Source organism: Myxine glutinosa, chromosome 1 (genome assembly GCF_964187855.1).
Source record: "Myxine glutinosa chromosome 1, kmMyxGlut1.1, whole genome shotgun sequence".
Taxonomy (NCBI): Eukaryota; Metazoa; Chordata; class Myxini; order Myxiniformes; family Myxinidae; genus Myxine; species Myxine glutinosa.
The window spans coordinates 365,693,106-365,765,194 of NC_136261.1; the positions used below are offsets into that span (position 1 = coordinate 365,693,106).

The 72,089-nt window shown below is 47.8% G+C and overlaps 1 protein-coding gene across 2 annotated transcripts; it reads right to left on the reverse strand.

The window, feature by feature from the left end:
• Nucleotides 1–6,932: 6,932 nt before the first annotated feature.
• On the reverse strand, nt 6,933–38,665 carry LOC144889514 (E3 ubiquitin/ISG15 ligase TRIM25-like). 2 transcript variants are annotated; one of them, XM_078769993.1, is made up of 7 exons: nt 38,202–38,665; nt 22,724–22,842; nt 20,348–20,443; nt 17,263–17,496; nt 12,167–12,192; nt 8,855–8,982; nt 6,933–7,846 (listed from the first exon to the last, which is right to left on the reverse strand). In XM_078769993.1, the coding sequence occupies exons 1-7, from the start codon at nt 38,233–38,235 to the stop codon at nt 7,314–7,316; spliced, it is 1,170 nt and encodes a 389-aa protein (XP_078626119.1). In that variant the 5' UTR covers nt 38,236–38,665; the 3' UTR covers nt 6,933–7,313. The 2 variants fall into 2 exon arrangements, with proteins under 2 accessions (XP_078626119.1, XP_078626120.1); XM_078769994.1 differs by lacking the exon at nt 38,202–38,665 and adding an exon at nt 21,254–21,451 and having other exon boundaries at nt 22,724–22,845.
• Nucleotides 38,666–72,089: the final 33,424 nt, after the last annotated feature.

Consider the following 72,089-nt stretch of genomic DNA (forward strand, 5'->3'; position numbering starts at 1 on the left):
GATCTTTCCTGGGAAAACCACATTTCAAATCTGGCCTCCAAAACCAGTTGCTCCATCCTCCATTGTGCGAAGTCCTTCCTTGGCACATCTGAGCTCCTCACCACATACAAGGCTTTCATCCACAGCTCAATGGAATACTGTTCTCCCCTCTGGGCCGGTGCTCCTGCTTCACACCGAGCTCGGCTTCACACTGTTGAAACCAAAGCTTTCAGAATCATTGCAATCTCCCGCGATGAAGCTAACTCCGAGGGCCTCTCACTTGCTCACCTCAGGCAGGTTGGTGGTCTTTGTCTTCTACCAACTCCTCTCCGGCCTTGCTCCCCCAGCTCTCTATGGGCTCTGTCCCCCAAATATTCCTACAAGTCGTACAAGATCCGCCTGCAACCCTCTTATGGTTAAATTGCCAAAATCAAGACTCTCTGCTCACCTTCACTCCTCTTTTCTCCCGCATCTGGAACAAACTCCCTCTCTCTTCAATCCCACTCCTCCCTCCAGGTCTTTAAAACAGCTTCTCTCCCATCTGAAACGGTATTAGTGGGGCAGATATGTGAAAAAGATGTTCATTTCCGGCAGAAAGTGTGAAATTTGGCATACAGGGGTATTTTGGGGCGCCGATTTCAAAAATTGGCGGATCCAAGAGATCTAACCAATGGACCGGCCGCCATCTTGAATTCCAATATGGCCACCAAGACGAAATGTTGAAATTCCCTATCTTGGGTTCTAAATGACCTGTGGCGCTGAAATTTGGTACACAAGGGTATGTTGACATGCTGAGTTCAATAATGCAATAATTTGAAATGTCTGACAAACGGTCTGGCCGCCATTTTAAATTCCAATATGGCCACCAAGACAAACATCGATGTTTTCATTGCTTTAATAGCACAGTGTACGGTAATGTCATAATGTTAAATCATTTGAGCATTATTATGATAACTGGAAAATTGTTGCATCTCAAATCTACTGATGGGTTTGTAATTTTGTCGAAGGCAGTAGAAATTTGGGAAATTCAGCGCCCCAAAATACCCCTGTATGTGAAATTTAACACTTTCTGCCGGAACTGAACATTCACATGACATTCCAATAATTTATTTTTTTAATGTTTTTTCTCTTTCAGATCCAATGTCGAAATCAAAGAAAACATCGTCAACAATTCCAATGCCAACAGACTGGAACATTTGCGCTCTTTGCCAGAAACGTTCTGAAAATGAACCACTAAGAGATGCACGTAAGGGCAGCAATCAGTCGTGTCTAGACGTCTACGAGAATCTTGCTCAAAATCTCAAGGCATTGAATGATTTAGGTGCCTTGCCTTGCGGGATAAACATTTCCCGACTAGATGATGGTTGCGGTATTGCAGAAACCCTAGCTGCGCATGCTGCCAAATGGCACAAAAACTGTTATGTGCAGTGCAGCAGCTCTCGTGTGGCCAGGGCTGAATCAAGGGAAAGAAAGCAAAGTTCAGACCTTAAACTTGGTGAAGAAACTTACTCGCCTGTTAAGAAAAGACTCAGAACAAGTTTCAAATCTCCATCCGTTGAACAGAGTACTGCTAGCACATGTTTCTTTTGTGATAGCATTATCAGTAATGAAGAAATAGTCCACAGAGCGGCAACAAAAAATGTAGATTCCAATGTTCGATTGATGGCAACAGAATTGAGGGATACAAAACTCCTGGCTAGATTGTCTGTAGGTGATATGACGGCATCAGATGCTGTTTATCACAAGAAGTGCATGACTGTTCTCCACACTCGATACAGATCATTTGTAAGAAAGAATGAGGAAGCCAGTTCAAGTGAAAATATGCCACCAGAATCAGTAGCTTTGGCCGAATTGATAGCCGATTTGGAAGAAATGAAGTGTACAGATGACAGTTACACTTTCAAGTTAGCCGATCTCACAAAGCTTTATACAGAACGTCTGGCACAACTGGGAGGTGATATCTCAAAGAGGATTAATTCAACTCACCTTAAGGACAAGCTTCTCAGACACCTTCCGCAACTTGAGGCACATAAGAGCAACCATGAAGTGGCACTGTCATTCAAAGAAGACATTGGTGAAGCTTTATTGCATGCTTGTAGACAAAGCTCTGACAACGACGCGGTCATTCTCATGAGAGCTGCCCAGATTGTGCGCAAAGATATTTTGCAAAAGCAATACCAATTCAATAGATCCCTAGTTAACGAATCATATAACAACTCACCACCATCATTGGCAGCGTTGATGGAAATGATTCTTTCTGGTACAAACATACAAAAACAAAACGCAAACAACAAGGGAGGCGTCTCTGTGCAATCCTTAACTCAACTTGTAACATTCAACACTATGAAACGAGGAAGGTTGGAAACTACAGCAGTACGTCACAATTTGAAACGTGAAACATCACTGCCACTTTACCTGGGTCTTCTCATTCATAGCAAAACAAGGAAACGGGATCTCGTTGACGTTCTTTTTCAACATGGTTTGTGTGTTTCCTATGATCGCATACTGGAGGTATCCACAGATGAGGCCAACAGTCATAGAAATATACAAACATGACGGCGTTGTGTGTCCAACAAAATTGCGAAGTGGAATATTCACAACAGGCAACCTAGACAACATAGATCACAACCCATCATCAGCATCAGCACAAAGTTCATTTCATGGAACCGCGTTATCACTGACACAACATGTTTCACATGACAAAAGTGGCAGCATTCGAAATCATGAGAATGTCACTGAGAATGAGAACAAACAGCGCTCCAAAACCATAGCCGCCCTTCCTGCATCTTACAGTGATGTGCCTCCTGAAACATTTCCAACTAATAATCCCATTCCAAGAAAACCAAAAGGTCCATCCACTCCAAGTGTGTCCTCCGGAATACAGGACAAAGAAAGTCAGTGGCTTTCGTTTGTACAAAGTCTGCAGGAGAAGGAAGGTCTTGAGAGTGAAGATAATATCTCCTGGTCAGCATACATGGCAAATCTGCAGGTTGAAGTTCCTCGGCCTCCTGCAATTACAGGACTGCTACCTCTGTTCCGCGAGAGTGCTCACACATTGGCAATGGTGAAGCATGGAATTAATTTAATCAAGCAGGCGACAGAACTAGTAAACCCCGGACAAGTTCCAGTTCTGACCGTTGATCAACCACTCTATGCAATTGCAAAGAAGATTCAATGGACTTGGCCAGGTATATATGGTGAAGACAAGTTTGTTGTGATGATGGGAGGACTTCATGTAGAGATGGCCTTGTTGAAAGCGATCGGCAGCTTCCTGGAGGGGAGTGGCTGGGCAAGTGTAATGACCAGTGCTGGTGTAACAACAGAGGGAAGAGCAGATAGTCTTCACAAAGGTTCGCAAATATCGAGGTCACAATGGGCACACCAAGTCACAGTAGCGGCGTTGTACGCTCTGCAGCGAAAGGCATACGATGACTACCGGAAAACATGTGAAACTGAAGATTTACAATCATTTGATCTTTGGAGCAAGAAGATGGCTACAAAGTACCCCCAGTTTTGCTACTGGAATAAAGTCCTGCAGTTGGAGTGTCTTCTCTTGGCATTCATAAGATCACAACGGGAAGCCAACTACACGCTCTATGTGGAGACTCTCACGGCGATCATTCCGTGGATGTTTGCCATGGACCATTACCATTACGCCAGATGGTTGACAGTGCATGTAACAGACCTTCAGGAACTTTCAAACGATTCCATGGATATCCATCGTGAATTTGTCAAGGGGAACTTTGTCACTCAGAAGTCATCACACAAGTTCTCTGCTATGGCACACGATCAGATACACGAACAGCAGAACGCTTATGTGAAAGGTGATGGTGGAGTCATTGGAATTACTGAGAATGAAGGGGCTCTTCGCCGGTGGATGGTAGCTGGTGCAGAAATAGCCAGAATCCTGAATGAGTTTGAGGACCAGTTTCAAAGACAGAGGCAAACTGATGTCCGCCACCACGAACAATTGCCTAGTGTCCAGAAATCCTTTGCATCAGATCTCAATAATGCAATCAGTTCCTTTGAAAAACTTGGAAACCCGTTTGCGGAAGACAGTAATGACTTGTATGTGCTTGACACAACTTGACACACACACACATCATTGCCTGATGAAGTGATAGCCGCAGTGCGATCCATGGAGGACACTGGCAAAACACAATTTGACGGATTTGTGGGGCAGCGAATCAAGGATCCTTCTGACAATTTCTATGATAGCATTTCAAAGAACAATCTGCCACTGTTGAAATCGAAGCCCAAGAAAACACCTGGAAAGTCTGAGGCGAAGATTACATGTATGAAAAGTAATGTGGAGCTCTTCTCACGAATGTACATTTCTTGCCAAACTAGAGATGGTGATCTTAACACATTTTATGAATATGAGTGTCATGGGTGGCCACCTGCATTGGCTGAAGGTATCAATACAATGCGGCCACCAACCGGCAAGGCTGATCTTTTGCCCTGTTTGGAAGCTTTAGCACAACGTCCTCGTGATGCGCCCAAAGGAGAAGTTCGTATTTTCGATGGGGCTGCCTTAGTCCATCATTTGGAGCCTAAGAAGTGCAACAGTGTGATCAGGACATTTGGTGACTATGCACAGAAACAGGTCCTTCCGTACATTGCCCGAAAGTTAAATGAGGGGACTGTGATGCGTGTTGATGTGGTGTGGGACACCTACAGAACGGACAGTCTCAAAGAAGGCACCAGGCTTGGTCGTGGCACTGGCATACCACTCCATGTGACTGAACAGACATCCGTGCCACGAAACTGGAGCAGCTTCCTTCGTGTAGATTCCAACAAAAAGACATTATTCAGTTTCCTTGCTGATTCCCTGCAAACGATGCCTATTCCAGAGGGAAAAACACTTCTTACAACCTTAGAAGAAGAGGTTAAATCAAAGCCCCCTTCTGATGTTTCTCAAATTCAACCATGTACGCATGAAGAGGCTGATTCACAAATGATGCTCACATGCTTGGCATGCATATCAGCAGGGGTACAAAAGTATCGTCATTCATGCAACAGACACGGATGTGGTTGTGTTGGCTATCGCAATGGCAAGCATTATGGACGGTTGTGCAATGTGGTTGGCATTTGGACATGGAAACTATTTCAGGCACATTGCTGCTCACACTATTGCGACTCACATTGGCCCTGAATGCTCATGGGGGCTTCTATTCCTGCATACTGTTTCCGGATGCGATACTGTTTCTGCCATATGTGGGATTGGCAAAAAGACTGTGTGGAGCATATGGAATTCCATGCCAAACTTGGGGGAGGTCTTCAATCATCTCTCACATGCACCAGCGGAAGTAACAGATGATGACATGGACAACATAGAGAGGTTCTTCGTTGTTCTGTACAGTAGAACTTCCCCTCTGAAGAAAGTGAACGAAGCACGCAAGCAGCTGTTTGCTCAGGGAAATCGGCAATCGGAAAATATTCCACCGACAAAAGAGGCACTGCGTCAACATGTGAAGAGGGCAGTCTTTCAGGCCGGTCACATCTGGGGACAGTCCCAAATTGCTAACCCAGAGCTGCCTTCACCTGCAGATTGGGGATGGGCTAAAAATTCAGATGATGTCTGGCATCCATTTTGGACAGTAATGCCAGAGGCGTCAAAAGGGTGCCGAGAGCTGATCAAGTGCAAGTGTAAAAAACGGTGTGCTGGAAATTGCAAATGTTCTGCTGCTAATCTACCATGCACAGAACTATGTTTCTGCTCTGGACAATGCTTCCGAGATGAGCAGTAGGAGAAGTAAAACGGATGGAAAAAAGCTTGCAGCATGTTATGGCTGCCAACTGGTACGAAATATACTTTGAAATGAGCTCTTTGACTTGTTATATGATTTGTCAACTAGGGATCCATTGAATTGGTATTGCTTTTGCAAAGAACCCGGGATTTTCAACATTTCGTCTTGGCGGCCATATTGGAATTCAAAATGGCGGCCATACCATTTGTCAGACATTTCAAATTATTGCCTTATTGAACTCAACTCAGCATGTCAACATACCCTTGTGTACAAAATTTGAGCACCACAGGTCATTTAGAACCCAAGATAGGGATTATCAACATTTCGTCTTGGCAGCCATATTGGAATTCAAGATGGCGGCCTGTCCATTGGTCAGACCTCTTGGATCCGCCAATTTTTGAACTCAGCATGTCAAAATACCCCTGTATGCAAAATTTCAAACTTTCTGCCGGATGTGAACATCTCGTGCAATTTTTGTTACATATCTGCCCCACTATATGGACCTCACCCACATTGGAACCACCATCTCTTATCTTCCCCCATCCAAACCTTGATCTTTTCTACCCCCACTAATTTCACCCCAGATCCACTTTTCTGAAATACCAACTTCTTTCCTGGAGGTCCTTGCAGTATCCTTGTGTTTTATACTTCTCCCAAACGCCTCCGCCCCCCAAGCCCTCTCCCTCCCACAGATCTGATGTCCCTGGTCTCAAATGTTGTTTGTGTGCTGCTTCCCCTTCTCTCCCCATCTTGTCTACCACACTACTTGTCTACCGCACATCCACCGAACCATTCGCATTTCCACCCTTTCCAGCTTTCGTTGCTGCTTTACGTCCATTACCCATGTCTCGCTCCCATAAATCATAACACTTCTCACACATGCAGCATACACCTTTCCCTTCAGGTTCAACGACACTCCCCTCCTCGTCAGCACGCCAATCAGTTCCCGAAACTTCTTCCATGCACATCTCACTCTAGCAACCGTTGCAGAGTCTGGTCCCCCTTCTCCATTCAGCATGTCTCCGAGTTAGCAAAATGTTTTCACACCTTCCAGCTTCATGCCGTCTCCAAGATCCAACTCAACATTTCCTTCACCTGCAGCTCCCTCTGTGCACACCTTCCACTTGAATGTAGCTGCCACACTGGTTAATGACCCTTTCAGACCACTACATTTCTGATGAACCCACTCGTTTTTCAAATAGATAAATTTCAAGGTAATAAAAGTTTATTGGATGTTATCTCAACCTTTCAAAAAGTTCTCAGAATACCAGAAACTCACATCTAGATATTAAACTTACAGAATTATCAATTAAAGTTCAACGATTTCTTTTCATGAAACTCAAGTCGTTATTTGAAGAGGAATAACAATCCATAGTTTGTGGAAGAGTGGTTGAAGTTCATTTCACATCAATTATGATAAACAAAACCCATTTAATTAATAAACTTTATTAAAATATAAACATTAATCAGTAATCACATCGTTATTCACAAGTACATGATTTTATTTATTTGAACCAAAAATGACTTTCTTTTTGTCCATCTCATGAAACAACCTTTCGTCATGAACAGAACGGACGAACAAAATCAAGAAAATGAGCAAAACCGCACTGAATTACCAACATAGTTATAAACCCCAATAGCGGGTTTAACGGAGTTCATGAAGTTCCCCCTGAAGACATGCACGACCTGTGAGTCCATGAAACACCTCAACTCTCCCAGCTCACAATCCAACAAGAACCCAAACCGTTCAGGATTCTCCGGCACGGTTAGGAGGGTCCGTTCATCGTTGTGACATGCTGAGTATTGGTCATCATATTTCTGTAAACACCAAGACTCACGGTTCTCTCCCAACCAACACTCTTTCCCTCCTCCTTTCCTCCCCATAGAGGTTGAAGAGACTCCTATTCTGCAATAACGACTCAAACTCACATCAACCTCCCAGTAGTGACAGCCCGTGGAGAAGCTCTCGGAGGAAAGAACCTGTGGATAAACGTCAAACCGATCAGGATGTTCCGGGTACTTTTGTTTGGTCCTTGTTCGAGTGGCCGTCTTGAGGTCCTGGGAGATCATGATCCATTTATTTGCGGAGTTTGAGTCCAAACTCGGGGTCCCTCCATCTGTGGACACGAGATATTGTCACAAACTTTGTTGGACATATGAACAGAAACACAAACACACTTGTTCTAGAATATTAAACTCAAATTAAAACCTATGTATAACCTATAAAAAACTAAATACAGGTGTATTTTCACCTCAATCTCTCCTCCGGTGAGAGAATAAACATTGAGAGGGAACATCTTGTGAAGGGTTAGCTCCCCACCACAAATATGTCCACTTCAACATTTTGCTTCTCACCTGCAAGACTCAAAAAACTGACTTGCACCTTTAAAGATTAGAGAGATCCTCATACCGAAAGTGTTTGCATTTTCCTTCAAACTCCATTCATCATTCTTCGTGGACCTGAAAATGTCACCTGGACCCCGCACTCACACACTATGGCGTTTGATCTTTGTCGATTACCGCCCCAAAACTCTGGAACAATCTTCCTCTTCCTGTCCACGATGTCCCTTCATTAGACATTCAAATCTACACTTAAAACGTATGTTTTTATTTTAGGCAGGAGAGGAAGGGGGTTCATATATATGCTGTTGGGTGAATGTGGCGTTCATCACGTTTCTGAGTTAAGTGTGATGCCCATCAGGAAGAAGAAGAAGCCGTACGACCACTTCGTACACTTCCGGAATTGTTTGATTTATTTGTATTCAAATGTCTGGTGCTTGTTTTGTATTTATTTATGCGAATGTCTACTTGCATATAACTGTCATTAATTTTAAAAGGCATAGGCACTATTGAGCGATTTTTTTTTTTTAACTCCAAAAAAACGAAGTTTTTATTTTTCCAATTTTTTTTTTTTTTTCTTTGCCTAAAACACTCCCAGGCACTCACTGATGAACCTCAAAGTTTGACGAAGATCCGTTCAGCCAACTCTGAGAAAAATGGCGACACAGACGGACACACACACACACACACACACACACACACACACACACACACACACACACACACACACACACACACACACCTCTTATATAGTAGATAGAAGATTCTCTTTTTGTGTTACTCACTCTGTATCTCCTTCAGAATGTGCTCGTTGACTTTGATAAGCAAGTCCAGATTTTTTTCTTCTTGATAGACGTCCAGCATTGAGAATGATGCCATACTCACGGATTTAAATTGTGATATCGATTCAAGTCTGGGCAAAAAAAGAAAAAAAAACGACTCAAAAACACGTATGACGTGATTGAAAGAGAAAACGTTTGTAAAATAAGTTTTTTTTTTCCCTTCTCAAATACAAGTTTCCCAAAAAAGTATGGGAGAAAAAAGTAATTGAAAGAATATTTTTGTATTGATGAAGAAATGTTAAATGGGAAATGGACAAAAAGGATGGATGCACTTAGTCCATGTTTATTTTTTCAAGGTCCAATGAGGACCTCACTATCAGGTGCTCTCACTATATGTGACATCACATCATTTGAGGATTTGGTGGGACATTGTTTTTAATTTTATTTTAGGGGGGAGGGGACATGGGGAAGGAGAAAACAATTATATACTGAACAGCAATAGAAACGTCACTTCATAAAATATAATTCCTGAACATTTCCCATAGAAATATCAGTGCATTTCGTTTAGATATCTCGTTATTTACATTAGTCTGTATCTAATTTTTAATCCTAACTACCTACAGTGGTGCACACGTGGATAAAAACAGGTCACCAAAACGCAGGCAAAAAATGACCATGGTACAAAGTCGTGCATGATTCCCATGGAAATCAAAATGCACGTGTGTCTCCTTGTGACTTTCCCTATGAAATGCACCCCAAAAGGTGTGTTCATCATTCGTGTTTCGATGCCAGCGCCATGCCCAGATTTACGAGGATTCAGAGAGACCAGGCTATTGGAAGATTGCATGCTGGACAGACTGCACGAATGGTTGCCAATGCTTTCCATGTCAACGTGAGAACCATCTACAGGTTACAGGAACGATACAAGGCCACCAACAGCACCGATGACCGCCCACGCAGTGGCAGACTGAGGGTAACAACACCACGCCAGGATCGACAAATTGTGCGTCATCACATCTAAGATCGCTTTACCAGGGCTACAGAAACTGCAAGACAAACAGTTGGAACCCACCAGAGACACATTAGTGGTGATACAGTCCGTCGACGTTTGAAGAACAGGGATGTCCGTTGTCACAGGCCGCATCGTGGCCCCATTCTTATGCCTAAGTCACACATAGGCAGATATTTTGGCGACTGCCGGCGATCAAGATTTTTCGGCGACTACTGGCGATTTCGGGCGGTCAAATATGGTCAGGCGGCAGTATGGCGACTGCAGGCGGCCACATTGCGACTGCATTATGACGACGCCCCGAGTGGGATGGCGACTGTTGAAGATCGACGACGACTGCATTGCGGATGCACGGCGGCAGCGTGGCGTCAGTCTGGCGGCTAGATTACGACCGATGGCGGATCGCGGCGACTGCATTGGGGCCGGGTGGCGGTTTACTCCGACGTCCGCAAGACTGCAATAAGACCGCCGGTGATTGGAGACGATTCACACAATTTTTTAATCTTTATTTCTCTATTTTACATTTCACTTTATTCATTTCAATGATGTATGACATGAAGCATAAAGATGTTTGATGTACAATAAGAAAGTTAATAAAGATGTATCATTGTAATGTAATAATCAAACTTTTCTGCAGGGAGAGAGAATGGAAATAAAGTCCAACAAATTATTTCCACTGGTCCCAAGTCCCATAAATAAAGTTTCCAAAGGACCAAAGTCCCAAAAATAAAGTTCCCAAAAGTCCCAAGTCCAAACAATAAAGCCATATCCTTGTCGGCACCACAGGACCTCACTCCACGGAGACCCTCACACCATCCTGTCTTGCCATGGAATCGTGGTATGTCGTAATGCAGTCGCCAGGCAGTCGTATCTCTGTCGCCAGTGGCCGTAACTCGGCCGCCACTAGTCCTATTGCTGTCGTCGTCAGTCTCCCATAGCCGCAGGGGAGACGTGGCAGTTCTTCTGTAGTCGATATGCAGCCGCAACAGTGTCGGCCAGTAGTCGGGAAGATGCCGCAGGAAGGCCGTATGGCATTCGCATCTCTGCCGTGCTAGCTGGTGGGGCGATTGCGGAAGACTATGAGCGACTGGGTTGCGGCCGCTTTACGCTCTTATTACGGATACCGACGACAGCATGGCGGTTCCATCACGACAGCATGGCGGATTTTTTTCGAGTGCGACTGAGCGCGCCGTTTTTAAACATTAAAAAATATATTTGGCCCCTTTGCGGCTCTTGCCGACTGCAGCCGACCTGGGGAGGATAACCACGACTACAGGCGACCGTCCATTACGGTTTCATTACGATTGTCGGCGGGTGGTGGCGATTTTTCCAGTCGCCAGTAGTCGCCGACAAATCCGCCTATGTGTGACTTAGGCTTTACAGCTCGACACTGCCGTGACCGACTACAGTGGGCCACGCAGCATCAAAATTGGCGTTACCAGCAGTGGAGAACCGTTCTTTTCTCAGACGAAAGCCGATACTGTGTTTCCATGGCAGATGGCAGAGTGAGAGCTTGGCATAGACGTGGGGAACGCTACTCAGATGACTGTGTGATGGAAAGAGACTCGTGGGGTGGTCCAAACATGGTATGGGGTGCTATTGCTCTCAATCACAAAGTCGGTCCTATGGTGTTCCAGAATATTGGTCCAGTAAGAGGCAATGGTGTCACAGCTGCTCGCTACATCGATCAAGTCCTCAGACCTCACGTCGTGCCACATTTTGGACGTCACGGAAATCATATCTTCCAGCAGGACAATGCCCGTGCCCACACTGCCAGAGCAACAAGGGACTTCCTGCAACAGAATGGCATCCAAACCATGCACTGGCCTGCGCTCAGCCCCGATTTAAACCCGATAGAGCACTTGTGGGACGAGGTTCAAACAAGACAGAATGACGTTCGACCAAGGCCGACAACTGCAGCTCAACTCAGTCAGGCGTTTCTCAGAGTGTGGGCCCAAGTGACAAATGCCTTCATCAACCGATTAATCCACTCCATGTACAGACGATGTATGGCTGCCATCAACGCTCACGGGGGTCACACAAGATACTGATTTTGACCTCCCTTGTTCTCACCTGGTCTTGTGTTTTTCTTATTCAGAACATTTCACATTATTGTTTGAACTGTGGTGACCATACCTGTAATGTTTCATGTTGACCCTAAATCTAAATTAGTGTTGATCATGACTTGAAAATAAAGACTCCAAAATATTGATTCTGACTGACGTTTCTTTTGCTGTTCAGTGTATGAGAGAAATAATTCAAATATCTAATAATTTTAAAAGAGTGAAAATATGATGGACACCTACCTTTTTTGCAAGAGATCCGTGTAGCCCTGACAAGTGAGAAAACAAAGGGTTAACTCAAAATTTCTGAATCATGTCATGTTTCATTCATTTCATAAAAATAACAATGCAACAAATAAGAAATTGCCGGCAAAGATTAGGGAGGGTGGTGGCGATGCTGGTGGAGGCGAGGGGTTGACGTTGACGCCGGTGGAGACGAGGGGTTCGTGTCGATGCTGGCGTAGACAAACGGGTTGGCGGCAACGCCGGTGTTTACAAACAGGGGTTGGCGGCGATGCCGGTGGAGACAACCAGGGGGTTTGTGGAGGTGAGGGGTTGATGAAGACAAACGTTGGCGGAGATCAGGGGTTGGCGGAGAGATGCTGAGAGAGAGAGGAAAGGGGCGACACCCTGGGGGAATGGAGAGGAGGTGGGATGCTGGACGAGAGAGGACGGAATGCTGGGGGAGAGGGAAGAGGGTGGGACACTGGGGGGAGAGGGAAGAGTGTGGGACGCTGGGGGAGAGGGAAGAGGGTGGGATGCTGGGGGAGAGGGGAGGAGTTGGACACCAGGGGAACCGAGAAGAGAGGGGGCAGGAAGCTGGGGAAGTGGAGAGGAGAGGGGTTGGATGCAGAAGGAGCAGAATCCTCATATGCAGTGACTTCAAGTGTTGCCATGCTAATTGACGGAGTTGGTACCTCTTCAACGAGCCGTGGCATTGCAGCAAAGGACGTCTATGACTCTTTGGGCCTCAATCAATCAGTGAACTATCTGACCCAGATTTCTCCCAATGTCACGTTATACCCTTCTGGACTTCATGCCAAATTTTCTGTCTAATGTCTCCAGTTCCTCTTCTGCCTCAATAGGTTCATCTGATCATGTGCTTGTGAGAGTTAACATCGACCTGGATATTGTCATTTAATTGCTTCACTGCCGTAGAATTCGGCTGAACTCTCAAACCCGTCTCCTCCTTCAAGTGCCTTGTCAAGTCTGTCTCTGGTGTATACAGTCGTGGCCAAAAATATTGGCACCCTTGCACGTTTTTCAAATAAATCACAATTTTCTCTAAAACGAAGTTGAAATTGACGAAGGTATTTGGTCTCCACAATTCTTTATTTCACTGTTAATATTACAGAACCTTTGCTTTTGATTCAGAACTGAATATATCCTTTTACATCAGAAAATAAAAAAAGAAATGGCATTGACAAAATTATGGACACCCGAGACTTAATATTTGGTAGCAAAGCCTTTGGGCAAAATAACTGCAATCAAGGGCTTCCTATAGCCATGAATGAGCTTCCTACACCTCTCTACTGGCAGTTTGACCCACTCTTCTTATGCAAACTGCTACAGTTCTCCCAGAGTTGACGTTCTGCTACAGTTCTCCCTTCTCCCAATTGCTGTTTTCAGATCTCCCCACAGGTGTTCAATGGGATTTAGATCTGGACTCATTGCTGGCCACTTCAGAACAGTCCAGAGTTTGTTCTTGAACCATTCCTGGGTGCTTTTTGAAGTGTGTTTGGGGTCATTGTCCTGCTGCAAGACCCATGACCTACGACAGAGACACAGCTTTCTGACACTGGGTCAAACATTGCGCTCCAAAATGCCTTGGTAATCTCCTGATTTCATGATGCCATGCACACATTCAAGATACCCAGTGCCAGAGGCAGCACAGCAACCCCAAAACATCACTGAACCTCCTCTATGTTTGACTGTAGGGAAGGTGTTCTTACCTTTGAAGGCTTCATTTTGTTTTCTGTAAACATAGAGATGATGTGCTTTACCAACAAGCTCAAATTTGGTCTCATCTGTTCACAGTACATTCTCCCAGAAGGATTTTGGCTTGTTCAGGTGTGTTTTGGCAAACTCCAGTCGGGCTTTCTCATGTCTCTCTCTCTCAGCAGTGGGATCCTCCTGGGTCTCCTACCATAGAAACCCCTTTTATTAAGTTGGCGACGGATGGTGCGAGTTGAAGCTGTCGTACCTTGTGTCTGAAGGTCAGCTTGAATCTGTTTGGCAGTTGATTGAGGTGCTTTCTCCACCATTCGAACAATCCCTCGCAATCTTCGATCAAGTTTTTTCTTGTGGCCACGTCCAAGGAGGTTGGCTACAGCGCCATGGGCCTTAAACTTCCTGATAACATTGCGTACGGTGGTCTCTGGAGATGGAATTGTAGCCTTGAGATTGTCCATGCTTGGCTACAATCTTGTGTCTGACCTCCTCAGACAATTCTCTGGTTTTCTTTCTTTTCTCCATGCTCATTGCGGTACACACAGTGACACAAAACAGCAGAACGACTCCTTTTTTTCTATTCAAACTGGTTGAATGATTGATTTTTATATTGCAGCCACCTGCAACTCTCCACAGGTGAGTCAATGAGTCCTCGTCACACACACAACCAGTCCACCAATACTATTGTCCGGGCCATTTTAGGATTTCTGGGTGGAATAAGCTAAGATTTAGTAATTTTTTCAGCTTTTTTTTGTTTTGTTCCACTGCAAACCAAAGAAATATACATATGTGGATACCAAAAGATTTTTTAATTTCAACAATTTTCTGGAAGAAATGGTGCATTATTTGAGAAAAGTGCAAGGGTGCCAATATTTTTGGCCACGACTGTACTCCCCCTCCATCATTCTCTACAGATACAATGAATGCACTCTCGTACCCAACTGCTCCTGGGCACTGCATCTTTCTCACTTGAGAAGTTGGACAGGTTTCTGGAAGCCTCGGCTCCGATTCGGCAACAGGCATCATTGCATGTGTCCGACAAACCTGCTCTGCTGCTCTTGCTCATCCTTTTTCTGCTCTGTTCACTCAATCATGAACCCGTGCATGCGAAGGAAAAATCAGGCTTAAGCAATTGAAGATCATAGAATTATAACCAGGCTAAGTCACATTTTAGTCATTTCGAGAAAAACGTGAAAAATATTTTGAAAAACGTGAAAATAAAATAAAATGTGACTTAGCCTGGTTAAAATTCTATGGTCTTCAATTGGTTTGCTTCTGTCCGTCTGTCCTTCCACAAGCGTCACTTTATGATCGACGAATAACCTGATTAAAATTGAATGTTATATTTTGAACAAGCATCGGAACATGGATCGGAAAACAAACCTGCTGTTTAGCAGAACTTTGACTCCGAATTTGTCCCTTTCACACATGAGCAGAGGAGTGGGCTTACCCTTTTTAGCGATGACATAAAGGGCACAAGCAATAGTCATGAATAACAATAGGCACGAAATAACGTTTTAAATATGGCGGTGTAATAGCCACGGAGTAAATGGCGGTAAACTTATGAAATTTAATTTTTTTTTTATACGACCTTCACAATCTTTATTTCATTTAAAATTAATTATATACTTGACCACTGTAGAACAAAAATTGCCTTCTTGTCACTTCAAAGAACCTCGCAGTTTTGCAGTACATGGACATGTTACACAAGGTGGTGTATAAGATTGCTTCAATGGCGCTAAACTTCCGGATTTTTTTATATAACTTTCAAAATCATTACTGCATTTAATTAAATTATATACTAAAACATTGTGTGGGGTAAGGTGTTCCAGGAACTCTCTAGTTCTCTCTGGATCAGTTTCCATATGAATGATAAATTAGCCAACACCACTGCAATACACACTCATTGCAAAAAATGGGTTTTCTTAACTAAAGCCAATTAGCTTGCTTACAATAATTTTCAGCAAGGTCATATTAGCTACCATTGCAGTTAATATGAATCTCCAACTGACTGGTCTCAGATCATCAGTTCGGTTTCAGACCAAGGCCTTCTACCTTGGACATGCTGCTTCGACTCTCCCAACAACGGATGGAAGCCCTCCATCTCCAAAATGAGATCAGGGCCGCCTCTCTGGACATATCTCGAGTAACTGCAACAGTCTGAACCCCCCTCCACCTCCCGCCTTGATCTCCAAACCCTCTGCTTATGGCATCCAATACCACCTCCTCTCAGGAATCACCGACTTTGTCCTCTCCCGTAATCAGCGTGTTGCTCTCAACAGGATCCTCTCATCTCGCCTCCGTGTCAAGGATGGAATGCCCCCAGGCAGTGTCTTGTTCCTCATCTTCAATTATGATCTTTCCAATTCCCTGGAAAATCTAGCTCATCTCTTTGCTGACGATTCTACACTCTGCAATTTATCTTCCTTCAGACAGGCAGGCAGCAGCCTCTTCGATCTCTACAGACCCTGGATCCAGAGCTGATCCAACAATTGAAATGTCTCCCAACCCCGACAAATCCCACATACTCACCCTGTCGCTAAGAAAAGGCCATCTGGCAAAAACCCTTCCATCTACTTCCCAAAAAAAAAATTTAAAAAAATAACCACCTTTAGAGACCATTTTACCCCGCAAAGCGGGGGTTGGCCTTTTTCGGGAACCGTGGTTGTTGTTGTTTTTCGGTCCCCTTTTTGAAGCAATGTTTAACGGCCGGATGCCCTTCCTGACGCCAACCCTTTTTGCCGCCTTTAACGACAAACAGGGAATTACCAGTGAACTGGTACTCAATTAGCCGACCTCGGAAGGATGGCAGGCTGAGTCAACCCCCCTGGCGTTAATTCAGCGATCGACCGGGATTCGAACCCAGGATCCTAGGATCCTAAGCCGGCACCCTAGCCGCTAGCCCAACACCAGGGTTTTCCCAAATAAAGCACTTAAAAGGTTAAGTCAATAAAACATTTGGGCCTCACCATCAGCCATGATCTTCCTTGGGCAAACCATATTTCCAAGATAGCTTACAAAGCCAGCCACCGGCTGGGCATCCATCATGCGAGGTCTTTCCTTGAAGAATCATAACTTGTGACAAACTACAAAGCCTTCATTCGCACCTTGATGGAGTACTGCTCTACCACCTGAGTTACCAGTACTATTCTACCATGTTATAGACATTACAGATACAGTGGTTGACTTACGAGGGTGACATCACGGCTCAATGTGAAGAAGAAGAAGATGATTTCGACTTTTAATCGCAAAATTACCCACATTGGAAATCGTAAAAATACTCGTATCTATTTTGTAGGGTGTCAAGGGATTTTGTAGGGTAGCGTTTGGGTTCCCCTTTAACAAAAAAAGCATTCCACATTTTGTAACATGTTTATAATAACACACACCTGGAGAAAAGAAATGTCCTGCAGCTCCTGCAGTGCTTTTTTCAGAGTGAATTTTGCTTGACAGAGATACACAATCCGATTATTCAGCTTCGCCATGTGCATTGCAAGCAGGGAAAGCTTCTCCTTTTGCCTTTTGTTGACACAACTCTTCACCAGATCCACAGCTTCATCCACAAATTGGTACAACTGTCTTCTCTTCCCCTCCAGCCTGTGCACAGTATCTCTACCTGAATGCTGGGAAAAAATTTTGTTTGACTTCAGTTGAAAATCAAGAATGAAGATTCAGACAAACAGTACAATGTACAATTATGGCTGTTAAGGGTCAAAGGACCAATTCCAGGAGCGAGTTTAGAAGGAAACAATAAAGTGAACGTATACAGTCTAAAGCTTACTGGATGAACAAATCTTACAAACTAGAATAGCACTCGGTGGAGCACACACCTCCGCCAGGCTGAACAGTTTATGTTTTATATCCCACTGATAGCCCGAATCTGGATTCGGACCTGAACCAAAATCTAATCGCTTGTTCTTGTCACCGAACCAACTCATCCACCTAGTTCAGTTATAACTCGTTCATAATTTTTTTTAAATATCATGTTATATATTGCTTTTCGCCCGATCTCTCAAGGGTGAAGAATCACTTAAGAATTAAATAATTCTCGTATCAGAAGCCATATTAGGATCTTTTCCAAAATCGAATCGATTCTGCCTTGGAACACACTCAAACGGTCCACCAAGTTTGGTCCAAACCCGTCCATAACTTTTTAAAATATCATGTTATATATTCCTTTTCACCCGATCTCAATGGTGAGGAATCACTTAAGAATTAAATAATTCTCGTATCAGAAGCCTTATTCAGATCTTTACCAAAATCTAATCATTTCGTCCATGTCACATACGCTACCTCTCTGCCAAATTTTGTCCGAATCTGTCGACAACTTTTTGAGATATCTTGTTCACAAACAGACAAACAGGGGTGAAAACATAACATCCATCTTTCAAGAACCCAAAACGGGTGGAATGAACAGAACGTTGAATGAAGTATCTGAACTGTTAAGGGAAGGAAGGAGAAGCTGAGGTTTCAGGTGTCATAGCCTCAGCGAAAGGAAAAATATTTTCCTGTGATTTGCTCCGACAACAACAAACAACAACATGCATTTTAAGGCCATTTTCCCTGCTAGAGCGGGGGTTAGCCTTGCGGTCCCCATGACAATCTTCTCCACTTTGCCCTATTTTCTGCATCTCTCCTTGTTAACCCCCTTGCCCGCATTTCTTCTTCCACCATCTTTAGCCAAGTCTTTCTCAGTCTTCCCCGTCTTCTACTTCCTTCTCCATTCATTTCCATCACTCTTCTCAACCAGTCACTTTCATTCCTCAACACATGACCAAACCATCTCAACCTGTTCCTCTTCACAGCATCAATCACAGGCTCTATTCCCATCATCTTTCGCAATTCATCATTTGTCTTCCTCTCTCTCAACGATACTCCGCACATCCACCGAACCATTCGCATTTCCACCCTTTCCAGCCTTCGTTGCTGCTCTACGTTCATTACCCATGTCTTGTTCCAATAAATCATAACACTTCTCACACATGCAGCATACACCTTTCCCTTCAGCTTCATCAGCACGCCACTCAGTTCCCGAAACTTCTTCCATGCACATCTCACTCTAGCAACCGTTGCCGAGTCTGATCCACCTTCTCCATTCAGCATGTCTCCGAGGTAGCAAAATGTTTTCACACCTTCCAGCTTCACGCCGTCTCCAAGATCCAACTCAACATTTCCTCCATCTGCAGCTCCCTCTGTGCACACCTTACATTTGAATGTAGCTGCCACACTGGTTAATGACCCTCTCAGACCACGACATTTTTGATGAACCCACTCAGCACACATTGTACATTGAATGGAGTTCACTCCGACACCCTTCCTGCACACAGCACATGGCCACTTCCCAGTTCTTTCCACCTCACCACATGCTTTACCACTTGCCATCACCTTCGCCTTTCCGATATTCACCTTCAGACCTTTTGCCTCCATACATTCCTTCCACTTGTTCATCTTTTCCTTCAGTCCATCCATACTTTCCACAATCAACACCAGATCATCTGCATACAACAACTCCCATGGTAAACCCTCCTTTACGTTCTGAGCCAGCACCTCCATCACAGCTACAAATAGTAGTGGACTTAGTACCGACCCCTGATGCACTCCCACCTTCACGTCAAACTCACCACTGTTCCCGTCCTTCGTCCTTACAGCTGTGCGCGCTCTTTTGTACATTGCCATCACTACTCTGATCAACCATTCCTCCACTCCTAACTTACTCAATGCCCATGTCAATACTTCGCGTGGAACCCTATCGAATGCTTTCTCCAGATCAACAAACCCAAGAAACAACTTCTTCCTCTTCTCCATGTACTTCTCCTGCAACTGCCTCACAATGAAAAGCACGTCTGTCGTTCCTCTTCCTGGCATAAATCCAAACTGCATTTCGTCGATCTTCACTTTCTTCCTTATCCTCCTCTCCAACACCCTTTCCAATACCTTCATTCCATGCTCCAATAACTTTATCGCTCGGTACGAGCCACACTCCAGAGGGTCACCTTTCCCCTTGTATAGAGGGACGAGGGTACTCAGTTCCCAATCCACTGGAATGCGGCCTTCTTTCACCACCAGATTACAGATCTCTGTCATTCTCTTCACACCCCAACTTCCTGCTGCCTTCAACATATCTCCCACAACTCCCGTCGGCCCTCCCGCTTTTCTACCCTTCATTGCTTTTATCGCTTCCTCAACTTCCTTCTCAGTTATCTTCTCTGCCGGTCCTAAAACTGGGTTACTCTCTATGTTGCCATCCCATTCGATGGATTCGATTTGATTTGCTCCGACGATGGATTATAATGACCCGAAACATCAAATTTTCCTTCCTTCCCATGGCGATTATCATTCTTACATCAACGTTCTGATGACTCTATTCAATGGCCTACCTGGCAGCTGATGCACAACGACAGTTGGTCATATCCTTTTCCAAGTAAAAAAAGAAAAATTCCTTGCAATTAAAAGCCATTACTCGGCGTTTCCCACCTGTGTTTGCTTGAACTCCTGCTGCAACTCCTGGAGCTCGGATGCAAGGTCCTGCACCGAGGTTAATACTTGAGGAGACTTTTCAGACATCACGCCCTGCACAGAATGAGGAAGCACCAGGAATTAAATGAGACCATCTTAGGTGAAACCGAATTAATAATTGGTGAAACCATAGAAAATTATTTCAAATGTATTTGTGAGAAAGAGTAGTGAACATAGTGGAAATTTATTGTTTCAAAGTTGAAAAGAACATATATATTTTTTTTTAGAGCTGCACTAGACTAGACAAAGATAATAGCCATGCTTGATCACAGTGACAAGTTGACGATTCAGGGTGGAAGAAGAATACTCCTTGGAGGTTCAATGCGATAATACGGAGGTGGGGGGGGGGGGGGGGGTGGGGGGGGGGCGTGCGGGTGGAAGGGAAGGGAAGGAGAAGAAAAAGATTCTGGAACCCCCAATGCGAATGCTCCAATCACCAGTGCATCAGTATCTTCGTGAAGAGACTGCAGTACAGGTTCCAATTGGCAAGTGGAATTCTTACATGATTACATCGTCATGAGAAATAACACCCAATCGTAACGAAGACAATGTTAATGTCTATAAATAAGTAAGAAAAAAATATTTGGAGGATCATGATTGGGATAGGATGGGTCCAGGAAAATATGATTATGGGACTTCGACCTTCTCTGCAAAGACGAGACGTTGTCGTTTCGCATGAGCAGGGTTCATCTGCATCATATTGGATTGCATCCATTACTCTATGCGATAACTCAACCATCGCATTATGGCTTCATCATGGAAAGCTAAAACGAAGAGATCACTTGCAGTGAAACTGAAAACCATTGTGGAAATTAAGGCCAAAAGGAAAAGCAGAGGAGACAACACAGCAGATTGGGGACTCACGTGGGGTAACATTATTGTGGTTGGAAGCGTGTGGCGTCGCAAAGCTAAGATGCTAGTAGTTGTCTGAAGATGCACATATGCTCAGGACCTTAAATGGGATTCGAACCCCCATGCACAATGATGTTGATGAAGAGGTACACATAGTGCAGGTGTGCGCAGTGAAGGATTTCCAAGGACAGTTGTACATGGTTCGGGGGTCTGTATGGATGGTGTAATAAAAATAAAACCCTGCTGTAGTGAACACTCAGAGGATCGTAAATTAGGATTGCCTTGCAACCCGTGGCGGTGTAATATAAACAATGGTTTTATTTTCCTCACTGAATGGAAGCACAATCCACTTCATCAAATATATATACCTTATATTTATGATGTATGATTGTAGGATGCACCCCAGTATCTGCTTGCAGTCTGCAAACATGCCCGACTAGAGCATCTATGAAAGTGACCTTGGTTTGCATGAGAATCTTGAGCAAAATAAATGATCTATTTTGATAAGGTCAGGGAAGCAACCGCTCAGGGAAGTAGTTTGGACTTAGGAGCGTTAAATTTAAGTTAAATAAATAAATCTTTATTGTCCCATATTCAGGAAAATTAAATTAAAGTGGTGCCCTGAACCATCTTACACTCTCCGTGTCAGGATTGCTGGCCTTACTTTCTGTCTCACTCAAACTATCGCTACCGGGCCAGCGTTAATCTCTCTTACTTGCAAACAAACATCAAACACTTTTCATCAAACACTTTTCTGACTCATTTTCACTCCTCACCTTTACATTCTTTCTTTTATTTCTCTTTATGCAGTTATTGTCCCCCGTCGCACCGCGGAGCGAAAGGGGGACTATGGTTTTCCCCTCCATCCGTGTGTGCGTCCGTCTGTCCGTGCATACGTGTGTCCGTGCGTGCGTAAGCGAAGGACCGAATTCAAATTTGGTGTGTGGGTGCAACCCACGTCAAAATCCAAGATGGCCATCGCCATGTATGTCTGACGCCATGTATGTCTGAACCTTGTGAGCGGAATATCTTGAAAAATAAGCGAAGTACTAACTTCTAAACTGGTGTGTGGGTGTATCTAGGCATAAGAAGAACGCTATTGAAAATTGGGTCGCCACGTCAAAATCCAAGATGGCCACCGTCATGTATGTCTGAACCTTGTGAGCGGAATATCTTGAAAAATAAGCGAAGTACCAACTTCTAATTTGGTTTGTGGGTGTATATAGGCATAAGTAAGAATGCTATTGAAAATTGGGTCGCCACGTCAAAATCCAAGATGGCCGCCTTGCGTCTTCCACTTTGTCAACTCATCACTTCACCGACGGGGGACCTAGGCATAACGCTCGTTTTATTTGAGGCCTAGCCTCGATAAGGACAATATAGACTGTGACTGGAGCTCTCAACATTAAAAAAAAAAAAAAAAAAAAAAAAAAGGGTTGTGAAATATTTCTTTTTCCATTGTGTTCGGTTTCCATCACTCACCATCATCTGATTGTCTTCTCTTCTGACCTCTTCAGTACTATCGGACAGTAGATCCTCCACTTTGATCGACAGGATTTCAAATCCTTCCATCTTGTCACCACACTTCTTCACATGATCAGCTGCAAGACAGTTCGGAACATTCATGTGCACTGCACGGCTGCCTGGAAACTCGACCGAAAAGGGATCTGCAAATTCCAGTGCAAAAATTCCTCACTTGGGTGGTGGGGAAGGAGTCAGATAAACATACAAATTTGTATTTCATCAGCTTCATGATGATGTCTATCCAAAATAAGTTCTATTCAAAAAGGAAAACAAAACTCACAGTTCAGTTTCTTTTTTAGAATCACAAATTGATATCGATAGAAATAAATTTCACACCAAATTATTTCATAAACGAGATGCTTTTCCATTCAATGTTGTACCAATGCCTTTCTTAGACAGCAACATCCCTAAAAAACTGTTCTAGGGTAGAGTTGCAGGTAAAACTAGAACGGTATTCGGTAGAGCGCATACCCCCGCCAGGGCTGAACAGTTTGTTTTGTATCCACTGATAGTCCAGCTCTCGATTTGGACCTGAAACAAAATCGAATTGGCTTGTTCTTGTCACCTAACCAACTCATCCCCCCAAGTTTAGTCAAAACTAGTCCATAACTTTTTAAAATATGTTATTTATCGCTTTTGGCCCAATCTCTCGATGGTGAAGAATCACTTAAAAAAGAAATAATTCTCATATCCGAATCCACATTCAGATCTTCACCAAAATCGAATTGGCTTGTTCTCATCACCTAACCAACTCATCCCCCCAAGATTAGTCATAACTCGTCCATAACTTTTATAAATATCATGTTATTTATCGCTTTTGGCTCCGTATGTCAATGGTGAAAAAAAAAGAAAAAAAAAGTAATAATTCTCGTATCCGAATTCTTATTCAGATCTTCACCAAAATCGAATCGATAAGTCCTGGTCACACACACATGTCCACCAAGTTTCATCCAAATCTGTCCACAACCTTTTGAGATATCCTGCTATGCATCGTTTTGGGCCCTATCTCCCAATGGTGAAGAATCACTTTTAAAAAATTCTACTGGCTGGATCCGGATCTAGATTTTCACCAAAATCTAATAATTTTGTTTCTAATAATTGGTAGGAAGTTTCAAAAATCCTCATTAAAATTATGATTTGGAAATTAACTCGATACGAACCTGCCGCAAATCCAGAAGTGGACAGATGACGGCAATGAGCTGGTTTGATAATATCCCAATACAATCGTCATTTAAAACAGTATTTTGTTATCAATTTATGGTTGGAATGGCGTTTGGAATTTAGTGAATACAATTACGATTTTTTATTCGTAATTGTATATCACCCAACTGTATGAAACTACGTCACATCCGTATTTAAATATTTGTTTATGTCACGAATGTTGGTAAAAGTTTATTTTTTATATTAATGATATTTAATTTGTGATTTGAGTTATGCTGTTTGGAATGACAATAGAGAATGACAATAGACAATAGACAATAGAGTTCAAGTGAATGACGAAATGCCGTGACGGTTTCTACTCCCGAAGCGTGACATTTGCAGATCGCAATATGCAGATTCGCCATTGACTGTGTATGGAACCACTCAAACGGGTACGTTTTTTGTGGAAGTCCTTCACGAACCTGCTGTCCATGCTTGATGTTCGACTACAGGAGGCACAGGAATGTGGAATTTGTTGGTTCATCGTTTCCCATTCGCAGTTTTTTTTTACCGAAGTCTTTCACAAACCTGCTGTCCATGTCTGACGTGCGAATGAGGGTGCTTCAGGAATGTGGAATTTATTGGTTTCATGCTTTAGCATTCACCGTTTGATATATATATGAATATATATATATATATATATATATATATATATATATATATATATATATATATATATATATATATATATATATATATATATATATGAATATATATATATATATATATGAATATATATATATATATATATATGAATATATATATATATATATATGAATATATATATATATATATATATGAATATATATGAATATATATATGAATATATATGAATATATATATGAATATATATGAATATATATATATATATATATATTATATATATATATATATATGTATATATATATATATATATATATATATATGTATATATATATAGTAACGGTTTTGAGAAGTGTAACGAATTTGAGAAGTGTAACGGTTTTTGAGGAAGTGTAACGAATGTGAAAAGTATGGTTTTGTTATGTGTAACACCCTCGTAATGTAAATAATGGTCGCAGCCGTCCTCCTAGTTAATTCCATGAAACTTACACGTAGGCCATGATATATCTTTTTAAATAGTGTATTTCCTTAGTCTATGTAGGCTAAATATGTGTTCCCACTAGATTGACTTTGCATTGTATCAAACAAGATAAGCGTAGGCCCTTTCAATTTCCCCAAACATCTCCGCTCTCCAAAGTTCCTTTCAGGAGGGGTGCGAGTGGTGTTCAATCCCGCAAACCGCCATTGCCCATGTGCTAATCTCGGAGAAGAAAAGCGTGTCTCCACCTAGTCATAGAGGGGAGGAGTGAGCCCACCCCACTTGGCCAACCAGCACCGCGGTTAGCGACCGGGTAGGCGTTCCCTCGCAGCCGGCGGCTTGATTCCGCCCGGGGTAATAAAAGGGACTGGAAGGGACTGCTTCACCAGATGGAGATGAGTGAAGAGGTGACATACGAAAGGAGCTGTGAGCTGAGCTGCGAGACGCTCCAAGCCAAAGAGGAGAGGAAACCAGCTAAGGAGAGACGCGCTGAAAGGAGGGGAGATGGCTCCACCAGAAGGAGAGGAGCAGGTTGTGACCGAGCCAGCGCGTGACGTCTACAGCGTCGGCAGCGGATACGCGACGGAGGGTTTTCCCGCCAAAACCGCGAGGAATTGAGAGCTGCTGCCTCCGACCCTGCCTCCCTCTCCAGCAATCACCTCAAGCCCTACCGGCCTGCAATATCCCCCGTAGATTTCCCGATTGAATATCTGCGGTGCGATCTGGTCAACATCGGGTGGAATCGGGTTCTAATCGGGGAGTAACTGTTCGGACGCGGTAATACCAACCGCTCGGTAAAATAACATCTAAAACCGCGTCTGTAACAATATAATATATATATATATATATATATATATATATATATATATATATATATATATATATATATATATATATATATATATATATATATATATATATATATATATATATATATATATATTGTTGCAGACGCGGTTTTTGGATGTTATTTTACCGAGCGGTTTGGTATTACCGCGTCCGTACAAGTTATACCCAATTGGCCCGATTCCACCCGAACGTTGACTAATCGCGCTACAGATATTCAATCGGGAAACCTCTAAAGCGACCGGAAGAGAGGAAGAGAGGAAGAGAGAAGGAAGACAGAGTTCGGAGGAAGAACAGATTTATTATACACACACAAGCAAAAAGAAAGAGCGACCAATATTATTTTACAGCAATGGATGGAAAAAGCAGTCACACAGTGCATCGTTAACTTATTCTATTCAATTTACTTAGCCCCAAGACAACGAGTAGGACAGGACGTTCACACTCACACGGTGGATATTGCAGGCAGGTAAGGGCTTGAGGTGGATTGCTGGAGAGGGAGGCCACGTCGGAGGCAGCAGCTTTCAATTCCTCGCGGTTTTGGCGGGAAAACCTCCGTCGCGTATCCGCGGCCGTCACGCGCTGGCTCGGCACACCTGCTCCTCTTCTCGGGGTGGAGCCGTCTCCCTGCGTTCAGCGCGTCTCTCCAAAGGCAGGGGATATTGCAGGCAGGTAGGGCTTGCGGTGGATTGCGCTCCTCTCCCAGGTCATCTCCCAGCGTATCTCTCAAGGCCTCTCTTGCTCATCTCATCAAGCAGTCCCTTACCGTCGCTTTTATCACCTCCGGCGGAATTAAGCCGCCGGCTCCGAGGGCACGCCTACCGGGTCGCTCACCGCGGTGCTGATTGGCTGTTAGGGCCGGTTCACTCCTTCCCTCTTATGACAAGGTGGAGACACGCCTTTCTTCTCCGACTCAAAGCACATGGCAATGGCGGTTGAAGAAAACCGCCCAAAATGTGGAAGGCAATTGGAAGGGAGGTTTTTCTGGGGAAATTGGAAGGGCCTACGCTTATTTTGTTTGATACAATGCAAAGTCAATCTAGTGGGAAACACATACTTAGCCTACATGGAATAAGGAAATACACTATTTAAAAGATATATCGTGACCTGCGTGTATGTTCTATGGAATTAACTAGGAAGACGGCTGCGACCATTATTTACATTACCAGGGTGTTACCATACCAAAACCATACTCTTCACATTCGTTACACTCCCTCCAAAACCGTTACACTGCACCCTCCTTTCTTCAGGCACATCCTCGGGCCTACTAAACTTTAACTTAGTGTGACACGTAGGTGTAATTCCCTCTACAATTAACCTGACCCTGAGTGTGACAATTTTAAAACACAAATAAGTATGTCCCCCTATTGCATTGCACCCTGTCTAACAGACTCAAGCCCACAGCTAACCGAATTACGGAATTATTCTCAAACTATACATTTACGGTGGGGAGTATTATTTACAATGACGTTATTTCTTATTTACAACGCAACCCAGGACCTGTGTTTTTTTTTTCTTTTTAGGGAACAAGAAAAAGAAATTCCTGTTGGGAGGGAGGAGACAGCACGCATTGCATCGATGCACCAGTACCAATACCACCAAAGCACCCAAAAGCACCACAAAGCACCAAAAGCACCACTCGGTGCGCAGTCACCATGGTTCATAATAAACACAACAAAACAACTGGTGGTGGTCTTCTCCTTTTCTGCTGGGCCGATGTTCTTCCCGACGTCTTCTGGCTTCATGCGGCCTAGTTGGAAATAATAAAAAGCACAACTCGTGTCCATTTTTATTTAGGGCCTCAGGGGCCAACTAAGGGTGGTCCACCTGTTTGGCATAGGTGCCACCTTACCGAGGTCCGCCAGCAAAATTCCCTGGCCACTATGGCCGGTCTCCAACAGAGGTGCCCTGCCCCAGAACCTGGGGTCCATCAAGTGGTACTTGGCCGCAGAACAGCGGTCCATAAAGTGGTACATCAACGCAATGCATGCTGGTTCTGGGGATCTCGGGCGCACAATGGCCACCTCACGCACGCTCCCCTCGGCACCCAATGGCGCACAGGTCATGTGGGAGACAAAAGAAAGACAATTGAGCGAGGGGTAAGGTCACAAGGGTACACGTCAATAAGGCAATGCAAGGCGAAATGCGTACGGAGGGCGAAGTGAGAAAGCTCGTCCCTACCGTACGTCACCCCCCTGTCACCTACACTACCCTTGCTCTTACCCCATATTTACAAAATCTACCCATTTACAAATTCGTCACTACTGTCACGTCTTCCCCATACTTCCTTTACACCAAATTCGTCACCACAATCCCTCTACTTCAAAATTTGCCATCACCAATTCATCATCAATCCTCATAAGGAGGGAGAGATGGAATTACGCACAATGTCACACCCACGTCATGATGCGTCTCACAATTCAAACATTTGCATCATAAAAAATAATCAAAACCTGGCATGGTGTGGAGTACCTGTCACCTCAGGTGAGTGGATGCAGATGGTGTGAGGAGACTTCATCCTAACTACTTTCTAAATGACATTAACACACTTTACACTACCCGGGGTCTTTCCCTGCCAAACCATTGGCAATCTTACTCTATGTGGTTTTAAAAACCAATTCCCATTGACCAAACTGTGGTGCTTCTCAATTTGGGGTCTCACTCCCCCGATTCATCTCCCGGTGCCCTCGCACAATTTCTGGGCTATGACGTGTAGCTCTCCCAGCAGGTCTACCCACCTGCACACCTCCACCACTGCAGTTGCCACCCGAGCTTACCTAGCTCCTCACCCTAACCTATCTAACTGGGGAAGACCCCTCTTGGATCTGTCACCCCACTGGTGCCCTCTGGCACTGGGCTACCCGGGTCCGTCCTCCGGATCCTCGGGCCCCATCCACAACAACTACTACCGGCTCCCAGAGCCCACCTGCGGCCTCACCTGGCCGACATCCTCTCAGTGGTGGAGTGCCCAAACCAACTACACACACTAACAGGCTACACGCCCAGCCATTTCCACAACACTAATGCACCCATCCAAAGACCATTCTTCCACTCGCACCACAGATGCCAATATCCAACCACAATTTACCTATACCCTCTACCTAACACTTACACTACCCGCCCCGGGTATCCGTGATGGGTGTCCACTCTTCCCCCATTCACACCTTCGCACCATCCACTCCACTCCACAATTTCCACCATACTCACTCCACGACCATCCATTCCAATACTCCATTTATTCCATACCATTTATTCCACACAACCATTCTCCATACCTGTTGTTGCACACCTGTGCAATCACACCTGGTGCCACCTGCACCCTCCTTTCTTCCTGGACCACTTGGTCATCACAATACACAATCACCATCACTCACTCATACACTGCTCCATCCACCTGTTCAGTTGCACACCTGTGCAATCACACCTGTTCAATCACACCTGTTCAATCTCACCTGTTCAACCTCACCTGTTCAATCCTCAAACACACGGCATCATCTCAGCTAACTACTCCCCTCTGAAACTTGCGCTTCCCAGTCGTCCCTTTAAACTATTGCGCTCCCACGTCATTATCATCCACACTAAACTACCTGCGTCCCCACTACAGGTATCAGTCACTAACTAACCTTAACGTTACCTAATGTCATCTTCGCTAGATCCCTACAAACGATATATCCTAACCCTCCCGGGCTAGTTTTCACTGCCATACACCCCATAAACTATTGCGCATTTGCCCCACTTGTGAGAGATGACAGAGTTGCCATCCCACCACATGGGGGAGTTCCTACTATCAATTTCGCACACCTAAATCCAACCAATCAAAAATTCTGCCAATCATCTGCCCATCACCTGCCAATCATTACTGCCAATCCTTTGCCAATCATCAAATTTTGCTTCTTTTTTTTTTTTTCTAATTTCGGGGCCAAAACACTATCCTCATCACCCGTCTACTTATTACATCCTCTCGGTGCGCCAATTCACCTCTACAGCCCGGCTTCGTACAGCCGAGCAATGAACGCGGGTTCTTTTGTGCCAGCGGCTGGATACGTCCCGCACTCGGTGCAGGGAAGGAGGTTTACCCGGGCCGAGGTCCCACGCACCACCTCGGCGTGGAGCCATCCAATGTCCCGATCTCGACCTGCCGGCACGTCTCAATAGAAAGTGGTCGCCATGACGACCCTTCCTATCGGGCTGCCCGACGCGCACCGAGGGCCCGATTCGGCTATAAGTCGTTCTAACCTCTAACCCGGTTACCGTCGATGCTTCACCTGGATGCTTACATGCATACGCTACCCCTTTCGTGCTCGTACCTCCAGCCGTTCCCATGCCCCTCGTACCTTTCCTTACACACCCAGGTACACTCATTCCGCTCACCGACTTGGTCACACACCTGACCACCGAACACTTTGGCACACATTCGTCGCTCGCACACCTCACCAACACACCTCTTCGCGCCCCTTCCTCGGTCACCTCCTCTGTGACCATCACAGGTGTGCTTTCACTCGCACACCCAACCACGTGCCTCACGACCAACTCAAGTGTGCATTCCCACACACGCTCTACCATTCCAGGTGTGCATCCTTCCATTCCAGGTGTACATCCTCGCTCACCTGTCACAACCAACTCACGCTCCGTGTCACTCTCACTACTTTCACCTCCATTCTTGACAGCGCACTCACCCTTACTCTCGACAGCACACTCTTTCCTCATGCACCTGTCCGTTACACACCTTTCTCGCGCACACTCCTGCGCACACTCTCCCGTTACATCCTCTGTAACACTCACCACAGGCGTACACTTTCTCGTTACATCCTCTGTAACACTCACCACAGGCGTGCATTCTCCTTCACTCTTGACAGCGCACTCTTTCCCCATGCACCTGTCCGTTACACACCTTTCTCGCGCTTCCTCTTGCGCACACTCTCCCGTTACTTCCGCCGTAACACTCACCACAGGCGTGCATTCTCCCTTACTCTTGACAGCATGCGCTTTCCCCATGCACCCGTCCGTTACACACCTTTCTCGCGCATCCTCTCGCGCACACTTTTTCGTTACTCCCTCCGTAACACTCCCCACACCGCGCTTCCATGTGCTCCCTCGCACACGCGCTACTACCGACTCACTCTCGACAGCACACTCACTGGTCGGCGCGCACTTTTTCCTCACACACCCCATGGTCGGACATTCTCGCACACCTCTTTTTTTCGCACACCAGACCTGTCGCACACTTCACCAACGGCCTTTCACGAACGCCCGGATCCAAACCAATCCCCAAGCCGACTGAAGCTTTCCTCACATCATATACATTGCCACTCACCTTGGCACCTCGTCTCCGCACCTCCTCCGCCACCTGCAAACTTTTTATTTGGTTAGTAAGCAGCACATCATGAGTTGAGCACCGACCTTGTACCAATTCCATTACCTCCTCCTTTATTTCTCTCTTAGTTTCTATCCGTCTCTTCTTAATTTCACTCACCTCTTCTTCCACCTCCTCTAATTTTTGCTTCACCTCTTTTATTTCCCGGTGCGTCTCTTCAAGTTCGTCCTCTAAGGCTACCGTGACCGTCTCTATGTGCATCCTCACCTCTCGGTCCTTCGTCTCCATTATCTCTGTCACCTCGTCCACCCTCATTGTCAGTCCCTCACGTACCATCTGACATTGCTTCTGTGTCGCTATTAATTCGTTTTTAATTTCTTTTTGTGTCGCCTTTAACCCTCCTAGTACCGCAGTGTTCTTTTGAACCTGCTCCGCTAGTTCCCTTTGTCCGACTGTCAGCTGTTCTACTCCCTTCGTCAGACCCTCTATTCCCCCCTGTAACCTAACCGTATTATTTCTCACCTCTTTCTCCATACGCTTCTCACCTCGCTTTACCTCCTCGCGTAGCCCCGAAACCTCCTCACTTATACCTCGTCGTATCTCCTCCGTCTCTTTTGTAGATGCCACCCTCATCTGTCCCAATTCATCCCTCTGAGCATCCAATTTGGTTTCTACCCCGATTTTTACCTCCTCTATCTGCTCTCCCATTTGTTTAATTTCTCGGGCGGATTGCTCCCCTATCTCCCGCAATTTGTCCTCCATCCTATTTTCTAACCCCATTAACCCATTTTTCACCCCCTCTAACCCATTGTCTAACCCCTCAAATTTCTTGTCTAATCCCTTAAGATTATTGTCTAACCCCTCAAATTTAGCTTCTAGCCGTTCCCCCATTTCCCCCATTTTGCCCCCCATTTCCCCCATTTTGCCCCCCATTTCCCCCATTTTGCCCGCCATCTCACCCCCCAATCGCTCACTATCAGCCCTCGCTTCGTCCCTCATTGCCCCCATTTGCTCACCCTGCAGTTTGAGGGACGCCTGCATTTGCGCCATAAATTGCTCCATGAGGGCCTGCATTTGGGCCATCCCTCCCACTTGTGCAGCGGGTGCGGCCGCCGTAGCCATGTGCGAGGCGCCATTTTGCGCGTCTGACACCCCCTCAACCGCCTCCTCATTGCTCTCCTCCTCCCTTTCTTCCACATACATTTCCCCTGGTTCCTGGGTTACCCCTAACCCGTCTATCTCCCCCACCGACATCCGATCGCCTTGATTGTCCATGGCGCGATCTCAAAATTCGGGTTTTTATAAAACACAATTTCGGCAGCTCGTAATTTTGACCAAAAATTTTTTTCAAAATTTGGGCCTAACAAATTTAGTCCCAGGTCCGAATCCGACTCCTCGACACCAATTGTTGCAGACGCGGTTTTTGGATGTTATTTTACCGAGCGGTTTGGTATTACCGCGTCCGTACAAGTTATACCCAATTGGCCCGATTCCACCCGAACGTTGACTAATCGCGCTACAGATATTCAATCGGGAAACCTCTAAAGCGACCGGAAGAGAGGAAGAGAGAAGGAAGACAGAGTTCGGAGGAAGAACAGATTTATTATACACACACAAGCAAAAAGAAAGAGCGACCAATATTATTTACAGCAATGGATGGAAAAAGCAGTCACACAGTGCATCGTTAACTTATTCTATTCAATTTACTTAGCCCCAAGACAACGAGTAGGACAGGACGTTCACACTCACACGGTGGATATTGCAGGCAGGTAAGGGCTTGAGGTGGATTGCTGGAGAGGGAGGCCACGTCGGAGGCAGCAGCTTTCAATTCCTCGCGGTTTTGGCGGGAAAACCTCCGTCGCGTATCCGCGGCCGTCACGCGCTGGCTCGGCACACCTGCTCCTCTTCTCGGGGTGGAGCCGTCTCCCTGCGTTCAGCGCGTCTCTCCAAAGGCAGGGGATATTGCAGGCAGGTAGGGCTTGCGGTGGATTGCGCTCCTCTCCCAGGTCATCTCCCAGCGTATCTCTCAAGGCCTCTCTTGCTCATCTCATCAAGCAGTCCCTTACCGTCGCTTTTATCACCTCCGGCGGAATTAAGCCGCCGGCTCCGAGGGCACGCCTACCGGGTCGCTCACCGCGGTGCTGATTGGCTGTTAGGGCCGGTTCACTCCTTCCCTCTTATGACAAGGTGGAGACACGCCTTTCTTCTCCGACTCAAAGCACATGGCAATGGCGGTTGAAGAAAACCGCCCAAAATGTGGAAGGCAATTGGAAGGGAGGTTTTTCTGGGGAAATTGGAAGGGCCTACGCTTATTTTGTTTGATACAATGCAAAGTCAATCTAGTGGGAAACACATACTTAGCCTACATGGAATAAGGAAATACACGATTTAAAAGATATATCGTGACCTGCGTGTATGTTCTATGGAATTAACTAGGAAGACGGCTGCGACCATTATTTACATTACCAGGGTGTTACCATACCAAAACCATACTCTTCACATTCGTTACACTCCCTCCAAAACCGTTACAATATATATATATATATATATATATATATATATATATATATATATATATATATATATATATATTGTCGCGATCCCGGCTGTTCAAATGCTTCCAGCACGGAATACGGACGTTAATGTCCGGGCTTCAAGTAGTCCACGGAGTGAACAAAAGAGAACTCAATAAACACAATTGTGTTTTAATCGGCCTTCTAGGGGTAAGGCACGATTATTTATTGGCTCGATCACACAACCATAAAAGGTAACAGGATGGACTACACTGCACCAAGCCTGCAGGAACGGTCGGCACCAGGAGCTCCAACCAGGACGCAGGTAATATCTCTCGCGGTTCCAACCGACGACCTCCGGGACTCGGAGGGTAACAGGATGGAATACCGCACAAGGCCGGCAGGAACGGTCGGCCAGTAGCTCCAACACGAAGCAGGCAATCACTCGCGGTTCCAATCGACGACCTCCGGGACTCGGAGGGTAACAGGATGGAATACCGCACAAGGCCGGCAGGAACGGTCGGCCAGTAGCTCCAACACGAAGCAGGCAATCACTCGCGGTTCCAATCTACGAGATCCGGGAATCACTCGTTCTCTTCCGGAGTTACTCGCTCGTAAAATACAGAACTATAATCGACCAGCCCAACTCGGCTGTCGTGAGGATTCAAGGAAAGCCCTCTTGATATTTCCCACTCGGAGCCTTCGAGACGCGTCCGTTGCACAAGATGGCGACCGCGCTCTATGACCCTCCACCAATCACGTGCCGAATCGCCTCCCAATCGCGTGAGGCTCCAAGGAGGTCACGTCACGTGGTGGGCGGGGCACTCATTTTCGTGAGAACAAAGGTGGTTTCACCGGTGGTTTCTCACAATATATATACAGTGATCCCTCGTTTATCGCGGGGGTTACGTTCCAGAACCCCCCGCGATAGACGAAAATCCGCGAAGTAGCGACCATATTTTTATTTTATTATTTATATATATTTTAAAGCTATATGACCCTCCCCACACTCTTATTAACCTTTCCCATACTCTTATAAACACTTCCTATACTCTTAAACACTTTTTACACTCTTAAACATACGTAATTTTAACAACATATAAAATTCTAATGGATACTCACCATTGAAGATACTGTAGCGACCCATGGGTTCCCCAAGCAAGACCAACATTAGAATCTCCTTGCTCCAGCCGGTGACGTCACCGGCGGGGATCCCCGGCGCCAGAGTGGCTGGTCACGTGACCGCCAAAGCGTGCCACGCGTGCGGGTATAATCAGCTACACCTGTTGATCACGTGACCACCAAGCACGCCACGCTTGAGAGGCGTGGCTTTCGGTTTCTGGTTGTGCTTTATAATTCAGCCCGATAAACGGGCTTTTCAGTGTTCCCGAGTTGGTTTTGAGAATAAATATCTTCTCGGACGAGTTTGTGTCTTGCCCGTCATTTCGTCCGTATCAAGCAAGAGCCCCGGCTCTTCAATACTACAACTTGCGTGATGAAGATGATGATGAATTAGCTGTGCAGTACTGATGACGATGAAGGGGATGACGATGATGAATGTACTGCACAGCCAGAAAGAGCATTGCAGTTACCCATTACGTGGGTAACTAGCGCAAGTGGAAGCTGCCGCATCTGCGTTTTCCAAACGCACGACTCTTTGTCTCTTTGTCTACTCTTCTACTGTACACTATGTACAGTATTTTATTTCTTGTAATATGTTTTAAATACTGTATTTTTCTTATTTTTTTACGTTTTTTAATTTTTTAGGCTAGAAAATGCTTATTTTACCACAAAAATATTTAAAATAATAGTATATAAAAATACATTTATACCACAAAATCCTGCGATATAGCGAAAAATCCGCGATATAATTTTACATATACTAGCGAGAAAAACCCGCGATGTACCGAAGCCGCGAAAAGTGAACCGCGATATAGCGAGGGATATATATATATATATATATATATATATATATTGTTACGGACACGACTTATTAAGATGTTATGCTGGGCCGAGCGGAATGGCCGCCGTGTTCGCACAAGTTATACCCGATTATACCCGAACGTTGACTAAGTCGCGCTATGCTAAATCAATGGAGGAAAAGGACACAACGGCTGGGATGAATGATACGACACCAAGGGTACAGTTCTCAAGACCTCCGGAGGAGGATATAATATTTGTATGCAGAGCGTTGAGATTACAAGGACAAGAGGTACAGCATAGGAAGGTGGGTACTTATACACGGTCTTATCTATCCCCAGACAGACCACAGATAGACGGGACAAGACTGACTCACACAGGGATCGATGGCAAGTAAGGGCAGGTAGTCGCTGGACAGCACAAGGTGCACCTTGGCTCAGGGACAGGATAGCGCGGTCCAAAAGATGCAGGGAGGTATCGTCGCGCTGGAGGTGGCGTCTGGTTCTCTTCAAGCTGGGGGCGCATCTCACGTCACCTCCGGTAAGTCGCTGCGTATATCCCGCGGGGAGTGACACGCCCTCGGCTCGCTAGCTCCGCCCCAGATGGAATCGGTCCGCCGCTTCTTATTGGGTGCGGGGGGGTTACCGGGGCTCCGCCCTTGACGAGGAGCTGACAGGCAGCCCCTTCGTGGTAACCCCGTCGGAGCACATGGGCAATGGCGGCTAACCAAGCCGGAGTGAGGACGCGCACTCCCCGCGCCGCTGCCGCGCCGCCCCCGCTGTTGTTGTAGTTGTTGTTGCAGGAAGAGATGCGGGCGGATATGGGGAGGTCCTAAACTTGCTAACAGGTGCCATACAATCACATTCTGGTGCAACGAAGTGTCAGAATTAATGGAAACGAGTCCTTAACTGACAGAGACTAAGAATAACTAGCAAGATGTCCTATAGTTGTCTACGTGAGATGCGGTGGACCTGGGCACGACATTTAAGGGGGGAAATAGGGGAAGGTCGGCTCTACTGGGTGTTGTTTACAGACAATGGGACTAGGGAGTGGGGGATTGGGGATAGTTGGGGAGTATTGGGGAAATAGGGGAATATTTACAAGCGGATATGGATGGAGGCCAAATCCCATATCCGCAACAATATACATATCCGGGCCACCCTCCGCGACAGCGGCTGGGTCGACAGGCTCCCCTGGGTCCTGCTGGGCCTCCGGACGGCGCCCAAGGAGGACCTGCGCGCATCCGCGGCGGAGTTGGTCTTCGGGCAACCGCTGCGGGTGCCGGGCGAGTTCCTCCCCGACTCCACGGCACCATGGTCCACGGCACAGCAGCGCTCCGCTCTGCAGGAGACCGCCCAGAGGTTCGCCCCGGTGCCGACGGCACGCCACGGGCACCCACCGACGCACGTCACCCCGGAGCTTCGCACGGCGGAGTACGTCTTCGTCCGCCACGATGCCCATCGGACACCACTGCGGCCCCCGTACGACGGGCCTTTCCACGTGCTGGAGACCGGGGTGAAGCACTTCACCCTGGACATCGGCGGTACTCCTGACCGCGTTTCTGTGGACCGCCTCAAGCCGGCCCACCTCGACGTGGACCATCCACCGCCGGTGGCCCGACCCCCTCGTCGGGGCCGCCCCCCTGCGGGCGGACCCCCGGCACCGCCCAGCCCCGCCGCCACGCCGCCCCCCGGTCCTGCACCCATCCCAGGGGCAGCCGGAGGCATCCCAGATGGCATCCCTGCATCCCAGACGCCGCCAGTCGCCAGGGGGCGCTTCGGCCGGGTCATCCGTTTGCCCCGCAAACTGACCCTTCAGGTGCGCGGGGATTCTGGGGGGGCGCGTGTGGCGGACACGAAAGCACTGACGTGGTGACATCACCCCGCACACCAAGTGGGGGTGGGCCACGCCCGGGAGAGAGGCGTGGCCTCACGATATACACGGGGCGCGCAGCCATGAGCAGCTCAGTATATACAGTGAGCTCTTGAATAAAGACTCTTACAAATTACCGCGTTGTCCGCTTCCTCCTTGCTCACAAGCAGCGCGCGTAATACCGCGCTTTAAAGTCATCAATAATAGTGATGTCATCAAGTATGCTTTACAGCCAAAATGAATCCCGACCCAGCTATAAACTACCGTCCTGGTGTTTCACAGGCAGGGTGATTCATCAGTGTATGTGACGTCCCTCGGATGGACGTTAAGCCGGGCGTCCGTCTGCCGGGATTCATTGGTGGACGTTAAAGATCCCCCGGTGTCCATCGCACAGAGTTCGCAATGTTAGAATATATTTCAAAAAGTTGTGGACGGATTATGACAAAACTTGGTGGACGAGTTGTTTTTGTGACAAGAACAAGCAGATTGTTTGGTTCAGGTCCGAATCCAGATCCGGCCTCTCAGTGGATACAAAATGTAAACTGTTCAGCCTGGCGGAGGTTTGCGCTCTACCGAGTACCGTTCTATTTTAGGTCTGTTTACGAGTTATACCAAACTTCCAACCACAATATCAATATTAATATAACAGCACTACACACACAAATGCACACAAACGCCATTGCAACTCACCTGGCACAGAAACGACCCCCGAGTCGGTTTCCATCTCAGACGACGAACTTTATTTTCCCAAATTTTTTTCCTTCCGGGATCCGCAGGGAATCTATACATTTTGAAACCCCTCTCTGATCGATTGGTGCATCCAATGGCACAGCATCCTGCCATTTTAACAACAATGATGATGAGCTATCGACGGAAACAAAATGGCGCCCCATGACCCACGTGACCAGAAATCTATGAGGCGCGTCAAGTCGCTACTGGAAGTATATCGGGACTGTAGTCGCAACTCTCTATATACTGTAAACGACCCTACCCCCTGTCCACCCAAACACAAATTGAACGCTTATCTTCGAGCCATAGCATCCAATGCAGGCACCGTGTGAACGTAAAATCACGTGATTCGCCCTAACCAACCAGAGTCTCACGATGCTGTCCATTAAATCACGCACGCAGCGGAAATGACGAAGTGAACACGTGATCAAATAGTCACATCGTTGACCGTTATCACAAAATTATTGCAACTCCAACACTTAATTTTAAATATAACGCTGAGTGAGGTTGCCGTAAATATGTCCTTTGAGGAATGATGCATTTAATCGTAAAATCACTCAGGAGACAGAGTGAATGTGTCGATGTGAGGAAACTAGTGCGGTTTTTTTAATACACCACAAGGACAACGTTCTCACAATCTCATTCTCACCTCATTTACAAGCATTAAGCTTCGGTAAATGAAGGCAGGCAGATTGTTGCAAACACAATTATACGGAAGCCTCTTCCCCATTGCCTCCATCCTCGCACCAACATGTTTTCTAGGTTGCCTAGCAACCGAAAGGGTTGTGACGCCCAATATAATTCGACAGCAAGACCTCTCTGGTCTGTTTGAAGGCAGAGAGCTTCCTGGCAGAAGGTGAGCTTGAGGCTGAAGAAGGCGGACATTGAGATGGGCTGGCATAATGGCCTGTCGTTGGTCGACGTCAAAGGTCCCACGGTGTCATTCCTGAAATAGTCGGCGAGCGAAATAAATAATCAATAAATTCCAAATTCCTGTATAACCGACAGGGGGCACTACATCAGATGCACAGCCTCGCTCCCAGAAATGATGCAACCAGCAGCCATGTGCTGTATCCGAAAATAGATTGGCACTCGGTGGAGCGCATACCTCCACCAGGCTGAACAATTTTCGTTTTGTATTCCACTGATAGGTCGGATCTGGATTCGGACCTGAACCAAAATCTAATCGGCTTGTCCTTGTCATCTATCTATAATTCCATTAATCTCTGTGTGTATGTATGTGTGTATGTCTGTATACGACCGCTCTTTCTCGACAACTACCGGTCCGATATACTTGAAACTTGCCAGGTATATTGCTGGGGACCCGAGGATGTGCCTTTTCAAGGTTTGAAATTAATCGGACAAGTACTTACCGAGCTATGGCGATTTAGCCGTTCGCCGTTCGCTTTGGCGTTGCGAATGGACCAAACCATTTCATGTAAATAGAGGGGGGGGGGGGGGTTCTGTGGTCGTTGCGAATGGACCAAACCATTTCATGTAAATAGAGGGGGGGGATTGTCACTGTACTCGCAAGCCGTTCGCCGTTCGCTTTGGCGTTGCGAATGGACCAAACCATTTCATGTAAATAGAGGGGGGGGATATAATTTTAGATATATATATAGTACGGGCATATATATAGTACGGGCATGCCCTAGTCTATCTATAATTCCATTAATCTCTGTGTGTATGTATGTGTGTATGTCTGTATACGACCGCTCTTTCTCGACAACTACCGGTCCGATATACTTGAAACTTGCCAGGTATATTGCTGGGGACCCGAGGATGTGCCTTTTCAAGGTTTGAAATTAATCGGACAAGTACTTACCGAGCTATGGCGATTTAGCCGTTCGCCGTTCGCTTTGGCGTTGCGAATGGACCAAACCATTTCATGTAAATAGAGGGGGGGGGGGGGGTTCTGTGGTCGTTGCGAATGGACCAAACCATTTCATGGAAATAGAGGGGGGGGATTGTCACTGTACTCGCAAGCCGTTCGCCGTTCGCTTTGGCGTTGCGAATGGACCAAACCATTTCATGTAAATAGAGGGGGGGGGATATAATTTTAGATATATATATAGTACGGGCATATATATAGTACGGGCATGCCCTAGTCTTACCAAATCATCCACCAAGGTTCGTCCGAATCCGTCCACAACTTTTTGGGATATCAGGCTATATATCGTTTTTGGCCCCCTTTCTCAATGATGAAGAATCGCTTAAAAAATAAATAATTATCGTATCCGAATCCATAATCAGATCTTCACCAAAATCGAATCAATTCGTGCTTGTCACACACCCAACCTGTCCTCCAAATTTCATCCGAATCCATCTTTAACCTTTTGAGATATAATGTTCACAGATAGACAAACAGGAGTTAAAATATAACCTTTGTTCACCTTTGGTAGCTGAGGTATTTAAAATGAAATCTCATTTACATTTGGCATCATTCAAAGATCACATTGTGGCGGACACAACGAGCAATAATTCCACGCACCAGTGGGTGGCGCGAGCGTCCAGGCGGGGAGCTGGAAGACATGCCCCGCCTTTCGGCCGACCAGCCACGCCCGGGGGCAAGGCGTGGCTTCGGGACATATATGCGGGCTCTTAGCTCGAGCCCGCCCAGTGCTGATATGCGAGCTTTGAATAAAGACTCTTGTTTGTATCCACGCGTTGTGGCCTACCTCTCTGGCAATCAAGTCGTGTGTGCACAGCACCACACTGGTGACCCCGCTTGGTTCAGCCGTTGCTGACCCCAGAACGCGCCATGGCTACCAACGCCGTCGCAATCAAACTCCCGGAGTTTTGGGAAGCGCAAGCCGACGTTTGGTTTGTGCAGGCCGAAGCTCAATTCCAACTCCAGGGCATAACGGCGGACGAGACCAGGTACTACCACGTGGTCACCGCCCTCGGGCCCGGCACTGCCGCCCGCGTCGTGTCCATCCTTTGGCGCCCGCTGGGCGACCAGAAGTACGCGGCACTCAAACGTCTCCTCCTCGCCACGTTCGAGCTCACGGAGGTCGAACGCGCCGACCACGTCCTGGACCTTCCCGCCCTCGGCGACACACGACCATCTGTCCGGATGGATTTCATGCTGTCCCTGCTTGGAGACCAGCGCCCGGATTTCTTATTCCGAGCACTTTTCCTATGCCAGCTACCTGTACAGGTGCGCCTCGCGCTGGCCGGTTCCAAAATAACAGAGCCCCGCGCCCTAGCCGGAGAGGCCGACAAGTTTTTCGCGGCCTGCGACACGCGGTCGGTGTACGGTGCTGCCGTAGTGGATCCCGGTGCGGAGGCTACAGCGCCCCCTGCTTCCCTCGTGGCCGCTGCTACGCCTCGCCCACTACCGCCACCGCCACCGCCGCCGGCACGGCCGACACGGCCGCCACCGCCGCAAACCTGGTGCTACTACCATGCCAGGTTCGGCCGCAAGGCTAGAACGTGCCGCCCGCCGTGTTCTTTTGACGGGTCGGGAAACAACCGGGCCGGCGCTCACTTGCGGCCATGAGCGTCGGCCATTCCGGTAGCCTCCTGTTCATCACGGACACCTCGTCCGGTCGTCGTTTTCTGTGCGACACGGGAGCGCAGGTAAGCGTCCTCCCTGCCTCCGCGTCCGACCAGCAAGCCGCGGGCCGGGGCCCCGCTTTGCTTGCCGCCAACGGCACATCCATCCGCACATTCGGGAAGCATTGCCTCTCACTGCGGTTCAGAGGGCAGCGTTTCCAATGGTCGTTCGTCACCGCCAGCGTGCCAATGGCCCTGCTCGGTGCGGACTTCCTATGTGCGCATGGGCTGCTGGTCGACGTTAAGCGCAGACGTCTCATCCAGGCCGAAACCTTCAGCTCGCTCGCTTGTTGGCTGAGCGGCTCATTGGGCAGCTCGCTGAGCGGCTCACCGAGCGGCTTGCCAAACGGCTTGTTGAGTGGTTCCGTCCTGGCGAGATTAGTTTGTACGCTTCCGGCAGCGGACGAGTTTACCCGCCTCCTCGCCAGTTTCCCGGCACTCACGCGGCCCACCTTTTCAGCGGTGGCCGTCAAACACGGGGTGGAGCACCATATCCCCACTGTCGGCCCACCGGTCTACGCCCGGGCGCGCCGCCTCGACCCCATGAAGCTCGCCGTGGCGAAAGCGGAGTTCGCCACGCTGGAGCGGCTGGGCATCGTACGGCGCTCCAACAGCGCATGGGCCTCTCCTCTGCACATTGCGCCAAAGCCCGGCGGCGGATGGCGGCCGTGCGGTGACTACCGCCGGCTCAACGATGCCACCACCCCCGACCGCTACCCGGTCCCACATATCCAGGACCTTTCCGCCCGGTTGGCAAACACGACCATGTTCTCCAAGGTGGACCTCATCCGGGGTTACCACCAGGTCCCCGTCCAACCAGACGATCCAACATCATCCAATGTCCAACATCATCTTGCAATGAAATCTTTTCTGAACTTTATTTTAAACTTGGATAAAATAAATACTCGTGAAAGACCAATAGATCCATGAACAAGGGTTTTTTTATATTCTTATTGTTGACATTTCTTTTCCCAGTAAAACGATGTCCTGGAAAAACTGATTGAAGAAGCAGGTGAAGAGAAACGACGCAACTGCAGAGAATGAGGTAAGAAAATTATTGTACACCGCACCTTTCCTTTGCCATCTCCAGGCGCTGCATATCGTCATTGCTGGGCACCGAAGGGGGCTCGGCAATGACGCACGCTGAAAGGGAGTACTCAGTTTTCACTCTGGTTTCTTGCTTTCTTGTTTTCTTGTTTTCTTGGTTGTTTGTCGGAGCAATATCTCAGCCATCCTTTGAGCTAGGAAGCTGAAATTTCGGCACAATCGTGAGCAAGTACTTTGTCAAAAATGATCTTTTTTGTTTTTTGATTAATCAATTAATGGATGAGTTATTTAATTATTAGCGATTAATTAAGTATTTATATATTTCCTTTCTCTTCTGGGTATTATCTCTGGCACCTTTTGAGCTAGGAAGCTGATATTTGGACATGCCAATGACCAGGTGATTTGGCCGCAAAGGCTATTTTTGATTTATTGATTAATCAATTAATTAATCAATGCATTAATTATTTAATTTTTCAATTAATGACAAAAAAATTTTTTTCTTTAGTTACAGATTCTGATGAAATGGTGGTGGCTTATGTGTTCTATTAGCGAATTGATTAATTATTTAATTTTTCTTGATTATGATTTATTTATTTTCATTATTAATTATTTATTTATTTTATTTCTCCTCTGGGCAATATCTCAGGCACCTTTTGAGCTCGGAAGCTGATATTGGGACATGACAATGACCAAGTGATTTGGCTGTAAATGGTATTTTTTATTTAATGATTAATTAATTAATATATTAATTATTTAATTATTCGATGATTGGCTTAATTAATTTTTTTTTTTTAAGTTACAGATTCGGATGAAATGGTGGTGGTTTATGTATTCTATGAGCCAATTGATTAACTTTAATTTTTTATGATCATTATTTATTTATTTTCATTATTAATCATTTATTTATTTTCTTTCTCAACTGGGTAATATCTCAGGCACCTTTTGAGCTAGGAAGCTACTATTTGGACATGACAGTGACTAGGTGATGTGGCTATAAAGGATATTTTTGATTTATTGATTAATCATTTAATCTATTAATTATTTATTGATTAATCGATTTTTTTATTTTTTTTATTAATGACTTATTTAATTAAATTTCTAAAAGATACATCTTCTGATGAAGCACTAGTGGTTAAGTTATGCTATTAGCCAATTGATAACGAAAATATTTTATGATAATCTTTTATTGATTTTAATTATGCAATTAATCAATCAATTATTGCACACTTCTCCCTCACGACAGACACGCTCTTTATTGTGAGGCAGTTGCAGGAGAAGTACATGGAGAAGAGGGAAGAAGTTGTTTCTTGAGTTTGTTGATCTGGAGAAAGCATTCGATAGGGTTCCACACGAAGTATTGACATGGGCATTGAGGAAGTTAGGAGTGGAGGAATGGTTGATCAGAGTAGTGATGGCAATGTACAAAAGAGCATACACAGCTGTAAGGACGAAGGACGGGAACAGTGGTGAGTTTGAGGTGAAGGTGGGAGTGCATCAGGGGTCGGTACTAAGTCCACTACTATTTGTAGCTGTGATGGAGGTGCTGGCTCAGAACGTAAAGGAGGGTTTACCGTGGGAGTTGTTGTATGCAGATGATCTGGTGTTGATTGCGGAAAGTATGGATGGACTGAAGGAAAGGATGAACAAGTGGAAGGAATGTATAGAGACAAAAGGTCTGAAGGTGAATATCGGAAAGACGAAGGTGATGGCAAGTGGAAAGCATGTGGTGAGGTGGAAAGAACTGGGAAGTGGCCCTGTGCTGTGTGCAGGAAGGGTGTCGGAGTGAACTCCATTCAATGTACAATGTGCGCTGAGTGGGTTCATCAAAAATGTAATGGTCTGAAAGGGTCATTAACCAGTGTGGCAGCTACATTCAAATGTAAGATGTGCACAGAGGGAGCTGCACATGGAGGAAATGTTGAGTTGGATCTTGGAGACGGCGTGAAGCTGGAAGGTGTGAAAACATTTTGCTACCTCGGAGACATGCTGAATGGAGAAGGTGGATCAGACTCAGCAACGGTTGCTAGAGTGAGATGTGCATGGAAGACGTTTCGGGAACTGAGTGGCGTGCTGATGAGGAGGGGAGTGTCGTTGAAGCTGAAGGGAAAGGTGTATGCTGCATGTGTGAGAAGTGTTATGATTTATGGGAGCGAGACATGGGTAATGAACATAGAGCAGCAACGAAGGCTGGAAAGGGTGGAAATGCGAATGGTTCGGTGGATGTGCGGAGTATCGTTGAGAGAGAGGAAGACAAATTATGAATTGCGAAAGATGATGGGAATAGAGCCTGTGATTGATGCTGTGAAGAGGAACAGGTTGAGATGGTTTGGTCATGTGTTGAGGAAGGATGAAAGTGACTGGTTGAGAAGAGTGATGCAAATGAATGTAGAAGGAAGTAGAGGACGGGGAAGACCGAGAAAGACTTGGCTAAAGATGGTGGGAGAAGAAATGCAGGCAAGGGGGTTTACAAGGAGAGGTGCAGAAAATAGGGCAAAATGGAGAAGATTGTCATGGGGACCGCAATGCTAACCCCCGCTATAGCAGGGAAAATTGCCTTAAAATGCATGTTGTTGTTGTTGTTGTTGTTGTTGTTGTGTCTCCCTCCCAATGCACTCTCTACGAGCTGCACTGCAGTATTGCCGGGCGCCGGAGGCCGGAGTATTGCCGGGCACCGGATGCCGGAGGCGCCCGGCAATGCCACACTGTGGGATATTTAATTAATTGGCATGGGGGCGGTGTACTTTGAATGTATCTATTAAAGTGCGGTGCTACGTGCGCTTACTTGCTACCAAGGAGGAAGCGGACAACGCGGTTAACAAAAGAGTCTTTATTTGACAAGAAGTCACTGTAGCACTGGCGCGCTCCGGGCTGCGCGCCCGGTGTATATCCTGAGGCCACGCCTACCCCTCGGCGTGGCCGCCGCCCACTTGGTGCGCGGAATGATGTCACCACGCCAGTGAGCTTCCGTGTCCGCCACACGCGCCCCCCCAGAATTCCCGCGCACCTGGAGGGCCAGTTTGCGGGGCAAACGGATGACCCGGCCGAAGCGCCCTCTGGCGACCGGCGGCGTCCGGGGTGCAGGGATGCCAGCTGGGATGCCCCCGGCTGTACCCGGGATGGGTGCCGGACCGGGGGGCGGCGGCCGGTGGTGCTGGGCGGTGCCGGGGGTCCGCCCGCAGGGGGGCGGCCCCGACGCGGGGGCCGAGCCACCGGCGGTGGGTGGTCCACGTCGAGGTGGGCCGGCTTGAGGCGGTCTATGGAGACCCAGTCAGGAGTGCCGCCGATGTCCAGGGTGAAATGTTTCACCCCGGTCTCCAGCACGTGGAAAGGCCCGTCGTATGGGGGCCGCAGTGGTGTCCGGTGGGCGTCGTGCCGGACGAAGACGTACTCCGCGGTGCAGAGCTCCGGGGCCACGTGTGTAGGAGGGTGCCCGTGGTGCGCCGTCGGCACAGGGGCGAACCTCCGGGCGGTCTCCTGCAGCGCGGAACGCTCCTGCGCCGCGGACCATGGTGCCGTGGGGTCGGGGAGGAACTCGCCCGGCACCCACAGCGGTTGTCCAAAAACCAACTCCGCCGCGGAGGCGCGCAGGTCGTCCTTGGGCGCCGTCCGGAGGCCCAGCAGGACCCAGGGGAGCCTGTCGACCCAGCCGCCGTCGCGGAGGGTGGCCCGGAGCACGGCCTTCAAGGAGCGGTGGAAGCGCTCGCACAGGCCATTGGCCTGGGGGTGGTAGGCCGTGGTTCGGTGCAGCTGGACCCCGAGCCCCCGCGCGACCGCCCCCCAGAGCTCCGAGGTGAACTGGGGGCCGTGGTCGGACGAGATGTCCGAGGGGGCGCCGAACCAGGCGACCCAGGTGGCGATGAACGCCTGTGCGACGTCCGCCGCCGTCGTCGCCGCCAAAGCCACGGCCTCCGGCCACCGGGTGGTGCGGTCCACCATGGTGAGGACATGGGTGAAACCCCGCGAGGGGGGCAGAGGTCCCACCAGGTCCACGTGAACGTGGTCGAACTGACGTTCCGGCACCGTAAATGGGGCCAAGGGGGCCTGGGTGTGTCGGTGCACATTTGGGCGCTGGCACGCGAGGCACGTCCTGGTCCAGCCGCGGACGGCCTTCCGGAGGCCATGCCAGACAAACTTGTCGGCGACCAACCGCTGGGAGGCCCTCGTGCCCGGGTGGGACAGGCCGTGGATGGCGTCAAAAACCTGGCACTGCCAGCCTGCGGGCACGATGGGGCGAGGCCGCCCGAGGGAGACGTCGCAAACGAGGGCCGTGCCCGCGCCATCGAAGGGCACCTTGGTGACGCGGAGGCCCGTGACGGCGGTCCGCAGGGTCTGGACCCCGGGGTCGGCGGCCTGGTCCGCCGCCATCCGGGCATAGTCGATGCCAAGTTGGACTGCGTGGGCGACGGCCCGGGAAAGGCAATCAGCCACCGGGTTGTCCTTCCCCGCGACGTGCCGGATGTCCATCGTGTATTCGGACACGGCCGGGAGGTGACGCTGTTGCCGGCCGACCACGGCTCGGCGACCTTGCCCATCGCGAAAACCAGCGGCTTGTGGTCGACTAAGGCCGTGAACGCACGGCCCTCGAGCAGATGGCGGAAGTGCCTGGCCGCCAGGTGAAGCCCAAGCAACTCGCGGTCGAAGGTACTGTAATGGCGTTCGGGCGGGCGAAGCTGCCGGCTGAAGAACGCCAGCGGTTGCGAGGCACCACGCACCCATTGCTCGTACACCGCGCCCACCGCGTAGTCTGAGGCGTCGGTGGTGAGGGCGATCGGTGCATCGGGCGCCAGGTGCGCGAGCATGGTGGCGTTGGCCAAGGCGAGCTTCGCGCCGACGAACGCCGCGTCCATCTGCTCGGTCCAGGTAACGTCACCTTTGCCCGGCTTCCCTCGAAGGGCCTCGTGTAAGGGGCGCAGGAGCTGGGCGATGCGGGGCAGGAACCGATGGTAAAAGTTTACCATGCCCAGGAACTCCTGGAGCCCCTTGATCGTGCGGGGGCGCGGAAACCCCTTCACCGCCTCCACCTTGGCCGGTAGGGGGACGGCCCCGTGCCTGGTGACACGGTGCCCCAAAAAGTCGATGCCGGTGACGCCGAACCGGCACTTGGCGGGGTTCACGATGAGGCCATGCTGGCCCAGGCGTTCGAAGAGCGTGCGGAGGTGCTGAAGGTGCTCTTCGCGGGACGCGCTGGCGACGAGGATGTCGTCCAGGTAGACGTACAAAAAATCCAAGCCACGCAAGACGCTGTCCATGAGGCGCTGGAACGCCTGAGCCGCATTTTTCAAACCGAAGGGCATCCGAAGAAATTCGAAAAGCCCGAATGGCGTGATGACAGCCGTCTTCGGGATGTCCTCTGGCCTGACAGGGACCTGATGGTAGCCGCGTACGAGGTCCACCTTTGAAAAGAAGGACATCCCCGCCAACCGGGCGGAGAAGTCCTGTATGTGGGGGACGGGGTAGCGGTCGGGGGTGGTGGCGTCGTTGAGGCGCCGGTAGTCCCCGCACGGTCGCCATCCCCCGCCGGGCTTGGGCACGATGTGGAGCGGGGACGCCCACGCGCTCTTGGAGCGCCGCACGATGCCGAGCCGCTCCAGCGTAGCGAATTCCACTTTAGCTACGGCGAGCTTCGTCAGCTCGAGGCGGCGTGCCCGGGCGTAGACCGGTGGCCCGGCGGTAGGAATGTGGTGTTCCACCCCGTATTTGACGGCCCCCGCCGAGAAAGTGGGCCGTGTGAGGGCCGGGAAACCCGCGAGGAGGCGGGCGAATTCGTCCGCTGCCGGAAGCGTACAGATGAACCTGGCCGGAACCGAACCGCTCAGCAAGCCGCTTGGTGAGCCGCTCGATGAGCCACTCTGTGAGCTGCTCAATGAGCTGGGCAGCGCGCACGTGAGCGAGCTGAACGTCTCAGCCTGGACAAGCCTTCTGTGCTTTACATCCACCAGTAATCCATTAGCACATAAGAAGTCCGCGCCGAGCAGTGCCATGGGCACGTCGGCCGTAACGAACGACCAACGGAAAACCTGCCCTCCGAACCACAGAGAGAGACAGCGTTTTCCGTACGTGCGTATAGACGTACCATTGGCCGCAAGCAGCGCGGGACCTCGGCCCGCGGTTTGCTTGTCGGACGTACCGGCAGGAACAACACTCACCTGCGCTCCCGTGTCGCACAGGTAACGGCGCCCAGACAAGGTGTCCGTTATGTACAGGAGGCTGTTTGAATTGCCGACGCTCAAAGCCGCCACCGAAAGTCGGCTCGCCCGTTTCCCGACCTGCCGAATGAGCACTGCGGGCGACACTGCCGAGCCTCGTGGCCGAACTTGGCGTGGAAGAAACACCAGGTGGGCAGCTGCAGCGGCGGAGTCCGCGGTTTTCTTCGCGGCGGCGGCGGTGGTGGGCGGGGCGTGGCGGCGGACACGAGGTGCGGTGCATCAGGGAAAGCCTCGGGAGCCTCGGGAGCTTCGGGAGCGGCGACCGCACCAAGACTCACCTACCTGCGTGTCCAAAGCCGCGTAGTATTTGTCGGCCTCGGCCACGAACGCACGGGGTTCCGTCGTCGTGGAACTGGCCAACGCGAGGCGGACTCGTGCCGGCAGCTGGCGTCGAAATAACGCCCGGAATAGAGCGTTCGGGGTTTCGTCGCCCATGAGCGACAGCATATGGTCCATTCGGACCGACGGTCGCGTGTCACCGAGCTCGGGGAGGTCCAAGAGGCGATCGGCCCGTGCGTCCACTGTGAGGCCGAACGTGGCGAGGAGGAGGCGCTTGATCGCCTCGTACTTGTCGTGGGCCGGTGGATTCCTCAGGACCGACACGACGCGGGCGGCCGCGCCGGCCCCGAGGGAGGCGACCACGTGGCAGTAGCATGTCTCGTCCGCCGTGATGTGTCGAAGCCTGAACTGGGCTTCGGCCTGCAGGAACCAGATCTCCGCCTGAGCTTCCCAGAACTCGGGGAGCTTCATTGCTACCGCGTTGGTTGCCATGTCAGGTGGTCAGCGACGGCTGTCCAGAACGTCGGAGGTCACCAATTAAAGCGCGGTGCTACGCACGCTTACTTGCTACCAAGGTGGAAGCGGACAACGCGGTTAAACAAAAGAGTCTTTATTTGACAAGATGTCACTGTCGCACTGGCGCGCTCCGGGCTCCGCGCCCGGTGTATATCCTGAGGCCACGCCTACCCCTCGGCGTGGCTGCCGCCCACTTGGTGCGCGGAATGATGTCACCACGCCAGTGAGCTACCGTGTCCGTCACACTATACTTGTTTGGTGGTTTGTTTAATAATCACAAGTTTGAAGTCTCATGATATGACACCACGTAATGTTAATCTCCTCCTTTCCAAAACATACCGAGCTGCCATCGATGGGAACCATTTCTACCACCTCAAGTTCCGTGTACTTTTTATGAAAATTAACTAAAATATATAACGCTTTTGATTATTATTGATGTCCTGGATGGACCGCCACTTCGATGCAGATAGATGTAGAGTCGTGTCAAATTCCAAAATCATCATATTACTTCCTTCACAGCAAAGATATCGGGGCATATCTCTTAATAGAAAAATAAAAACACTGCGGGGGCGATCAAAGCAACAGTTGGCCTTATACACTGCCCAGGTTCAATTTATCGTCCGATTGAAAAAAATAAAATTTTGCTGTGGGTTTGGATTCATTTGAAGAAGCTTTGACTGAATATTCTTTCTCTCCGAGGAGCATTTTTCATGTTCCAGGGTGGGACAGACAGTCAGACAGATGGCATTAGCCTATTGTTGCGGTTCTGTGAACCGGCCCCAAAGGTAATTGCAACCAACATACATGTCCTTCAGTGTAGGTATTTCCATTGTTACCCTCGCCAGAGGAGAGGGTATTGCATCTGAGTCCGTTTGTCTGTCTGTCTGTTTGTCTGTCTGTCTGTTTGTTTGTCCGCACAGAATAAATGATTTTCTCTGCAACCGTTGGTCCAATTGACAGGAAATTTTCACCATAGGTGCAACTCCACCTGCCTAAGTTTACAAACTTGGTGAAGGTGCTTGAAGTACGATCTAGTTTGGCAGCCATTTTATGCATGTGGATTTTTACAAACTTATGTGCGGCGTATAACCCTCATCAATCGAACCTCTTTTTTTCTCATTCATTTTCAGAAAAATATTTGAGGGTTGTGAAAGGATAAAACAATACTTGAGAACTTTGGCAATGATAAACAGGAAAATACATCTGATTACCGGCGAATTCTGTGAACACGACTGACACATTGTGCTCCACGGCATCATCCACTGTGGTTATTTCAGACATCTTGTCGGCAATAGCGCAGACCAACCAGTTGCACAGCCTCAACTTCCAGCCTCAGTATAGAATTCAAACCCCTTCTTCGTAAAAAGCTAGCCATGATCCTCGCTGTGCAGGCAAACAAGAATCCCAAAAATTAACGACCTATACCTAAATTAAATAAGACCAGTTCTCTTTGTTAATCCAGTTGGCGGTTTATTGCAACTTCAACAATGAACACGGTCTGAAAGACATAAGAATGAACATAATGATCAGCAATGATTAATGATCAGTAATGATTAAGAATAAGTAATGATAAGAAGTAATGATTAAGAATGATTAAGAAATTAAGAATTTAACGGTATGGACCTCAAACATCCGGGGCCTTCGCTCAAACTTGACTGACCTCTCCATACAGGTTGCTTCTGACAAACCAGATAAGATCTGCTTAACAGAAACTTTCCTCCTTCATGATGTCTCTGATGCCTTGGTATCTCTCCCAGGTTACTCCCTCCTCCGGTATGATAGACATGAGCCTCGTCCTGGAGGTGGGGTTGCTATCTTTATAAAAAAAACTCTCTTCCTCACTGGCCCTCCACTGCCCTCTCTCCACCTCACCCCCAGGAATACCTTTGGCTACGGCTTCCCCTTCGCTCCCACCTTTTGTTCATATGTGTGTTGTACCGTCCACCAAACGGCGATGACTCCATCTACATCTCACTGTCTGATAATATGGACCAACCTCTATCTACCCATCCCAACTCTCTCTTCCTCATATGTGGTGATTTCAATTGTCACCATGCCAGTTGGCTGGTTGTGGGTACCTCTCTCACCAGCCATGGCTCTTCAGCAAAGGAGTTCTGCGACTCACTGGGACTGACACAATCTGTCAATTTCCCGACCCGGATCTCAGTCAACGGAGCATCTTCTCTTCTGGATTTGGTTATGACAAACTTCCCTGAAAATGTCTGCTGCTCTTCTTCTGCTCCAATCGGCTCATCTGATCATGTGCTTGTCAAAGTGGACATCTCTCTGACCATTCTCAGAGAGCCTCCTCAGCGTCGACGAGTCTGGCATTCAGGCCAACTGGCACGGTCTTCAAGCAGCCATCAATCATCTGGACTGGTCTCCCATCTCTACCGCCTCTGACATCAACTCATCCTGGGAATTCTTTCAAAGTAAATTGCTCTCTCTCATGCACAGATTTATCCCATCTCGTCTTCAGTTGTCATACCCTTCCTCCCGTCCATGGTACACGGAATATTGTGGTGAGGCTGTTGCCCTGAAACAACTTGCTTTCGTCTCCTGGAAAGCAAATCCAACGGAAGGAAATCTCATTTCCTTTCACAAAGCCCGAAACAAGTGTGTGTCCACCCTCAGGAGAGCCAGGAAACAATATCTCACCGTTCTCAAGACCGAACTCTCTTATCTGTCTCCCTCTTCCAAATCCTGGTGGTGTCTGGTCAAATCTGTTTCTGGTGTTTGTTCCCCCTCCATCCCCTCCCTCACCTCAAATGGCTTAACGGCTGACTCCGCACGTGAAAAAGCTGAATGCCTCAACTCTGTGTTTGCCTCTAAATCTTGTGTCCCAAACCCATCCCTCTCTGTACCCACCGTACCCAGTCGTACCCAGCTGCTCCTGGACTCTGTGTCCTTTCCTCCTGACAAGGTGGAAAAGTTTCTGTCAACCCTCGACTCTGATTCTGCAACTGGTCCTGACGGCATCAGCCCACGGGTCCTAAAATCATGTTCTTCTGCTCTTTCACTCCCTCTTTCTGTTCTCTTCACCCTCTCTTTTGCTCAAGGTCATCTGCCATCTGCTTGGAAATCAGCCAACATCACCGCTTTGCACAAAAAAGGTGCAAAAACAGATCCCAGCAACTACAGACCAATCAGCCTTCTCCCAATTATCAGCAAAGTCATGGAATCCATCATTGCTTCAGATATTAAATCTTTCCTCTTCTCCAATGGCTTGATCTCTGATCATCAATTTGGTTTCAGACCTGGTCACTCTACTCTCGACATGCTGCTTCTGCTTTCTCAACAATGGATGGAGGTCCTCAACGCCAAACAGGAAATTAGAGCTGTCTCCCTTGACATTTCACGTGCCTTCGATACGGTCTGGCACCCTGCTCTGCTCACCAAACTCTCCTCCTTTGGTATCCATGGAAATCTCCACGCATGGCTGGCGGACTTCCTCTCTGGTCATAGTCAACGTGTGGCCCTGAATGGGTTTCTCTCATCTCCTCTTCCTGTTCAGGCGGGAGTTCCCCAAGGTAGTGTTCTGGGCGCTGTGCTTTTTCTGGTCTTCATCAATGATCTCTCTGACTCTCTTGAAAATCCTCTCTATCTCTTTGCTGACGACTCTACTCTCTGTTGCTCCATTCCTCATCCCTCAGATCGGCAGTCTGCAGCCTCCTCACTCTCTGCAGACCTGGACAAAATCACAGACTGGTCAAACAAGTGGAACATGTCTTTCAATCCTGACAAATCTCACACTCTTACAATGTCTCTCCGAAAGGACCGACTGAACAACCCTCCCATCTACTTTCTCAACAATCCTCTCCAAGAAGTTCTGTCGCTCAAGCTTTTGGGTCTCACTATCTGCCATGATCTTTCTTGGGAAAACCACATTTCCAAGCTGGCCTCCAAAGCCAGTCGCCGACTGGGCATCCTCCGTCGTGCGAAGTCCTTCCTTGGCACACTTGAGCTCCTCACCACATAAAAGGCTTTCATCCGCAGCTCAATGGAATACTGTTCCCCCCTCTGGGCTGGTGCTCCTGCCTCACACCTTGCTCGGCTTCACGCTGTTGAGGCCAAAGCTTTCAGAATCATTGGAATCTCCTGCGATGTAGTCAACTCCGAGGGCCTTTCACTCACTCACCGCAGGCAGGTTGGTGGTCTTTCTGTCTTCTACCGACTCCTCTCCGGCCTTGCTCCCCCAGCTCTCTCTGTGCTCTGTCCCCCCAAAATTCCTTCAGGTCGCACAAGATCTGCCTGCAACCCTCTTATGGTTAAACTGCCAAAGTCTAGGCTCTCTGCTCACCTTCACTCTTTCATTCCCCTTTTCTCCCGCCTCTGGAACAAACTCCCCCACTCCCTTCAATCCCACTCCTCCCTCCAGGTCTTTAAAACAGCTGTTCACCACCATCTCTTATCTTCCCCCATCGAAAACCTTGATCTTTTCTACCCCCGGTAATTCACCCCAGAGTCCTTGCAGTGTTCATATGTTTTATTCCTCTCCCACCTCCCCCCAAATCCTCCCGATGTCCCTGCTCTCAAATGTTGTGTTTGTGTCGTTCCCCCTCTTCCCCCTCTCTTTTGTGTCCTTCCCCCTCTCTCCCCATCTTGTCTGCCGCTCCCCTTGTTTTTTGTGTTTTGTGTGTCGGTTTGTCTTTTTGTGTGATTAATGTTAGCTCTTTCACGAGCCTCGATCTTGTATACAAAAAAAAAAAAAAAAAAAATCCTCTATCTCCCCCCAAGTCTTTGGCATGGAAAATATAAGTGTATAACAAGTATGTGTGTCTTTTGGCATGACAAAGACTGAGAATATGAAGAATATATGGAACTAACTTTGAAGCTAATTGAAGAACTGGTGAACCAGAAACCAAACACAATGTCAGTAATTGTCAATGCCAGAATCACATGTCATAGTCAGAGTGGCAGGCAGGCTTGCTAGTGCTTCGGCCGGACCGTCTGGGTGCAGCAGCTGGTTTGTCAAGCGCAGGGCGTGTGGTAACCGTATTGGGTTTGGGACCACTGACCTGAGGAGGTGACATTGGAGGTGCTGCACTGATATGCCGAGTTACCTGCGATGACCTAGCCATAGATGGGGATGTAGCATCATCAAAGAGCTGATGGCGGCCAGGAGGGCTCCGGTTGACCCTGGGTGATTCAACAGGAGACGTAGCAGGTGGCTGCGGTGGAGTGGTGTCAGAGTTGATGGTGGGATGTTGCTGTGGCATTGGACTAGTAATGGATGGGCCACAAGCCTCCTTGTGACTGGCCGGGGTTGTGGTGTGCACAATGTATGGGTGTGGGATGTTCTGCCGAACCATTGGTCTCTGCACTCCAATATCACCATCTATCGTCAATCTTGGTAGGGGTGTGAGCACAGGAATATACTTTCGCAGGAATTTCCTATTGCACAGAGTAACCCTTCCTGAACCGCCAACTCTTACCACATATTGGTCAAACTGGCGAACCTCGATGATGATGCCGGTTTTGTCCCATTTGAGGGGGTGTGGCCCGGTCTGATTCTGGATGTGAACACAGTCGCTGACAACAAGGGGCAAGAGTCTCTTGGTATGTTCAGACCAGCGCTCAGCGTCTCTCATGTGGCGGTTGCAAAGTGCTTCCTCCCGAGCCTCCAGAGTCCCACGGCCGGTGTTAAGAGGTTTGTATTTGCCAGGTGGTATTGGGATGAAGTCTCGAATTTGGCGGCCAAACATGCACATCGCTGGAGAGAGTTTTGTGTCTCTGTCTGGAGTATTTCTATACTGGAGCAGTGCACGTTGGAATGGATCGGTATCAAGGCCTCCATTAGGGCTAGTGTTGTCCATGAGAAGATGCTTCACAGTTTTGACACCAACTTCAGCACGGCAGTTGCTATGTGGATAAGCTACTGAGGAGAGTCGATGATGTACACCCCAGTCCTTGAGGAATTGACGTGTAGCGACAGCTGTGAATTCAGGACCACCATCGGAAGCTAATTCATCAGGCATACCAAATGTGACAAAGGTACGTCTTAGGCAAGCGATGAGTCCACCTGCACCATGTGAGGCTCTCTCAACTATCGGCCAGTTAGAAAACCGGTCGACCACTACAAACTAGTTGCATCCTTTGTAGTGAAAGTAGTCGGCACACATGCATTGGAATGGATAATCTGGAGGTGTCAGAGGAGTGGGTGGTGCACTTGGATTGGAGGGCGCAATCCGATTACAATGGTAGCACCCAGCACGAAGGGTCGCAATGGCAGGGGCGATGCCAGGCCAGAAGATGGAAGACTCGGCTCTCGCAGTCATAGAGGTGACCCCTTGATGGGCAGCGTGCAGAGCGGCTAACACCTCGTCCCTGAGAGATGGTGGTATAAGGACACGATCCTCGTAGAGTATGACACCATCAACTATATGTAGACTATCTCGAAATTGGAAGTATTCGCGTAGGGGTCCAGGGAGCTCATGACGGATTTCAGGGATACCTGACTCGATAAGGTCAACAAGGCTCTGCATGTAGCCAGAAGCCAATGCCAGTCTTGGACCAGTCTGTAGCGAGGCACGTGGGCTTGCTTGGGTCGAATATCCGGACACCCTCCTCGATCTCACTGGCATCTCACTGGCACAGCTTTCGACTCTTCAAATGCATCTTGGAGGTGCTCATCCCACTTAAACGGTGTACTAGGTTTAGGTAGTTGCCGGAACGACAACATCTTCTCAGCCATACTGAAAGCATATGACACTTGATTGACAAGTCCAAACCAAGAACGTACATCTGTGATGTCCTAGGCTGTTGAAAAAATGGGGGGAAAAAAAATCGAGGATCGCGCATAGGTATTTCCTGCAAGGACGGACCCTATTGGGAGTTATTTCGAACCCAGCAAATTCCACTAAATCTTCGCCAAACACAAACTTGTCAGGGTTCAGGGTGATTCCATTCTGTCCACAGGTGTCAAGCCACTGAACAGCCTGGAAGAAACTGTCTGCCAGCGAGTCAGACTCCGCAAGACGTCATCAACGCATTTGGTCTTATTGGGGATGTCAGACACGATCTCGTCATAACGTCTTGTATATCCATCGCCAGATGCAATATACCCTTGAGGGGCTGTTTTATAGCGGTATCTACCCCAGGGTGTGATGAAGGTGGTCAGGTGCCGGTCTTCTTTGCAGATGGGCACGCTGTGGTAACCGTTCCACGCATCAAAGACCGTCTTCTTCGTACCGTTCGGAACCGATCTAGCCTGATGAAAGGGTGATGGCATGTGATGTGTTTCCCGTGTAGCATGGGCATTGAAGGCCTGGAAATCAACGGTGCGGCATGGCTGGCCATTCTTCTTTGCACAGACAACCATTCTATGGCACCAGGTGATGGGTTCGCCAATGGGGACTGGTTCAAGCACACCCAACTGTACATCGTAGTCTATCCCAACTTTGACCACATCCCGCCAGTGTAGTGGGACTGGTACCGGTGTGTGGTGTGCCACTGGTTCAGCATTAGGATCCACCATCAGTTTCATGGGCGGGCCATCCATTAGAGGAATGTTTGATGCTCACAAGTGTTAAATGTGCTTGACTTATAGTATTCAAGGAGATTCTGTTGTAGCTTCATGCGATTAGCATCAGTTGCGGGGAACGGCAGCTTTGTCGGGGGTGGTGGGGGTCGACGACGCTGAGGGCAACGGCATGCTGTAGTGGGGTCTGCCTGTAAGACTGCTGTTGCGTCCGGCTGCTGTGCTGTCAGGTCTACACCAATCTTGGGGAAGCTATCTGGGATGATGTCAAGGGCGACACAGGCTTCTCTGCTGAGGAAGAGCTTGACAGAGCTTTCTGTGACATAGGTCATTTGCCTAGTTTCAACAGCCTGACCCCGTTTGTCTTTGCCCGACAAGCGGACTACAGTGGCCCCAAGGATATTGATGCCTCCATTGTTGGCAGTGCGCATTCTCATGGTTACTGGGATGAAGTCAGATTTGCGCAAACCAAGGCGGTGGATGACCTTTATACCAGCAAGGCAACTCTGGCACCCTGTGTCTGCCATCGCGGGGACATGGCAAGTCATGGTCTGGGTGGAAAGGTCAAAGCCAAGGGCTGCGTAGTCTTCGCGCATGATTTTGACAGTCACACTAACAAATGGTTGAGGTTTTGAACCCTTCCTGATCCATGTATTAGAGTTTTTTTTTATTTTTTATTTTTGTTTTTTTTGGATACAAGCTCGTGAAAGAGCGAACATTAATCACACAGAAAGACAAACAGACACATAAAACAAATAACATCGGGAGCGGTAGACAAGATGGGGAGAGAGGGGGCAGGACACAAACACAACATTTGAGAGCAGGGACCGAGAGACATGGAGACATCGAGAGATCTGTGGGAGGGAGAGGGCTTTGGGGGGCAGGCATGTGAAGGGGGGGGGGGGGTGGGAGAGGTATAAACATATGGACACTGCCAGGACTTCCAGGAAAGAAGTTGGAATTTCAAACAAGGTGGATCTGGGGTGAATTAGTGGGGGTAGAAAAGATCAAGGTTTTGGATGGGGGAAGATAAGAGATGGTGGTGAACAGCTGTTTTAAAGACCTGGAGGGAGGAGTGGGATTGAAGGGAGTGTGGGAGTTTGTTCCAGAGGCGGGAGAAAAGAGGAATGAAAGAGTGAAGGTGAGCAGAAAGCCGAGATTTCGGCAGTTTAACCATCAGAGGGTTGCTGGCAGATCTTGTGCGACCTGTAGGAATATTTGGGGGACAGAGCACAGAGAGAGCTGGGGGAGCAAGGCCGGAGAGGAGTCGGTAGAAGACAGAAAGACCACCTACCTGCCTGCGGTGAGTGAGTGAAAGGCCCTCAGAGGTAGCTTCATCGCCGGAGATTCCAATGATTTTGAAAGCTTTGGATTCAACAGCGTGAAGCCGGGCCAGGTGTGAGGCAGGAGCACCAGCCCATAGGGGAGAACAGTATTCCATTGAGCTGCGGATGAAAGCCTTGTATGTGGTGAGGAGCTCAGGTGTGCCGAGGAAGGACTTCGCACGACGGAGGATGCCCAGTCGGCGACTGGCTTTGGAGGCCAGCTTGGAAATGTGGTTTTCCCAAGAAAGATCATGGCAGATAGTGAGACCCAAAAGCTTGAGCGACAGAACTTCTTGGAGAGGATTGTTGAGAAAGTAGATGGGAGGGTTGTCCAGTCGATCTTTTCGGAGAGACATAGTAAGAGAGTGAGATTTGTCAGGATTGAAAGACATGTTCCACTTGTTTCACCAGTCTGTGATTTTGACCAGGTCTTCAGAGAGTGAGGAGGCTGCAGACTGCCGATCTGAGGGAAGAGGAATGGAGCGGCAGAGAGTGGAGTCATCAGCAAAGAGATAGAGAGGATTTTCCAGAGAGTCGGAGAGATCATTGATAAAGACCAGAAAAAGCACAGGGCCCAGCACACTGCCTTGGGGAACTCCAGCCTGAACAGGAAGGGGAGATGAGAGAAATCCATTTAGGGCCACACGTTGACTACGACCAGAGAGTTTGTCATAAACATGGTGGTCAAGGGTGATGGAACGCTCACTGCGTGATCGACCCGAATTAATAACATTATCAAACTCATTACATTCATGCCCAGATATGTTAGGAGTTTCATTTGACTGTTGTTCTGATAAGTGGACAGTACATAAAGTATCAAACACAGCATATTCACTGTTATTAGAAGAGGCACTCATGTGTTTGGGTTTGTTCCTACTGCGACAGTGCGACATACACTCTCCATGTGATTATCGCGATTGCAATGCCCACATCTGTGACCATATGCGCGCAAATGCGCATTCTGTTTTGCGAACGTGGGCTGGAGCGCTCTTCCCGTGTCCCTTTTTGCCACAGTAGGAGCATAGGTCGTTTCTGTCCTTGATGGTTACTTGCTTGGCCTTTTGATATGTGCTGCTAGCTGCTTCCACTGAGTGTGTGTCCAGTAGTGTAGATGCTGAACGTTTGCCAGATTCTTTGGCCTCAATGAATTGGAAAACGTCCTCCAGGATCATGTCCTGGTTCTTGTCACCAAGGAGGTCAAGCTGGATTTCAGGGTCAGCAATTCCTCGTGTAAGAACATCACGCACGATCGCTTCTGTGTAGTTAACTTCAGCATCACAACTAGGGCATTTGATTAGGAATTTGCATATTCCCGCTTGACCACGTAGGTGGGCCCCGAAGCTGCGCACTGTCTCATCACGGTCTTGACGCAAATTATGTAGTGCTACTCTGGCAACCATAGTGTTCTCCCCGCGAACTGCAAGTTTTTTAATGGCTGCCATTACCACCTCGATGGGTTTGTTTGAAAGGCTACCACCTGTCGATCTTGTTAGATCCTTGTGCAGAAGTTCGTCACAGCACTCTAGTAACTGCACTACTTTATCGTGGCCAGTGATTTTGGTTGCATCGACGTATTCAGACCATCGTGACTCGAAGTAAGCCCACTCTTCACTGGAGCCAGCGGCGACAATTGTGGGCCTTTTGACTTTTTCAACCTTGGCGGCATGTCCAGGGGCGTGTATGGCACTGTGGGCAGTAGTGATGAGTGCGGCCACGATAGCAGGATCGAGGTCTTCAGTGGTGTAGTCACATCCGGCAATTGGGCATCGTGGCTTTGGTCAACTTGCACCGTGTTCATAAATAATACCAGTTCTCTTTGTTAATCCAGTTGGCGGTTTATTGCAACTTCAACAATGAACACGGTCTGAAAGACATAAGAACAAACATAATGATCAGTAATGATTAAGAATCCTCTAGAATTATGATGTCATAATGGTGGCACATATGATATCATCATTCACAAGGTTTATTCTCAATGGATAGTTCTTTACAATGAGATATGTCTCAATCCTTTCTTCGTCGGACTTTTGGAGATACAGAGATGTAAAGTTTTTCGGTTTTCCCAAGATGGCGGCCGTACCACGTGACCTGTGACATCATAATTATCCTGAAAACATTCTTAATGCCCAGGCGCACCTGTGGTGAAAATTCCCTGTCAATCCGTGCAATGATTGCAGAAAAAGCGATTTTTATAGAACACAAGCCTGCTCTCTGCCCCTTTCCAGTTCATCTCACTCCAGCATTCACGTCGGACACAGTGCTATTAAATTCCACCGCAAGAAGAGGGAAGGCCTACCCTCCCAACCTCCTCTTTCACCCCTCTTCCCAACCTCCTCTTTCACCCCTCTTCCCAACCCCACCCCACATTCTCAATGTTTGTGAGTACTAGAGGAACCGAAGGTTCAGACACTTGGCGCGCGCGTCTGGCTGAACAACAGAGGGGCAAGGGCGGGTAGTGCACCCCCTTTTTAATGGTACGATCCAGAGCAATGCAAACTCCCCCCATTTTTGTAATGGTACAACCCGAAATCGGGTAAATCGGGTGAAGGGTAAAGGGTGCTAACTTCACGGACATCGTGCTGGCAGCGGCGTGAAGATACTCTTGGGAGGTGGTGGACCCTTGGTAATTTCGAGAGACAAGATCAAGAGGAGTAAAACAAGGTAGGTTTTATTTTTGTGACCTTTGTAGTTTTTAAGTTATCGTCGTGTAAAGCTTTAAGCTTTTACCTCAGGTCGCGCCATGGTCTTGACTTGATGTAAGGCCGCGCCGGTTTTTGGCGACTAAAGGGGTTTAAATTAATTTTTGGATTTTTCTTTTTGATATCACCGGATGCCTGGGGTTATGAGCTTTCCATACATATGTGGTTTGTCGATGGATGGTTTACGAATTACGATTTTGGACTTTGTAAAAAAAAAAAAAAAAAATTCCAATGTTAATATTATCCCTCAGGTGAAAAGTGCGTTTTTGCTTTGGGCTCTCACGGGTTTATTTTAACTTGGATCTTTATTCTGTTTTCGGATTTGGTCGTCACTAAGGTGGTTGAACACGAAACCATCGCAATCGCGTTTGGTGAAAATCTGATAATATTTGGCCCATTTACCTCAGGCCTCGAGATGGCAATTATATAATTCACGCATAGCCATAAAATATAAATCATAATGCAAGACGTGCAGGCTGCCGCATGGAGCGACCTCACGGGCTTTCTTTAATTCCGATTTACGTTCTGATTTCTCTTTTAGTGAGAAATAGGGGTCTACGCAGCCACTGGTAAATTTTAGTTGGTGAAAATCGGATAATTTTTAGGAGAGTTACCTCAACAGTTCTCGAACCTTGCTGTGTGCTGTGAATAAAGATGTGTGCAGGAACTAACTCTACCAATGCTATACGTATCACTGAATGGTTGTTGTAAGTTTTTACAAGGTCTATGGTCTAACCATGTTTGTAGCATGCCTTGGTGACCACAAGCATGGTGACTGCAGGTGGGCAAAGCCAAAGCTGAGTTCTGAGTGTCCTCCTAAGTTTAAGTTAGCTCCAATCCGATATCTCTTGCTATTTTATGTAGTCGCTTATATAGCGTTTGACTCGACTACAACAAAGTCCGGTGAAATTCAATAACTTTTCATAAAATCGGCCTGTTTTGTGTTCTTGTGGTGGAATAGAGGCTGAGGCCTTTCCGAGTCAAGGAGGTGTGACGTCGTGACATGACTCCTGTCCTCCCCTCATAGCACGGTTATGACTCCTCCCCTCAGGCTTCTCTCCTCATAGCACGGTTATAACTCCTCCCCTCAGGCTTCTCCCCTCATAGCACGGTTATGACTCCTCCCCTCAGGCTTCTCCCCTCATAGCACGGTTATGACTCCTCCCCTCAGGCTTCTCCCCTCATAGCACGGTTATGACTCCTCCCCTCAGGCTTCTCCCCTCATAGCACGGTTATGACTCCTCCCCTCATAGCACGGTTATGACTCCTCCCCTCAGGCTTCTCCCCTCATAGCATGGTTATGACTCCTCCCCTCAGGCGTCTCCCCTCATAGCATGGTTATGACTCCTCCCCTCAGGCTTCTCCCCTCATAGCACGGTTATGACTCCTCCCCTCAGGCTTCTCCCCTCATAGCACGGTTATGACTCCTCCCCTCAGGCTTCTCCCCTCATAGCACGGTTATGACTTCTCCCCTCATAGCACGGTTATGACTCCTCCCCTCATAGCACGGTTATGACTCCTCCCCTCAGGCTTCTCCCCTCATAGCATGGTTATGACTCCTCCCCTCAGGCGTCTCCCCTCATAGCATGATTATGGCTTCTCCCCTCATAGCACGGTTATGACTCCTCCCCTCAGGCTTCTCCCCTCATAGCACGGTTATGACTCCTCCCCTCAGGCTTCTCCCCTCATAGCACGGTTATGACTCCTCCCCTCAGGCTTCTCCCCTCATAGCACGGTTATGACTCCTCCCCTCAGGCTTCTCTTCTCATAGCACGGTTATGACTCCTCCCCTCAGGCTTCTCTTCTCATAGCACGGTTATGACTCCTCCCCTCATAGCACGGTTATGACTCCTCCCCTCAGGCTTCTCCCCTCATAGCATGGTTATGACTCCTCCCCTCAGGCTTCTCCCCTCATAGCACGCTTATGACTCCTCCCCTCAGGCTTCTCCCCTCATAGCACGGTTATGACTCCTCCCCTCAGGCTTCTCCCCTCATAGCACGGTTATGACTCCTCCCCTCAGGCTTCTCCCCTCATCGCATGGTTATGACTCCTCCCCTCAGGCTTCTCCCCTCATAGCACGGTTATGACTCCTCCCCTCAGGCTTCTCCCCTCATAGCACGGTTATGACTCCTCCCCTCAGGCTTCTCCCCTCATAGCATGGTTGTGACTCCTCCGCTCAGGCTTCTCCCCTCATAGCATGGTTATGACTCCTCCCCTCAGGCTTCTCCCCTCATAGCATGGTTATGACTCCTCCCCTCAGGCTTCTACCCTCATAGCACGGTTATGACTCCTCCCCTCAGGCTTCTCCCCTCATAGCACGGTTATGACTCCTCCCCTCAGGCTTCTCCCCTCATAGCACGGTTATGACTCCTCCCCTCATAGCACGGTTATGACTCCTCCCTTCAGGCTTCTCCCCTCATAGCATGGTTATGACTCCTCCCCTCAGGCGTCTCCCCTCATAGCATGATTATGGCTTCTCCCCTCATAGCACGGTTATGACTCCTCCCCTCAGGCTTCTCCCCTCATAGCACGGTTATGACTCCTCCCCTCAGGCTTCTCCCCTCATAGCACGGTTATGACTCCTCCCCTCAGGCTTCTCCCCTCATAGCACGGTTATGACTCCTCCCCTCAGGCTTCTCTTCTCATAGCACGGTTATGACTCCTCCCCTCAGGCTTCTCTTCTCATAGCACGGTTATGACTCCTCCCCTCAGGCTTCTCCCCTCATAGCATGGTTATGACTCCTCCCCTCAGGCTTCTCCCCTCATAGCACGGTTATGACTCCTCCCCTCAGGCTTCTCCCCTCATAGCACGGTTATGACTCCTCCCCTCAGGCTTCTCCCCTCATAGCACGGTTATGACTCCTCCCCTCAGGCTTCTCCCCTCATCGCATGGTTATGACTCCTCCCCTCAGGCTTCTCCCCTCATAGCACGGTTATGACTCCTCCCCTCAGGCTTCTCCCCTCATAGCACGGTTATGACTCCTCCCCTCAGGCTTCTCCCCTCATAGCATGGTTGTGACTCCTCCGCTCAGGCTTCTCCCCTCATAGCATGGTTATGACTCCTCCCCTCAGGCTTCTCCCCTCATAGCATGGTTATGACTCCTCCCCTCAGGCTTCTACCCTCATAGCACGGTTATGACTCCTCCCCTCAGGCTTCTCCCCTCATAGCACGGTTATGACTCCTCCCCTCAGGCTTCTCCCCTCATAGCATGGTTATGACTCCTCCCCTCAGGCTTCTCCCCTCATAGCACGGTTATGACTCCTCCCCTCAGGCTTCTCCCCTCATAGCACGGTTATGACTCCTCCCCTCAGGCTTCTCCCCTCAAAGCACGGTTATGACTCCTCCCCACAGGCTTCTCCCCTCATAGCACGGTTATGACTCCTCCCCTCAGGCTTCTCCCCTCATAGCACGGTTATGACTCCTCCCCTCAGGCTTCTCCCCTCATAGCACGGTTATGACTCCTCCACTCATTGAAATTATATAATATACTAGTCACCTGCTCTCAGTGCAAACAACTATTATCAGAACAACTTTACACACAACAGCACAACAAAGTATGTGATAACGGTATAAGTGGTTCATTGGCATATCTGCAAAAAATTCAACATCCCAGTACCAGAAAACTCATGGAAACATGGACCAAGGGCAATCATTGAAAAACTCACGCATGACCTGATGATTCCATCAAGCGTGAACATAGAAAACAAAGCATTGCGTCCAGACATTGTACTCAGGAACAAAAAGGAAAAGACAGCATTGATGATTGAGATATCAGTACCCAGCGATCTTGGCCAAAACAACACAGAAATCAAGAAAATGACCAATGAGGTCAAGAGATCTTGGAAGCTGAAGAACATCGAAATTTTATCTATGACTAGCCGAATGCACCCGGCGTTGCCCGGGTTCTTTTTGAATGAATTTACAACTATAATTCAGCTTTTACTCCCGGCCATAGAAGATCGACGACTATAATTCAGCTTTTACTCCCGGCCATAGAAGATTGACGACTATAATTCAGCTCAGCTTTTAATTGCCCCAGCTTCCCCCATCCAAAACCTTGATCTTTTCTGCCCCCGCTAATTCACCTCAGATCCACTTTTTTGAAATTCAAACTTCTTTCCTGGAAGTCCTTGCAGTGTGCATATGTTTTATACCTCTCCCACCTTCCCCCAAGGCCTCTCCCTCCCACAGTTCTCTCGATGTCCCTGCTCTCAAATGTTGTGTTTGTGTCCTTCCCCCTCTCTCCTCATCTTGTCTACCGCTCCCCTTATTTTGTGCTTTATGTGTCGGTTTGACTTTTTGTGTGTTTAATGTTCGCTCTTTCACGAGCCTCGATCTTGTACACAAAAAAAGAAAAGTCTTTAAAATGGCAGGAGCACTGAGTCACATGGCCTGGTAAGACAAAATGTTGCGTTTCTACTTTCAACAATAAAGACTTCTGGCTTCGAGACCGCACAACCAATCATGTTGAAATTTTACACACTTGTTCCTGCTTGATGAGATCTACAATGCATTAAACATTCAAGTCGATCAATGCAGTGGTTCAAGAGTTAGAAGCTTTTTAGGATTTTCCTTCAATTATTTATTGCGGCCAAACCATGTGACTTATCAAAACGTCAAGTATTATATAAACTCCCCCCCATGGGGAACATTTGTGTAAAGTTCCATCTCGATATCTTCACATATTATGGAGAAGATAGCATTTTTAGTTTATGCTTAAAAACATCATAACCCTGAAACCATGTGACACATGACGTCAGGCTCGCTGACTTTTTTTTATTCGTCATTGGTATGTGAGGTATGCGAGGTATGCGAGGGGAGGAGGCTGTTTCACAGCACCACTTGGTTGTCTGCGATATAAGGGTGAAAGGTGCGAGGAGAGCTCGGCGGGTGAAGTCCCAACCAAGAATGAAGGTGTGGAGGTTGAAAGAGGTGACAGTAAGGGAGGCATTAAAAGAGAGGCTGAGTAGGGTAGAGCATGATGTGGTTGAGCTTGAACGTGGTTGGATGTCAATGAAAGATAGTCTGTTGGGAGCCGTTGGTGAGGTATGTGGATGGACAAAAGGACCACTGAGGCACTCAGAAACATGGTGGTGGGATGATGAAGTTGGAAAGAGGATTGACGAGGAGAGGAAGAAGTTCAAGGAGTGGCAGAAGGCGAAGGGTACGGGAGCAGAAACAGCAGAGCATGAAAGTTATAAGGCAGCCAGGAAGGCTGCAAAGAAAGAGGTAGCAAAGGCGCAGGACACATGTAGGAAAATGTTCGGAGAACGCTTGGATTCGGAAGAGGGTCAGAGAGCGGTATTCAGGATTGCAAAGCAGATAGCGAAAGGAAGGCTGCAAAGAAAGAGGTAGCAAAGGCGCAGGACACATGTAGGAAAATGTTCGGAGAACGCTTGGATTCGGAAGAGGGTCAGAGAGCGGTATTCAGGATTGCAAAGCAGATAGCGAAAGAGAGGTGTGATGTGATGGGGGTGAGTTGCTTGAAGGATGAAGTGGGACAAATCGTTGTGGACCCAGATGGAATTAAAGGAAGATGGAAAAGATATATGGAAATGCTGTTGAATACAGAGAATGAATTTGGATGGCAACATAGAGAGTAATCCAGTTTTTGGACTGGCAGAGAAGATAACTGAGAAGGAAGTTGAGGAAGCGATAAAAGCAATGAAGAGTAGAAAAGCGGGAGGGCCGACGGGAGTTGTGGGAGATATGTTGAAGGCAGCAAGAAGTTGGGGTGTGAAGAGAATGGCAGAGATCTGTAATCTGGTGGTGAAAGAAGGTCGCATTCCAGTGGATTGGGAACAGTACCCTCGTCCCTCTATACAAGGGGAAAGGTGACCCTCTGGAGTGTGGCTTGTACCGAGCGATAAAGTTATTGGAGCATGGAATGAAGGTATTGGAAAGGGTGTTGAGGAGGAGGATAAGGAAGAAGGTGAAGATCGACGAAATGCAGTTTGGATTTATGCCAGGAAGAGGAACGACAAACGCGCTCCTTATTGTGAGGCAGTTGCAGGAGAAGTACATGGAGAAGAGGAAGAAGTTGTTTCTTGGGTTTGTTGATCTGGAGAAAGCATTCGATAGGGTTCCACGCAAAGTATTGACATGGGCAATGAGGAAGTTAGGAGTGGAGGAATGGTTGATCAGAGTTGTGATGGCAATGTACAAAAGAGCGCGCACAGCTGTAAGGACGAAGGACGGGAACAGTGGTGAGTTTGAGGTGAAAGTGGGAGTGCATCAGGGGTCGGTACGAAGTCCACTACTATTTGTAGCTGTGATGGAGGTGCTGGCTCAGACCGTAAAGGAGGGTTTACCGTGGGAGTTGTTGTATGCAGATGATCTGGTGTTGATTGCGGAAAGTATGGATGGACTGAAGGAAAAGATGAACAAGTGGAAGGAATGTATGGAGACAAAAGGTCTGAAGGTGAATATCGGAAAGACGAAGGTGATGGCAAGTGGGAAAGCATGTGGTGAGGTGGAAAGAATTGGGAAGTGGCCATGTGCTGTGTGCAGGAAGGGTGTCGGAGTGAACTCCATTCAATGTACAATGTGCGCTGAGTGGGTTCATCAAAAATGTAGTGGTCTGAGAGGGTCATCAACCAGTGTGGCAGCTACATTCAAATGTAAGGTGTGCACAGAGGGAGCTGCAGATGGAGGAAATGTTGAGTTGGATCTTGGAGACGGCGTGAAGCTGGAAGGTGTGAAAACATTTTGCTACCTCGGAGACATGCTGAATGGAGAAGGTGGATCAGACTCGGCAACGGTTGCAGGAGTGAGATGTGCATGGAAGAAGTTTCGGGAACTGAGTGGCGTTCTGATGAGGAGGGGAGTGTCGTTGAAGCTGAAGGGAAAGGTGTATGCTGCATGTGTGAGAAGTGTTATGATTTATGGGAGCGAGACATGGGTCATGAACGTAGAGCAGCAACGAAGGCTGGAAAGGGTGGAAATGCGAATGGTTCGACGGATGTGTGGAGTATCGTTGAGAGAGAGGAAGACAAATGATGAATTGCGAAAGATGATGGGAATAGAGCCTGTGATTGATGCTGTGAAGAGGAACAGGTTGAGATGGTTTGGTCATGTGTTGAGGAAGGATGAAAGTGACTGGTTGAGAAGAGTGATGGAAATGAATGTAGAAGGAAGTAGAGGACGGGGAAGACCGAGAAAGACTTGGCTAAAGATGGTGGAAGAAGAAATGCGGGCAAGGGGGTTAACAAGGAGAGATGCAGAAAATAGGGCAAAATGGAGAAGATTGTCATGGGGACCGCAAGGCTAACCCCCGCTCTCGCAGGGAAAATGGCCTTAAAATGCATGTTGTTGTAGTCCCAAGAAACAGCAAATTTGTTTTATTACTTCTCAATAACTAATTATGTAGTGAACAGCTATTTTAAAGACCTGAAGGGAAGGATGAGATTGAAGAGAATGGGGAAGTTCATTCAACAGGTATGAAAAAAGGGGAATGAATGAGTGGAGGTGAGCAGTGATTGTGAATTTTTGAAATGGGGTGGTATGCATTGCATGCATTGCCGCTCTTAATATATTGCATTTTTGATAGAATTTGAAAAAACTAGCAACGGTACCCGCTCTATGGGCGGGGCTTCAATTGGGAAGCCCAAATGAAATGGAAAAATATCAGAAATTGAAGGTTTTTTAAATTTTAAACGATTCATATAAACATACGTTGAATCATATCACACACAAATCATCAAAATCTAAACAGTATCTTTAGAATTTCAATAAAAGGCACATCACTGTTCATATCGGTAAATATTATTCCATCGTGTTTCAAATCGTGATCGATACACTATGATCGTGATGATCGTGATTGTGGATCGTGATCGTGATCGATATGCGTGTTCACAATCGCTATGTGGTATGTACTCCCGATACGTGCACCAAATTCCCGATATGTGTAACTGTACCAAATCAACAGTTAAAAGGATTTTGAGCCGATAGGTGTTACGGCTTTGGCAAGATCGATGGAGACAGCGATCTGTTAGCGTTCACCGCCCAAATAGCTGTGTGGAATTCTCTCATGTAGAGATTAAACGTTACGGCTGTTACGGCCTTGGCAAGATCGATGGAGACAGCGTTTATTATACTTTTAATGAAGGACACTGTCTCAAGCCCCAGTCCCCATCACGGATGGGGCTCAGCGGTTTACCCGAGCCTGACGGCGAAGGGCAAGGTACACGCTGGCCCATCCAGTGTAGCGCGCGTTCGGCCCCGGACATTGAAGGGCATTAAACGTTCATTAAACATTAAACGTTCATTAAAGGATTACGAAACGAAAAACATTACGAAATTACGTTCACACCGTCACGTCAAACACGACCGTGAACACATACATCATCGCAACATCATCACAATGAGAACATCGTCACAATGGACGTTATGCGAACGTGAATGTTATGTGGGAGTGCAAACCTGAGAATACAGGAGACCAAAGCTGAAATTGGAAAAACTAAATAGCTTATTTTACTCCTGGAGATCCCAGGATTACCCACACAAAATATCGTTTCAGTCGGTTGAGCCGTTTTTGAGGTACCTTCGAACAGACGGACAGACATTTTGTGAATTATAGTAAGATGGCTCCATTTGAAATGAAATTTGAAATGGCACCAATGGGAGATATGGCCAAAAACGATACATAGCGGGATATCTCAAAATGTTATGGATGGATTTGGACGAAACTTGTTGGACAGGTTGTGTGTGTGACAAGGAAGAAGCGATTCAATTTTGGTGAAGATCCGGATCCGGATGCAGCTCGTATAATTTTTAAAGTGATTCTTCCCTATTGAGTAATATGACCAACCAGTCGGAGGTATGCTCTCTACCGAGTGCCTTTCTCATTGTTATTTGGGATGAAGACCACTGGCTTATTTGTTTGTTTGTTTTTTGTATACTTAATCAAGGCTCGCATAAGAGCCAACACATAGAACATATATAATAAAGGGAGTGGAAGACAAGAAGGGGAGAGAGGGAAGCAAAACAACAGTATGGAACAGGAACATCAGGAAATCTGTGGAAGAGAGAGGTTTGGGGCAGGGTACATGGGATAAACATGATGGACTCTACAGGGGCTTTCAGGAAAGAAAACAGGGAATTTGAAGGAGGTGGGTTTGGGGTGGATTAACAGGGATAGAAGAGATTAAGGTTTTGGATGGGGGAAGATATGAGATGGTGGTGAACAGGTGTTTTGAAGATCTGGAGGGAGGAGTGGGATTGAAGAGAGTGTGGGAGTGGTGGGGAAAAAGAGGAATGAATGCGTGAAGGTGAGCAGGAATGAAAGAGTGAAGGTGAGTCTTGATTTTGGCAGTTTCACCAGAATAGGGTTGCTGACCGACCTTGTGTGCATCTTGCTGGCTTAACAGATCGATGCGAAACTTTAAATTTGTGATAAATTTTTGCATTGGAAATATCATTTGTTAACAATGACGTCATCAGTCACGTGGTATGGCAGCCAGATTGGATCATAAGAAAACCTATTAAAACCTTCCTTTCTGAAATTGCTTAACTGATTGATATGAAATTTTACATATGTGATTGACTACACAGAAGAAATACAATTTGATAACAATTGCGTTGTGTATATAAATCAAAATGTACATCAATCGGCCAGAAAAAATAAAATCAAAAGAGATCAAAATGTTCATCAATGAGCCAGTCATGCGGATGGAAATGATGTTCTTTGTGGTGGACATTCTCAAACCGAGAGTTGTTTGTCTTCATTCTGTCTGTTTATAGGAAAATAAACAAACAACTCATAACAAAATATTGAGGATTTAAAATTAATGAGAGGATACCACTTAGTGTGCCTAATGTTATTTTTATTATTTTTACCTGCTACAATGCAGGTCTACAAGAGCTCTGCGTGGTTGTTGTTGTTGTTGTTGTGGTTCTTATTGGGGGTCGATTCTTGAACTTTGCAACCATTGGGCAGACAGCAGCCAGACCCCACCCACATTTGTCCCTCGACTCCACCCACCATGGCACCCACACAAAATAATATGGCCACCATCTTGGTTTTCTGGTGGGCCAAAGACATCAGGCCTGTTGGCCTCTGCTGGTTATACACTGCCCGGGTTTGTTGCATCCGATTTCCATTGTCTTCACGGAAGCCTCTCCTCAGTGAAAGACACATGAAAGCCCGCTTGGAGTTTGCGAAAAAGCACCTAAAGGACTATCAGACTGTGAGAAACAAGATTCTGTGGTCTGATGAAACCAAGATTGAACTGTTTGGCTTCCGTCTGGCCACTCTGCCATAAAGCCCAGATCGGTGGAGTGTTGCAGTGATGGTTGTCCTTCTGGAAGTTTCTCCCATCTCCACACAGGATCTCTGGAGCTCAGCCAGAGTGACTATCGGGTTCTTGGTCACCTCTCTTACCAAGGCCCTTCTCCCCCGATTGCTCAGTTTGGCCGGGCGGCCAGCTCTAGGAAGAGTCCTGGTTGTTCCAAACTTCTTCCATTTAAGAATTATGGAGGCCACTGTGCTCTTGGGAACCTTCAATGCAGCAGAATTTATTTTGTAGGCTTCCCCAGATCTGTGTCTCGACACAATCCTGTCTCTGAGCTCTGCAGGCAGTTCCTTCGACCTCATGGCTTGGTTTTTGCTCTGATATGCATTGTCACTTGTCAGCTGTGAGACCTTATATAGACAGGTGTGTGCCTTTCCAAATCATGTCCAATCAATTGAATTTACCACAGGTGGACTCCAATCAAGGTGTATAAACATCTCAAAGA

Bases quoted from the DNA above. Each gene is read 5' to 3' on its own strand.
- LOC144889514 (XM_078769993.1), bottom strand. From the start codon at position 38,235: ATGGAAACCGACTCGGGGGTCGTTTCTGTGCCAG. The intron at 12,193-17,262 runs GTGTGTGTTATT...CTCACTTGTCAG, and splicing joins AGGACATTTCTTTTCTCCAG to GGCTACACGGATCTCTTGCA. The intron at 7,847-8,854 runs GTGAGTAACACA...TCGTGTCCACAG, and splicing joins CATTCTGAAGGAGATACAGA to ATGGAGGGACCCCGAGTTTG.